The 72089-nt window shown below is 42.3% G+C and overlaps 2 protein-coding genes across 2 annotated transcripts; both read right to left on the bottom strand.

Moving 5' to 3' along the window:
• Positions 1-14135: 14135 nt before the first annotated feature.
• LOC149394935 (putative xyloglucan endotransglucosylase/hydrolase protein 23) lies at positions 14136-15294 on the bottom strand. The gene is made up of 3 exons (XM_089615816.1): positions 14983-15294; positions 14697-14890; positions 14136-14610 (listed from the first exon to the last, which is right to left on the bottom strand). Exons 1-3 carry the CDS (start codon positions 15253-15255, stop codon positions 14232-14234), a joined length of 846 nt encoding a protein of 281 aa, XP_089471942.1. The 5' UTR covers positions 15256-15294; the 3' UTR covers positions 14136-14231.
• Positions 15295-48804: 33510 nt separating this feature from the next.
• On the bottom strand, positions 48805-51741 carry LOC149394934 (putative xyloglucan endotransglucosylase/hydrolase protein 23). The gene is made up of 3 exons (XM_089615028.1): positions 51403-51741; positions 51112-51305; positions 48805-49336 (listed from the first exon to the last, which is right to left on the bottom strand). Exons 1-3 carry the CDS (start codon positions 51700-51702, stop codon positions 48946-48948), a joined length of 885 nt encoding a protein of 294 aa, XP_089471154.1. The 5' UTR covers positions 51703-51741; the 3' UTR covers positions 48805-48945.
• Positions 51742-72089: the final 20348 nt, after the last annotated feature.

Genomic DNA, 72089 nt, shown 5'->3' with positions numbered 1-72089 from the left:
GTATAGTGGAGACCAAACGTGTGTTTAAACTATTATTCGGGCTCAACCAAGACCTCGAAGAGGTCAGAGGTCGGATACTCAGTACTAAACCACTACCATCTCTCCGTGAAGCCTTCTCCACGGTCAGACACGAGGAAAGCAGGAGGAAACTCATGCTTGGAGTTAACCAATCGAGCTTAATTCCGAGCTCCTCCTCAGACTCGTCCGCCCTCACCACGCATGGAGACGAAGCACTTGCAGCTCGTGTCTCAATAGAGAGACCTCGCAAACCTCGCCCCTACAACGATCATTGCAGACGACCTGGACACCTTCGAGAAACCTGCTGAAAGCTGCATGGGAAACCACCGAGCTCGAAGTCAACCCGAGACACTAAGGATCCAAACTCAGCCGGAAACTTAGTATCCACCTCGTCCGCTGTCTCGACCTCGACCTCGAACTCCTCTCCCTTCAGCAACGACCAGCTCGCTATTCTCCAAAAGCTTATCCAACAAGTCAAACTCAGTGGAGAACGCTCGGGGATTGGTCCTCTAGGTAACTCTCCTAGAGCCCTCCATGTAAGCTTAGAGAATACCACAGCATGGATTGTCGACTCCGGTGTCTCTGATCACATGACTGGTAACCCAAGTCTATTCACAACTTACTCCGCTTGAAACAGAAGAATATCAGTCACCATCGCCAACGGAGCCAAGACTCAAGTCACTGGTATTGGCATCGTGGTCTTGACGAAGTCCATGAGGCTAGACTCGATGTTCTTTGTTCCTCAACTACAGTGCAATCTCTTATCTGTGCATAAGTTCAACCAAGACTCTAAGTGCCGAACTATTTTTGATGAAAGTGCATGTGTGTTTCAGGAACAGGTCACGGGGAGACAGATTGGTAATGCCGAGCTGAGTACCGGACTCTATGTCATCAAGCCAGATCAGCCCACCATCTGTCACCTCGCCCAACATTCACCCCAGTACAAAGAGATCATGCTCAATCATCTCAAAAGACTGTTTCCTCCTTTGTTTATCAATAAAAATATCAATTCCATTCAATGTGACATGTGTGAGTTCGCCCCACCTCGTACAAACCATCTCGTCCATTTGCCACAATTCACATTGATATATTGGGGCCCTCAAAAGTTCTCAATATCACTGGAGTTCGATGGTTCCTTCTCTTTGTTGACGACCACACTAGACTCAGTTGGATATACATGATGAAACAAAAATCTGAAACATCCAATCTATTCAAAACCTTTTACAAAATGGTCAAAATACAGTTCGACACCTCCATTCAAATTGTCCACACCGACAACGCTCGAGATTACTTTAATTCTGAGCTCGGCGATTTCTTCAAAACACATGGCATAATTCACTCCAGCTCGTGCGTTCATACCCCGCAACAAAATGGGGTAGCCGAGCGAAAAAATCGACATATTCTCGAGGTCGCCCGAGCCATCATGTTCTCCTAAAACGTTTCATCTCATTTTTGGGGATAAGCAGTCCTCACAGCCACATACCTCATAAACAGAATGCCATCTCGGGCCCTTGGTTACAAAATCCCGGCCCGAGTCCTTCTAGAGACATACCCTCATTCTCGTCTCATCTCAACTCTACCTGCTAAAGTATTCGGCTGTTCAGTCTTCACCCATTCTTATGACCAAGGTAAACTGGAACCAAAATCGCTCAAGTGCATCTTTCTTGGCTATTCAGCAACTCAGAAAGGCTACAAATGCTATGAACCCCGGTCACAAAAATTCATAGTCTCCATGGATGTATCTTTTCATGATTTCAGCCCTTACTTCGCCAATCCAGTTCGTCAGGGGGAGAATAATGAAAATGACTTCCTAAATTGGCTCATCATAAACCCAGAATTCACCTCGCCACTTAGTCCACCTAGTTCGCTCCCAAATCCGACCTCACATATCCAAAACACGATCACCTCGCCCCACAGTCCGGCCTCACCTGTTCAAGAGATTCCTAGCTCGTACAGTCCGACTCTGACTCCCAGGTCGCAAGCCTCTGAACCCTCTTCATACGAACTGAACATCACCCAGAGTCCGGTACAAGCCCGCGAACAAAATGTCTCTCCGAACCTGAACCACGACACTATTGAACAAGGTAACATCTCATCTCCAGACTTACCCATTGCATTGAGAAAACCTGCTCGGTCGTGTGGTCAATACAGGATGGAGGATTACGTGTACTATGGGAACCTATCTACGGGCTACCAAGCCTATGTGGCAAAGTTAGATGAAAGTAAAGTGCCACAATCCATCGAGGAAGCCCTTCAAAGTCCCGAGTAGCGAGATACGAGTCATGCCGAGATCTAAGCCCTCGAACAGAATGATACGTGGGATATCATCGAGCTACCACCAGGAAAGCGAACTGTTGGATGTAGATGGCTCTTTACCATCAAACACAATCCAGTTGGGACAGTGGAGAGATACAAAGCCCGCCTTATCGCGAAAGGGTACACTCGGGCATATGGCATTGACTATCAAGAGACGTTCGCTCCAGTTGCGAAGTTCAATACCATCAGAATCCTCCTTTCACTAGCAGCCAACTTAGATGGACCTCTCATTCAGCTCGATGTAAAGAATGTTTTTCTAAATGGTGAACTGGAAGATGAAGTCTACATGCAACTCCCACCAGGATTTGACAATGATCAAGGAGCCAACAAAGTCTGCAAACTCAAGAAGTCTCTATACGGTCTAAAACAGTCCCCTCGAGCATGGTTCGGAAAATTCACCAATGTGCTCAAGCGTTGCTACTACGAGCAGAGTCAAGCAGATCCAACACTCTTCGCAAAAATCTCCACACAAGGCAAGCACACCATCCTTAGTGTGTATGTGGACGACATAGTCATCACCGGAGACGACCTAGAAGAGATCAAGAGATTAAAGCAAACTTTGTCATCAGAGTTCGAAGTTAAGGACATCGGAAGCCTACGATACTTCCTTGGCATGGAGGTAGCTCGGTCTGAGAAGGGTATCTCTGTTTCATAGCGCAAGTACACTTTGGATCTCCTCAAAGAAACTGGCATGCTTGGCTACAAACCAGTAGATACTCCGATGGATACCAATGTGAAACTTCTAGCTCGCACCACCGAGGCCGCCACTGACAAAGAAAATTTTCAGCAGCTCGTGGGAAAACTCATCTACCTCACCCACACGAGACCAGATATTGGATTCGCAGTGAGTATGGTAAGTCGATTCATGAGTAACCCTTCGAAAACTCACATGGATGCAGTTATGAGGATCCTCCAATATCTCAAAGTTGCCCCAGGGACTGGCCTCTCCTTCAAGAAAAGACGAAGTCGCGGTGTCGAAGTGTTCACAGATGCGGACTGGGCCGGATATGTTCCAGACAGATGATCAACATCAGGCATGTGCACATATGTCTGGGGAAATCTTGTTACCTGGCGAAGCAAGAAGCAGTCTGTTGTCTCAAGACGTAGTGCTGAAGCCGAGCTCAGGTCTTTAGCAAGCAGAGTATGTGAAGGCATTTGGCTAAAGAAAGTTCTCGACGACCTCAAGATCATCATCGAATTTCCAATCAAGCTTTTTTGTGATAATCAAGCCGCTCTCAGCATAGCTAAAAATCCAGTCCACCATGACAGAACGAAACATATCAAGATCGCACTAGTACAAAAAATAGCAACAGGTGCGACTTTTTTCGCACCTGAAAGTCAATTTTCGCACCCAATGATACCTTTAGGTGCGACTTTTCCGCACCCGAAAGTCCGCACCTAAAAGTTTTGGGTGCGAAAATTCGCACCCAAAAGTCTAGACTTTCGGGTGCGACATTTAGGTGCGAATTTCCGCACCTAAAGTCGCACCTAAAAAAGTCACCAAAAATATAAAAAAAAATGGCGACTCGTACCGGGATGGTTCCGGCCTCCGTCGCTGCTCCTCGTCGCTCCAGACAATGAACCACACGGCCAATGAACCACACGGCCAAGTGACCAAAATCAACCAAATTCAACCAAGCCAAAACCTTAGATTTCACTCGGAAATCGAAACCCCCAAATCAAACTCTTAACCCTAACTTTCGAAATTCTTGGCTGAGAATGAAATCTCCTTACCTTGCTCGCGAAATCAACTCCCGGACGTTACTTCTCTCGCTCTCCGACGTCTCCTCGTGGGCGGCGCGCTCAGCGGCTCGCGGCGGCGCTCTCTTCTTCTCAGCCCGCGCGCGCACGCGTCCAGTGGCCCGGTCTCGGTGGCTGTCGGCCTCGTTCACTCCCTCGCTCTCTTCCTCTCTCTCGGTCTCTCTCTTTCCCTTTCTCTCTCGGACTTCCCAGCAGTGGCTCTTCTCCCCGGCCAAGACGCGCGCGCGGGCTCGGTGGTTGAGTTCCTGGCCGAGCGCAAGCGAAGAAGAAGAAGAATGGAAGAGATGGTGGTTGTGGCGGCCGAAGATGGGTTGTTGTTGTTGTTGAAATATTTTTTTCCTCTTTGTTCTTGTAGGTGAGGCGCGCGACAATGGAGAAGGAGAAGAAAAAGAGAAGGAAAAAAGAAGAGGGAATGAGGAAAAATGAAAAAAGACCGCCCAAAGGTATGGTGAACTTTTGGGTGCGACTTTGTCGCACCCAAAGGTATGTCTAGACTTTTGGGTGCGAAAAATCGCACCCAAATTTAAAAAAATCAGCGAAATTGTTTTGCGCGACTTCAGTGACTTTTGGGTGCGAAAAATCGCACCCGAAAGTAGTTTTTGGTGCGACTTTTAGGTGCGAAAAGTCGCACCCAAATTCATCCGCACCGAAAGACAGTATTTGTTATAGTGATCGACCGATACTTCATCAGTGAAAGATTGAAGAAAAAATTATCGATATGGAATACATTCCGTGAGGTCTTCAGCTCGCCGACATCCTTACTAAAGCCCTTCCGCGAACTACATTCTCCGAGCTATGTAGCAAGCTTGATCTCCTCAATATATACAGTCAAGCTTGATGGGGAGTGTTGAAATCCAGCTCGTCAGTTTGGCCTTCTCTTAACACTTCGCCACCTCGTCCAAGCTAAGCTTCACCTCGTCCTCGTCACTTCCTGACTAGTGTGCCTTTGGGAACTCACACCACTCGGCATTCATTTCACATGGGAAATTGTCGCATTTATTTCTCATGTTAATTTCTATGACTTGTTCTTTGTGTAATATTTATTATTATCTATTTATTAGGCATATTTATTACACGTCTTTATTACTTCACATGTATTTAGACTACTCTCATGTATCTACCATATGTATAAATAGGTGATACAATTTCATATCAAAATATAAGAAAATATTCAGAGTCTCGGATCACTCTCTCTCTCTCTCTCCCTCATTTTCCGATTCTCTCTTTCTTCATCTTTTCTACACTTTGTAACTTATAATGACAATCTTATCTGTCTATTTAACTCGGAAAACAAATTAAGCGACATATCCACAACAATTCAAAGTGAAAGTACTTTCCTATTAGGAAACATATTGGAATGGGTCTGTTGACAAAAGTATGACCAAGTCGAAAGATTTTCTCATTATTTATTGGTAATTTTTGTTTTCACTTCTATGATTATAATTATGATTAAACACAGCTTTTTATGATATATTGTTAACTAATTATTATCGTTTTTTTACATGATATGTATTAACATAAAAATGAAAATGCTTACCAGTAGATAAAAAATAAATAAATAAATAAATAAAATAAAAAAAACCTTTCTATTTCATCATACTTTTTCGAATAATCTCATACTAGTCATACACGAAAAAAAATAAATGCATTTTGCAATAAAATTGTCTGTGTGTAAAACAGTAATTAAAACTTAGTAAAATTCACATTTAAAAATGAGCAAGCGAGAGAAATAGTTTTTTTAAAACTTTTTGGTTATTAAAAAAAGTCAAAGTTTATAGTGTTAAATTAGGGTGAGAAAATAGCCAATTTTTATGTTTGACACTGTTAAATAGTCAACGTTTGGTAAATTTTAAGTAAATAGCCACTTTCAGACCTAAATTTTAGGTAAATAGCACTTTAATTAATTACCAAACGTTGGTTATTTACATAAGATTTACGTCTGAAAATGATTATTTACCTAAGATTTATCAAAAGATGGCTATATAACAACGCCAAACGCTTAAATTGATTATTTTCTTAATTTTCTGTTTAAATTAATAGTCAAAAGGCCCGATTAGTGAACTTAGATTGTCTAAAATACCTTTCCTCATTTCGAATTAAAAGCAAAGGAAAAAATTTTATGTTTGTTGAGTTATGCAATCCGAATATTTTGATGCATTAAAAAAATACTTAACACAAATTGATTGAGATAAAATTTGTATTAAGACCATCTCCAACCTATAATTAACACCAAATTGGTATAACTTTTACACCAACTTTGATGCAGCTACAATGTTTTCACTCCAACCCACGACACCAACCCACGACACCAAATCTCACACAAAAAAAAATATTATGTTTTTAAACTTTTCAATATTAATTCATATCAATTGCATATTAACCTCTCTATTAATTTGTTATGTCAATAATAATCTATTTAAATATTATATTATTTTGATATATCAACAATATAAAATTAATTTATATTAATAGTAAATATTATGTTAATACTACAAAATTAATATTAGAAATCATTCTAAAAAACACACATATGAAAAAACATACACGAAATAGTTTTGTTCAAGTAATTTGTGTTTTTATTTTATCATGCACGTTGATGCAATATATCACGCCAAAATAGTTACGACAAATTTGTGGTTAAAATAGGTCGATTTAGATTTATAGATGGACCTCAATTCTCCGTAACAAGACTAAATTCAATCTCTCAAAGAACTTGAAATAAAATGTGTGATTAAAGTAAAGACGAGAAACAGAATGTAAGAATAGCTCAGGGTTGTTTGTATTAAGATCGCTTTTAAGTAGTACAACAATGGGATTTCTATAATAAAGATAAGTTACGTGCTTGAAATGGGCATAATTGTCGTATATATATAGTATGAGAAGACGAGATTGTGAGCTCCGGATTGTTCGGGACACGTCTTGTTCAGTTGAAACTCACTACTGCACATCAGGACAACTTTCATGAGAGACCTATTCGTGCGAGAGGCGATTTCGGATTGATCTAACTGACAAGCTCGAAATTCGGGTCTCCATGAGACGGTTATCTCGAGCTAGACTCTAGTGGTAGAAACTTTCGTGGTTGCTCAATAGGTTTAAGAAGACTAGTGGGAGAGGCGTGCTGTGTGGGGAGATGAACGTTTTAACCTTCCAAAGGCTTCTCAACGTTCAAGCTCCATTCGAGGTTAGTACCGAGTAAAAATTAAATGTAGTTTTAAAATTTTAAATTATATGTTCATGCGATTGTCTAGGTTGTAAAAAGGTTTTACGTGTTTTAAAGAAATTTTTTATATTCCGCCGCTTGCTAGAAACGATAAATCTTCTTAACCCTAGATCTATTCCAACAATCTCCTGGCTTACAATCTTTCATGTCGAATCTGCTAAGCACTTTATCAATATAGCTCTTTTGTGATAATCCAAGAACACCTTGAGAACGATCTCTTCGTATCTTGATTCCTAATACAAAAGATGCTTCATCAAGATCTTTCATTCGAAATTCTTCGTCAAAAATTTCTTGGTCTCATGTAGCAAACCAATGTCACTACTAGCGAACAGAATGTCAATAACATATAAAACCAGGAAGATGTATTTACTCCCACTGAACTTTTGGTATACACAATCATCAACAATATTTGCCTCAAATCCGTATCAAGTAATAACCTGATGAAACTTGAGATACCATTGCAGGGATGCCTGTTTGAGTCCGTAGATGGATTTTTTTAACTTGCAAACCATAGACTTTGGATTTCCTGACACAAAGTTTTCTGGCTGAGTCATATAAATTGTCTCTTCAATGTCTCCATTGAGAAACGCAGTCTTTACATCCATCTGATGTAACTCTAAATCAAAATGAGCTACCAGTGCCATAATAGTCCTAAAAGAGTCTTTTGATGAAACCGGAGAGAAAGTCTCTTTATAGAGAAAGTCTCTTTATAGTCTATGCCTTCCTTTTGAGTGAAGCCTTTGGCGACTAGACGAGCCTTATACCTTTCAACATTACCCTTTGAATCCAACTTGGTTTTAAATATCCATTTACAACCAATTGGCTTCGTACCTGCAGGTAAGTCAATAAGATCCCAAACGTCATTGTCTTCCATTGATTTCATCTCATCTTTCATGGCATCGATCCACTGTTGAGATTTAGAAGAACGCGTGGCTTGATGGAAGTTGATTGGATCATCTTATGTCAGACCAATGCCATCCTCATGTTCTTGAAGAAAAACGATATAATCATCATAAATCGCACTTCTTCTCTCTCTAATGGATCTCCTTAATGGCACTTCTTGAAGAAGAATCTCAATGTTGTCCTGGTTAGGGACAACGTTAGTAATGTTATCTTCAACTATGTCTTGAACGGTAAGAGGTATAATATCTTGAATACCAATAGTTGAAGATACTTCTTCAAAGACAACACTCCTAGTATTTTCTTCTCTCCCAAACTTAATATCCTCAAGGAATCTGACATTTTCCGTTTCGAAAAAAGAACTGGATGTGGGATTGTAAAACTTGAAACCACGTGAACGTTCGGCATAACCAACAAAATAACAGCTAACTGTTCGTGAGTCCAACTTTGCTTCATGTTGCCTATAAGGCCTAGCTTCAGTTGGACAACCTCAAATGTGTAAATGCTTGATGCTTGGTCTTTTGTTAGTCCAAAGCTCATAAGGGGTTTTGGTAACTGCTTTACTTGGTACCCGATTCAGGACATACACCGCAATCTTCAACGCTTCTCCCCAAAGAGTCTCTGGTAAGGAAGAATGACTAATCATACTCCTTACCATATCCTTATGAGTTCGGTTTCGTCACTCGATAACACCATTCATGCTAGGTTTCCCTGGCATTGTGTATTGCGAAACAATTCCACATTCATCGAGAAAATGGGCGAAGGGTCATGGACGTTGTTCTCTAGATCCGTCATACTTGCCATAGTATTCACCACCACGATCGGATTTGACAGCCTTAATTTTCTTTCCAAGTTGAAGTTCGACTTCAGCCTTATAAGACTTGAAAACATCCAATGATTGTGACTTTTCGTGTATCAAATATAGGTAACCATATTGAGAATAATCTTCTATGAACGTAATAAAATACCATTGTCCATTCCAAGCAGGTGTAGGGAATGGACCACATATATTAGTATGTATTAGTTCAAGAACATCCGTAACTCTATTGGCACCCAATTTTCTAGAATTAGTTTGTTTCCCCCTGATGCACTCAATGCAGACTTGAAAGATTGTCAAATCTAGGGGTTCAAGAATTCCATCTGACACAAGCCTCTGAAGTCTCTGTTTACAGATATGACATAAACGCTTGTTCCATAAAGTGGCAGAATTCTCATTTAATTTTTGTTTCGTACCATGCGAGCTTGTATTTAATAATTCATTGTTAGAACTAACAATATCAAGCAAGTATAAAATATCAATTACAGAACCAGAACCTAAGAATTTGAATTTTGATGGAGACTAATTTTATTATTTCCAAATGAACAAGAGAAACCAGATTTGTCCAACATAAAAACAGAAACCAAATTCCGTCTAAAAGACGGTACAACAAAAGTCTCAAATAAATCCAAATTAAAACCAGTCTTTAAAAGCAATCTAAATGTTCCAATAGCCTCTACGAAAACTTTATTGCCATCGCCCACAAAGATGAATCTTTCATCATCACTTGGCGGTCGGCTCCACAGGCAACCCTGCATGGATACGCTTACGTGAGTAGTAGCACCAGAGTCTACACACCAAGTATCCCTAGTTATGAAAGCCTAATTAATTTCAGAACAAACTAAAGGTAGAGACTTGTGAGAATTTTCTAGATTGGCAGTGGAATTTTTGTCAATAATGGCGACATCCATATTCATGGAGTCGAGGGTGATCTTATGCTTTGTCCTACTTAGTATTTCGATGTCGTTGATTTGAGTAGCGATGTTTGTTGTGGCGATAGATGAAACTGGATCTACGAACGAAAAAGAAAATATGTTCTCACTTTAGTACATAATTAAATCAATAAACCATCTCAAGCTACCTAACACAACATTAATTCCTAGTCTTTGGACAAATAAATTACTTATAATTGGTACACTCAATACATTGATCAAATACTGATAATAAGTTCTGTTAAACTATAAAATGTCTTTGGACTTTTCATAGTTCACATGAATGACACTTTATAATTATCACGCATTTATCATTGCAAGCACGTTGTTATTTTGCCAAACTATGTCTTCCTTTGGGTTGTGCATAATTCGCATGAATAATTTCGCACAACATCTATGTGTATAATTTTAATTAAATTAATTTTCCACAATAGAGGCTACTTTGGCAACATATTGTTTGAATCAACTCAATTAAAATATACCAGAGAAACTTAAATTGATGGTTCAATTTTATTTAAAAAAAATTAATTTTATATAACTAAAGATGTATACCTTAGTATTTAGCTATATAAAATCAAACTAATTCCTCAGTTAAATAAAATAACTGCCTAGATCCGAAACATAAGTTAGGGGCGCTATATTATTTTAACTGTTAAATAAAAAAAATGCTTCCTACTAAAAGCCTAAACCCAAACTTTATCTCTTTCCAAAACCACATGAAAGAAAAAAAAAATGTTCCTTGATAGGTGCGTTAATCACGCGTAAAACTCCTATTTCCCGAACCAAAAACCGACGAATCCTCGAGTATTTCAATAGTTTTTAGTAGGTTTTTGAGTAGTTTCAGATTCAAAGGAGCAATAGAGTGTCTACAGTCAATTTATTGGAAAGATGACGAGATTTGGAGACAAAACGGTCGAAATGGAGTAAAAAAAGCGATGGGCAAGAAAATTGGCGACTACGCGCGCCGCGCGCATTCCCTCGCGCGCCGCGGAAAGACAGACTTCGAGACCGCGCACCGCGGGCTTCTTGTCGCGCGCCGCTTATATGGGGGCACAAACCGTGAAAACGCACAGAGTCTTATGCGCGGAGCGCGCGTAACCTGGAGTTTGGTCCGCGCGCCGCGCGCCTCTGGATTGTTGGAATAGGAAATTAACGTTTTCTGAAGATTTTTGAACCTTTGGATTTAATTGGAAGGCTGAGATGAATCCGAAAAAGACATACTCAGAGCTAAAAACACCTCTTGTAACCTAATTAACTCATTCTAGTTTTGGGGAGTTGTTCTTTCTACTTTTTTGTGCACTTTTTCTTTGAGATCTTTTGCTTGGGAGCGAAGTTGAGTCGAAGATCCGACGAACAAGCAACCGTGAACTCCCGTTTTTAATAGTTTTTCCTTCTTTCCCTTATTCTCTATTACTCTAATTTTTCGTTAATTGATAGTTTTATTCTTCCCGTCATGAATTTCATAGTGTTTCTCTTATTTATGGTTATGTTGATTTTTGTCTTGATCATTATGTTATTAAATATGGAATCCGTTAGAGGCTAGGCTTTTAGCGGGGTTGCGATGTAGCCGGATTGAATTAGGTTAGGGGGTTCGTTAGGGTGAAATTATGCTTTGATTTACTTAATTATTCATGCTTGTGTGAATGTGTTCTTAATGCGTTCTTTAGATTGGCCATCACTAGGATTGTTTTTAGGAGTTTTCTATCACTCGAGAGAGGGCGAAAACTCACGCTCATAATTCTTGCTTCGTTTTGTTCTTAGGTTGCTAGACGGCTTAAGCTTAATGTAATCGTTTGAATTCTCGTGGTTATTGCTCGTAATTGTTTTAATAGGATTAGAGGCCGAGAGCGAGGATGTATAATCCGTCAATTACGTAGGTTGCTAGATCACTCGAGAGAGGCTAGTAATATCATAGGGAGAATGAGATTAGCATGAGTAGAGTACGTCAAGTTGTTCGAACCCGAAACCCCCGAGTCTTAATTTTCCGGTGAAGTCGTAACCCCCATTTTCTCTTATTCACAGTTTCGTGTTACATTTCTGTTGCTGTTTTTGTTAGTTTAATTGTAGTCAATTCCTGCACCACCCACTTTAATACCGTGAAATTAATTCGCTTTAGGTTGTTTAACGTCGTTATAGTAACTAGTCTCCGTGGGATTGATATCCGTTAATTACGTAACACTATTACTTGTTCGATATGTCCGCTTGCGTGCTAGTTATAAAAATATCGCAACATTCCTAATATAACCAAACTTTTATACTCTTTGCTAATAGCCAAAGAAAAAAAAAAGGCAGAATAAAGACTGTTTATTTAGTGAGATAGCCGTAGCGCAACCAAAAGTCAAAAAAAAAAAAAAAAAAAAAATTCCTAATATATCAAGCATTTATTTTATTCCACAAATGACAAAAGCAATAAAGACAAATAAATGCTTTAAAAACGTAGCAAAGAACAAGAAGCAAGAAAAGAAACTTCTTCAGCAAAAAAAAAAACAAAAACAAAAACAAAAACAAAAACAACAGCAACAACAAGATGCAAGATATTGCTTATCAACTAGGTATATATCCTTAACAACCGTAAAAAACACAGCTTAATATGTATAAATGATGGATAAAACAAACAAATTTCCATCCTATTGTATACATATGTATAAGATTTCCTTTCAAAAGTACATGTATATATACTTATATAAACGAAAACTTCAAAAAAAAAAAAATACTGTAATTTAGACCAAAACAAAAGAGCACAATGGTTTTGTTCTGATTATACATATAGATTTTATAAAACGTAGAGGAAGCAAAAAAAAAACTCATTCTAAAGACCGATCGTTATATTCTACGAAATTAAGAATTGCAACAATAATTTCCAGAATGATGAAAAACCGTAAACAAAAGGATTTCAATAAAAGGAATTATAGCTCAGATGCAATTCTTGTTACATTACGTTAAATAAATAAATAAAAAATAATCCTAATAATCTAACAAACAATGCTTGCTCTGATACCACTTGATCGAAAACTTATATACTAATAATATTCTAAGAATCAACATGTTATTAGATTATTAAGGATTAAAAGAATACCTGGATCCATCTTGGTCGATCACCACTTGATGCGGAATAACTTCGATGATCGATGGTCGGACGAACACGAGCCGAGTGGTACATGATCTTCCTTTGCAAAATCACTTTATTCCTCCGACGAGAAAACTGAAAGTATAACTCTCTATGGGAAGAGTATAGACAATTTTTATTTGCATTGGGGACCATAACCAAGTGTGAGCCTTTATATAATTTTCTAAGGAAACCCATAACTCACTTAATTAATATTATTTAGTATCTGCTCATTTATTCCATATCAATTACATAAATTTATCAATATTCATTTCCAAATAAAACCACAAATTAATAACTATCATAATTATAGAAATATAACAGCTCATTAAAAGGAAATAATTTCCAAACACTTCATGCCAAGCTTTGTGGTTGAGAAGTCTATTCAGTGAGTTGATCGGCGACGAACCTAAGCCGATAACTCTCTATGTCGACCACAAGTCATCGATTAGGTTGATGAAGAATCCAGTGTTCCACAGACTTAGCAAACATATTGACACGGGCTTTCATTACATGTGCGAGTGCGTGGAGAGAGGAAAAATCAGTGTAGAGATTGTGTGCACTATGGAGCAAGGAGCTAATATTCTCACCAAGGCCCCGGTAAGGATTAAGTTCGAGAAGATGCGAGAACTGCTCGGTGTGAAAAATCTCGAACCAAGTCAAGATTAAGGGGGATAGTGCGATTTGTAACCTTGGTCGACGTGTGTTTTATTATTTGATTTTGTTTGTTTTATTTTATAGCAACGTGGTGCATATCGTGGTATTATGGTATTAGATCTTGCAGACAAGTACGTAGGAAGTGGAGCGATGTTTTTTGTGGATCATGGGTTAAATTTGTAGTTTAAATTTTGATTTTTACGTGCTGAAATTGTAACGTACCCCAAATGTTCGAAAAAAATACAAAACCAGAAAATTGTCCCAGTTTTGCCTCTCTTTTCTTTGCGAGAAGTACAAATACTCAGTGTGTTTGTCTTATGTTATTCTCTGTTTTGTGCAACGACCTTGATAAGAAAACCAACATATGTGTCTAAATGGGAATTCATGCACATGGGAGGGAGTTGGAAGTATAGGAATAAAAGAATAATATGATTAAAAGAATGGAAGAAACAATATACATAAGTGTGTGTAGTATACATAAACGAGAGTAATGATGGAGATTAGTTAGGCAACGGTGCACTCAAGAGGGAAGCCTTGGGGGAATCTTTTGGCATCGGTGCAGTAATTGTAAATCATGTAGTTTTTCTGAACCCGTTTGATGTTGGCGTCACCAGCTGAGTCCAACCTCTGAGAGAACCACGAATTCGCAGCGGGGCACGAAGACGCCCCCGAAGACCAAACGCAAGCATCGGCTTTGAAGTTTCTGTACGAAGCCGTGAACGGCGCTTTGCTCCAATCCGTCTTTACCAAACCGCCCCTCGTCGCCCAGTCGTCCGCGTTCCACAGGCTCGAATGTATTCTCATCGCTTGGTCTTTCGGGTACGGAACACCCTTCGACTCCAAGTTCCTGAACTTCCTTATCGGAGTCCCATCCACCGAGAAGCTGATGAAACACGCATTCATATGAGCCATTATTTATGACTTAGATTGTTCACACCTTTCATGTATATGAGAGGCAATAATACTTACACAATGTGCTGAGGGTTCCATAGGATGGAATATGTGTGGAAATCGGCTGTGGGGTCGAACCACAGGAAGAACTGTTGCTCTCTGTTGCCTTTGCCTTGGCTGAACACGTTCGTGTGAAGAACGTAAGGGTCTCCGCTCAGATTCCCCAGAAACTCGAAGTCAATCTCATCCCAGTTCGACCCTTTCGACGACAACTGAAATACAAGAGACATAGACGTAAATAAATAAAAAAAGACTAATACTGGCGAAATGAAAAAAAAGAAGAGAAGAATCAAAATAAGCTTACGTAGTAGGCAGTGACGGTGCCGGCGGAGTTGCCGGGGACGAGCTTGATTTGCATGTCAATCTGACCGAACAAATACTCGTTCTTTGACTCAAACCCAGACCCAGAAGCCTTGTCCAGAGACAGACTCAACAGCTCTCCGTTGTTCACTATCTTTGCTCTCCCATCGCCCCAAGTGACCCTCAAATCTCTGTTCATGTCGATTGCACCACAAACCACTATCCCAGCCACTAATAATGACAGTACGATGAAGCTGAATAAAGAAACAGAAGCCATTGATATGTATTGTATGTATGTATTTTTGTTTAATTTGTGTGAGTTGAAGAGTAGAGATATGAGATGGTATTTATATACATGGCCGTGAAGTAGAAGTGGAAGGTTCATTCGTGGACTCCTAAGCTAACAATACGCTGTGGCCAGCTTGTTTATGTTTTACTTCCAGTTGTTAATTGAGAAAAAGAAAAACTAAGATTGATAATTTTTTTTAATTCTACGAACTGCATGGGACGCGGTTTTGGTGACTTTACAGTCGGTTACCAAATTGTGTCGTGTCGTTTCTGGGTAGCTGATTTTGTGGGGTCCCACTCTCCTCTATAATTCGAGGAAAGGCACCGCCTTCTTTCTATATCGCAACAGTGTCACCGCCCATAAAGTCTAGTTTTGTTTTACCAACTTTATATATTACAGGAGATTAAACTGTACATCTACTTAGTTTTTAAATTATAAAATTATTTAAAAATTAGTTCAATTATAGACTTTGTAACTTATAACGACAATCTTATCTGCCTATTTAACTCGGCAAACAAATTAAGCGACACATCCACAACAATTCAAAGTAAAAGAACTTTCCTATAGGAAACATATTGGAATGGGATTGCTGATAAATAGGAATATTGTAAATTAGCTAATCTTTGGTAAATATTTTGTAAATATCCAACTTGCATACGTGGCAGCCTATTAACTGCCTATTTTTTACATGTTTGCCCTTAATAATTTCAGCCAAGATTTTAAATTAATTAGGCAGTTATTTTTTTAAAAATTTGAATCAAATATTCAAACAAATTAGGCAAGTTTTCAAACATGGAATTTGAATTTTTCAGCAGATTTTGAAAGTTCCAGCCGTATGTTTCTAGTTGATTTGGTTTCTATTTTCGGTTAATAGTATTAAATTACAATCTTTCATTATTTTCCATTTATTGAAAATCTGATATTTATTTTGGCCGCATTTTTCCTGATCCTTTTTTTTGGCCGCCAATTATACATTCAAATTGTATTCCCTTCAGCGTGTTTGATAATTCCAGATTGTTGAACGTCCAAATTTCTTTCTCACTGTTTTTCATAACCGTCTATTCACCATGGCACAAGAACATATCTGTAAATAAGCTTACATTTACAATGTATATGTTGTCGGTCGTTTTCGGAAAACCCGAGACACCGAGAAGGCACGTCGCTCAAAGGGCCAATGGTCAGGCCGGAGGTCCTGAAGAGCGGCAAATCTTCAAGCCCTCGCCCAAACTCCTGACTCCTCGAGTCGAGCTTCGCTCCTCGAGTCGAGCCTTGAATTGTTCCTCGAGTCGAGCCTTTAATTGTTCCTCGAGTCGAGCCTCGAGTCATTTTCGGGTCGAGCCTCGAGTCATTCTCGAGTCACTCCTCGAGTCAAGTCGCTAGTCGCTCTCGTCGAGCCGAGCCTTGCTCCTCGAATCGAGTCACTCTCGTCAAGTAGAAAGCTTCATATTTCACGTGAGAAGAATGACATTCGAAGGCCCGCAAGAACCCGGCCAAGACGAGCCATCCATCACGCACACAGCGCGCTACGCCGGCCGGCCGTGCAGCAGACGGCGCGCCGCGCCAGACAGGCGCGCGCCGCGCGCTCCATGCGCCGCGCGACCTGCGCCGCGCCTGGTGACCCTCGCGCCGCGCCCGGTGACACGCGCGCCGCGCCCCTTGCGCCGCGCGTTGTGCGCCGCTCTTTGTGCGCCGCGCGCGCCGTGCGCCTCCACTTGATGGCATGCGCGATCCTAGTCCCACATGGACGAGAAAGGGACCTTCTAAGGCTCCCAAACACCTATAAATACCCTCTCTTATTGAGGGGAAAGCCATCCCAAAATATCCAATAATTCTCTTCATCTCCTATTGACACGCTCGATTTCTCTGCTTCTCTGGATGCCACATTTGGCCTGAAGCAGACTCTCTTCTCCCTCCCTCGTTCTCAAAGGTTCCGAAGCACTCACGGGGACTTCCCGGACGTCGCTCCCTTTGACCGAACGTTCTCCGGTGCTCAAGCACGCCCCTGGGGTTCTCAACTAGAGCTACCCTCGCGTGTCTAAACACGCTAGACGCGTACGCGATCTCCAAAGTTCTGAGACGCTGCCGAGGACTCCTCGCGCCCCGTTTCCTTCGTCGAGCACGCCTCTCCGCCAAGGCTCCGCGTCTCATACCGCGTCCTACACGCTTGAACTACGTTCTGACCTGATCCCACGCACGGGTACGTTGGCAGCCGACAACCAAGGAACGGTCACTCCTTCTCCTCATCCCCTACCTCTCCCGAGAGGTGGGTTGATCGGAGACAACCCTAGCTCGAGACTATCGAGTTCACACCCTTGGCCCGGGTGCGATCACTTGGTCCGGCCTTGGATCGAACCGCCCGAGGTTTTAAATAGTTGTTCATTTTCGTGCGACAACATTTTGGCGCTAGAAGGAGGGGACTTCCCGACCTATTCAGCCCGAAATCCCTTCTATTCATCTTCTTCTTTTCTTCTGCGAACTCAATCTTCTCGAACTTGAGAAACGATGAGTAGCCAACCACCCGTACGTTCTGAGGGCGCGAACAACCCCGAAAACGTCGCTAAGACCAAGAAATACTTCTTGCGCTCCCGAGCGCATGGTGACGAAGAGTCGCTCCACGAAGAGAGCTCGACCCGTTCACCATCTCCATCTCCTGATAGCAGGGACAACCGCATCGTGGAGTTAGAGGAGAGTATCCGCCGACTAAAGGCGAAGAACGCAAGGTACCACAGCCGACTGGCTGCGAAGCAACCTATGCGTGACACGACGATCCCCAACGGGGATCCTGAGAACCTCAACGAGGAAAGCCGCGACCCTGATTATGAGGATACTGGTGACTCGGAGGATGTCGAGACTTCTCTCACGAAGGACGGGGGACTCCCCGCCGTGTTTGAAGCCGGTCCGTCGAATCCCTTACCCCGAACAGGCGATGCGCCGGTAGCTTCTCAAGAGGGGAATTCCCGACGTTCGGCCCTCGACCGACTAGGTCCGAGGGAGAATGTTGCGGAAAGTAAGGGTGCGCGGAGAGCGCACCGCCGCAAGCAGAGCCGGCGCCTCCGTACGGCCAGCCCTGATCTTAGGGACCACCTCACTGCTCAACGCATTGGGCGTGGCAATGATCTGAGAGAGCGACTAAGCTCTAGACCCAATATCCCGCTCCTAGCCCCAACTAACGGGAACCGCCGCGCTGGACATGGGTCTAACGAAAGGCTACAGGTGACTCCTCCCGATCAAGGGGTTACTCCAACGACCGGTCTCGATGTGGTCACTATGATCCACAACCTTCGAAATGAGGTACGAGATCTCCGAGAATACGGAATAGGTGGAAGTGCCTACGGAGTCGTTGAGGAGAACTCATCGCCTTTCACTACTCAGATATTGGCTGAGGTTTGTACGGGGAATTTCAAGCTCCCGAACCTCGCTCCCTATGATGGGAAAGCAGATCCTGCCTACCACATCCAGCACTATGAAACCTGGATGATGATGCAGGGTGTTTCTCCTGGTGCCATGTGTCAAGCTTTTAGTTTGACCCTCGCCGGACCCGGCTTTGAGTGGTTCAAAAACTTAAGACCAGGAAGCATCAACTCGTTCAAAGACCTGCATGACATGTTCCTGGCACGGTTCGCTACGTCTATGGTCCAAAAGAAGACCAAGATGTACCTGTGGTCAATCAGACAAGAGAGTGGCGAGTCTCTTAGACGATACCTCGCCCGATTCACAGAAGAGTCAAACAAGGTCGACCGCTTTGACGACAGTGACGCAATTGCCGCCATCATAGAAGGCTTGCGCACAAGTGACTTCCTCAAGTCTGTCGTCGGCCGTGTCCCTTCCACCATGGCCGAGTTAATGACTCGAGCTAAGACCTTCATGGGAGTCGAAGACTACCTCGACGGCCGCAAGAGCACTAATCAAAGCTCACGCCGTCGAGAAGAACCTATCCGCGAGCAGAACGAACCTCGTAAGAGGCGATACAAGGGGAACCAGGTTTCTAGCAACCAACCCCCGGTACCTCAGAAACCGCGACTTGCGGAAAACTTCAAAGGGTACTCGTCGTTCACGCCGCTGAACACGGCGCCGGAAAGGATCCTGGCTCTGGCACGTGACAAGTTCACGCCCCCGGCTCCGATGAAGAAGGATCCCGCAACTCGCGATCGGTCCAGGTATTGTGAGTTTCATCGGGAATATGGTCATTTGACCTCGGAATGCTACAACCTCAAAAGGCAAATCGAGGCTCTGATCCAACGGGGCGAGCTGAAGGAGTTCGTGTTGCGCATGATTGGCGCTGCGGGCCCCACCGCGAACAGACAGCAGTCTGGTCAAGGAGGAGGAGCAGCCGCTTCTGCCAACCAAACCACGGCTACTGCCAACGCCAACCCGCAACTGCACGTGGTAACCACCATACTGGGAGGTCCACAAGATGGGGATTCGGCCCGACAACGGAAGAAATTCCTTAGGGCCGCGTCTCAGGAAGACGCTGCTATGCACGTCAACTTCACATATGAAGAACCTCCGTCTGTGCCTCACGAGACGATGTATTTCACCAATGAAGAGGCCAAGCGAGTTGTGCATCCGCACAATGACGCGATCGTGCTCAAAGCCCAAGTGGCCAATAACTTGGTGAAAAGGGTTCTCATCGATAACGGCAGCGCTGCCGACATAATTTTCAAGTCCACCCTAGAGCGCATGAAGCTCAGGGGGCTGCGCCCGACTCCGACCCAAACGCCATTGTTTGGGTTCACTGGGAAAAGGTTATGACCGAGGGCATCATCGACCTGCCGGTCACCTTTGGGACCCCTGGAGGAATCGAAGCCGTTCACATGGTCCCATTCCTAGTGGTCGATCAAGAGTCGCCCTACAACTTAATCATCGGGCGACCCACGTTGAACCGGCTAAGGGCGATCACTTCCACGTATCACCTACTGGTGAAGTTCCCTACCGAAGGGGGAATTGGCATCATGGCTGGGGACCAATCCCAAGCCAGGATATGCTACGTGCAAGGAGTTGATGGCAAGTCCGCGGGAAAAGCGGTCAACACAATCTTCCAACTGGAAGACGATTACCCATGCAACCTAAGGGATGCAAGGGAGTTCGGAGAACTTGACCCCCGTGATGAAATCGAAAGACTTAAAGTGGAAACCTCCGATGATCTTGTGCCAATCGTCCTGGACGAGTCGAAGCCTGATCAAGTTGTAAAAATCGGCACCCGACTTCCACTCGCCATCAAAACTCAGCTTACCGCCTTCCTTAGAGAGTTCAAGGATGTTTTTGCATGGACTCATGCGGACATGCCCGGAATCGATCCCGAGGTAATAGTGCACCGACTGAACGACGACCCAAAGGTCGCCGAAAAAGTGCAGGCTAGACGAACGTTCAACCCGGAACGATACCTGGCCATAAATGAAGAGGTCGAGAAACTCTTCACCGCAAACTTCATTCGAGAGGCTAAGTACCCCAAGTGGGTCGCCAACGTGGTAATGGTGAAAAAGCCAAACGGGAAGTGGCGAATTTGTATAGATTACAAAGATCTTAACAAAGCCTGCCCTAAGGACTGCTTTCCACTCCCGCGCATCGAACAACTGGTGGACGCCACGGCCGGCCATGAACTTCTAAGCTTCATGGACGCCTATTCCGGCTACAACCAAATTCGAATGCACGAGCCCGATCAAATTAAGACGACCTTTGTCACCGATCGAGGTCTCTACTGTTACAAGGTCATGCCTTTCGGCCTTAAGAACGCGGGAGCAACGTACCAACGCTTGGTGAATCGGATCTTCGCCGATCAAATCGGCAAGACGATGGAAGTGTACGTGGACGACATGCTCGTTAAAAGCCTACTGGCAACCAATCACGTACGCGACCTTAGGGAGATGTTCGCAATCCTCCGCCGATATAAAATGAAGCTCAACCCCAACAAATGCGTATTCGGGGTTGAATCCGGAAAGTTCCTCGGTTATATCGTCAGCCGACGAGGCATAGAGGCGAACCCGGAAAAAATCAAGGCACTCCTTGAAATGAAGTCGCCAAGGCGAGTCAAAGAAGTGCAAAGCCTGACCGGTCGGATTGCCGCTCTGACACGCTTCGTGTCTAAAGCCACCGACAAGTGTCAACCGTTCTTCAAAGCTCTGAAGAAGACGGACGGCTTTGAGTGGACGGACGAATGCGAAAGTGCCTTCCAAGAAATGAAGGCTTACTTTGGGTCCCCACCATTCCTCTCTAAACCGAAAGAGGGCGAGACGCTGTACGTGTATCTCGCCGTCTCTGAAAGAGCTGTAAGTGCCGTCCTTGTCCGCGAAGAAAACAAGGTCCAATGGCCAATCTACTACGTAAGCAAAGCCTTACTCGACGCGGAAACGCGCTACACCGAGATTGAGAAGCTTTCTCTGGCTCTCGTAACGGCAGCCAAGAAGCTACGACCGTACTTCCAAGCTCACCCAATTGCGGTGCGGACTGAGCATCCGATCGGTAAAGCTCTTCAAAAGGGAACATCGACTCGCATGGCGATCTGGTCCCAAGAATTGAGCGAGTACGGGATTGAGTTCCACCCAAGAACGGCTATAAAGGGGCAGGCCTTAGCCGACTTCGTGGCAGAATTCTCCTACGCTCCCGATATGGGAAGAGCGGAAGCCGACCTTAGCAACGATACGCTAACTCGGAAAAGGAAGGTAGACCCAACGGGTCCCATCTGGGAATTATACGTAGACGGAGCATCTAATGCTCGGGGGGCTGGCGCCGGAATAATCCTGATTAACCCCGATGGGGAAAAGCTGCGATATGCCCTTCACTACGGCTTCCAAGCCTCCAACAATGAAGCTGAATACGAAGCGCTCATTGTAGGGATAGAGCTAGCACAGAAGCTCGGCTCCCATAACCTGCGAATACACTGCGACTCGCAGTTGATCGTAAAGCAGGTTAAAGGAGATTACATCGCCAAGGAGCCCAACATGGTCGCGTACCTGGCTAAGACGAACTCCAAACTCGATGCCTTCTCTTGGTTCGAGATTCACCAAATCCCGAGAGAACAAAATTCGGAGGCTGACGCGCTTGCTCGCCTCGGATCTGGCATCGACGAAGATGGATTGGGGACCGTACCCATTGAATCTCTCCCACGACCATCCGTCTCCCGAGACGAAGTCGGGACCATAGAGGTGGCATCTCAGCCCACTTGGATGGACTCAATTGTCGAGTTTTTGCGAAGAGGGGAACTCCCCAAAGACCGCAAGGAAGCCGATAAACTGAGGGCCTTAGCATCCAAATACACGCTCCGTGAGGGCACGCTCTATAAGCGCGGTTACTCGACACCGCTGCTCCGATGCCTCGATAGCGTTGAGTCGACCAAGGTCCTCCGCGAAATCCATGAGGGCATCTGCGGAAACCACGCCGCTGGAACTTCCCTTGCGCTCAAAGCGCTTAAGCAAGGCTATTTCTGGCCTACCATGAAGCGAGATGCTTGCGAATGGGCAAGGCGTTGCGATAAATGCCAGCGCTTCGCGGAAATTCCGCGACAGCCCCCGACCCCGTTAAGTAGCATCATTGTCCCACGTCCCTTTGCTAAGTGGGGCGTGGACATCATTGGCAAGCTCCCTAGAGCGCCAAGGCAATACGAGTACGCCATTATCGCCATCGACTACTTCACTAAGTGGGTAGAGGCCGAGCCGCTTGCCAGAATAACTGAAGCAAACACGACGAACTTCATCTGGAAGAACATCATATGCAGGCACGGTATCCCCGCCTCGATTGTGACCGACAACGGGGCACAATTTGACAACGCGCGAGTAAGAGATATCTGCGATCAACTGAAGATCAGCAAGACCTTCTCCTCGCCGCGTCATCCTCAGGCCAACGGCCAAGTCGAGGCAGTCAACAAGACTATCAAGAGCAACCTGAAAAAAAAGCTCGAAGACAAGAAAGGCGCCTGGGCCGATGAATTACCATTCGTCCTATGGGCGTATAGGACAACCGCACGAAACGCCACCGGCGAGACGCCATTCTCCCTTGCATATGGGGTCGAGGCCGTGGTTCCGATTGAAACCGAGATACCCACGTTCCGAGTCGACACGTTCGACGAATCGGACAACAACGAGGCCATGCGCCTTGAGTTGGACCTGATCGACGAAAAGAGGGCGGAAGCATTCAGACGCCTCGCCGCACAGAAGCGCAAGGTCGAAAGATACTACAACTCCAAGATCAAAAGGCGAACCTTTGCCGTCGGAAGCCTCGTCCTCAGACGAGTGTTCCAGAACACACAAGTCCAAGGCGCCGGTGTCCTAGACCCGAACTGGGAAGGCCCTTACATAGTCCGCAAAGTCATTCACGACGGGACATACTACATCGAGCACACGGACGGAACTCCGATTCGCCACCCATGGAACGCGGAGCACTTGAGGCAGTACTATCAGTAGCTAGCGTCCCCCGCTTTTTATCGCTTTTATTTCCCATTTTCAATAAGGCCTACGAGCCAATGTTTTAGGATTTAAATTTTCTCGCAAGTTTTTTCGCAAAAGTAATAAAACTCAAGTTTTCCGTTTCAAATTTTGTTTTATGCAAGTTTTCTGGTTATCGAACAATTAATTTATAACCCAAAAACTTGGGGGGGCTAGCTATGGTAAGGAAACTCTCAAAAGAACACGCTCCAACAAAAAACCTAAGACGCCTACATGGCGCACGTAAGTCGCGTAAAGGCGCAACCCATAAGACGCCTACATGGCGCAACCTAAGACGCCTACATGGCGCACGTAAGTCGCGTAAAGGCGCAGCCCGTAAGACGCCTACATGACGCAACCTAAGACGCCTACATGGCGCACGTAAGTCGCGTAAAGGCGCAGCCCGTAAGACGCCTACATGGCCCAACCTAAGACGCCTACATGGCGCGCGTAAGTCGCGTAAAGGCGCAGCCCGTAAGACGCCTACATGGCGCAACCTAAGACGCCTACATGGCGCACGTAAGTCGCGTAAAGGCGCAGCCCGTAAGACGCCTACATGGCGCAACCTAAGACGCCTACATGGCGCACGTAAGTCGCGTAAAGGCGCAGCCCGTAAGACGCCTACATGGCGCAACCTAAGACGCCTACATGGCGCGCGTAAGTCGCGTAAAGGCGCAGCCCGTAAGACGCCTACATGGCGCAACCTAAGACGCCTACATGGCGCACGTAAGTCGCGTAAAGGCGCAGCCCGTAAGACGCCTACATGGCGCAACCTAAGACGCCTACATGGCGCACGTAAGTCGCGTAAAGGCGCAGCCCGTAAGACGCCTACATGGCGCAACCTAAGACGCCTACATGGCGCACGTAAGTCGCGTAAAGGCGCAGCCCGTAAGACGCCTACATGGCGCAGCCCGTAAGACGCCTACATGGCGCACCCAAGACGCCTACATGGCGCATGTAAGACGCCTACAAGGCGCAACCCAAGATGCCTACATGGCGCGATATGAGACGTCCACGTGGCACAATCCGGCACGTGTAAGACACCCACGTAACATGGCTGACTCGCAGTTGAAGATACCTAAAAACGCAAACCATCCAAGTGACTGGTGTGTTTGAAGAAGTATCCTGCCGAGGTAAAAGGATGGACAAAATCATTGACACAAACAAGTGACCATCCATGCATGCCATAGAAGATGAATGTGCGAAAACATTCGTAAAAATAAATGAATAACTCCTCATAAAAGAAAGGGGCATCTGCCTCAAAACCGAGAAAGCATGCGCTAAGACAAGTGCGCTAAAGGGAAATATCCTAGTAAGCAAGCGCTAAGACAAGTGCGCTGAACGGAAAAACCTAAAAAGCACGCGCTAAAACATTTGCGCAGGAAAAATAAAGAAAGAAAACGGTCACTCGGCGGGATCGTCGCCCACAGGGTCGGCCCCGTCGAGTGGTGGGAAAAGCGAGTCGAAGAAGTCGAAGGTGACCCCCCCAGAAACATTCTCGGCAGCTGTGGCGTCCCGACACTCCACCGTCGCTGCGTGCCTTGCCTCCTCGACTCCGACATCAAAGTCGTCCTGAAGATCGGACGCAAGCTGCTCCGCCGCGGCTTTCTCCTCGGTGACCCGAACCACCTCCTCCGCCAAGGAGTCGCGCTTACGCTCCGCACAAACACGGGCAGCCTCACTCGATGTAAGCTGGCCCTGAAGAATGCCAACTTCTTCTGTGCGCGATTCCAACTGACGTCGAAGGTCCCGCGCTTCGCTCCGGAAGACCTCCGTCGACCGAGTCGCCACTTCAAGGGCTTGACGTTCCGTCGTTAGCTCCTCAGCCATCTTCGCCGCCGCCGCCTAAGCACGGTCGCACTTGCCGCGGGTAACTCCCAATTCCACGCGAGCCTCCTGAAGCTGCTCGCGGAGACTCGCAAACTCCGCCTTTGAGTGAGATTCTCGCTCGGCGTGGGCCAGCTGAGACTTCGCTTGAGCAAGCTCCTCCTGGGCGCGACTCATCCGCCTAATGAGGTCGTGAAGGATCTTCTCACCCCGGGTCGCTCGAGCAAGCACCTGAGAAGGCAAAAAGACAGTTCAGCAAAAGACAGATTCATCGCAAACGAGGCAAGGGAAACTCACTCTCTGTGCATCGGAAACGCCGTGACGAAAGAACTCTACGTCACTGCTGGCCACAACGCTCTTCCACATCTTCATCGAAGATTGAGCAAGGCCCAGGGAACATTCCCCCCTAACCTCCGCGGCCTCCACGTTGACCATCGAGTTCACGCGCTTAGAGTCCGAAGACGTGTCTGGCAAAGCCGAGGAGGAAGGTCGCTTCAAAGAAGCGCGAGGACCGTTCTCCGCCCGATGATCGGTATCGAGTTTCTCCCGACCATCCCGTGCAGCAATCCGACGACGAACCGCCGCCAACGACTTCGGGTCTCGGGAAGCCTTCGCTAGACGAGCCCGAGCCCTCGCCCTAGCCGAAGAGACTGCAAAGCGACAAAGTCAAAACCCTAAGCTAAAAACAAAAGCAAGAAGTACGAAACGTCAACATACCTTGAGGATCGCCGCTCGAGAGAGATGATGCGGCACTCGGGGCACCCTCGGTCCGCTGAGGAAACGGCGGGAACCACCCAGTGGAAGCCATCAGCTCCGGAGAACGAAATCGTTCGATGGCTTTCCGAGCCTCCGACATTCCCCGGATCTCCTTCACAAAGTCGAGGTCGTCGGCCCCCTCGTTAGCAGGAAACTCGGACAAGGGGCCGAACCGGAGCGGCGCGTCACCAAAAGCCTCCGTCGAGACCCACACCCATGGTCGTCGATTGTACTTCTCTGAATCAATGATCAACTTAGTATTCCGGCGATCGCGGGCCACAAAGAAACTGGGCTGCCCGGGCGCAGGGAAAACCGCGATGAGATTGCGAAAATCACTCACGGTCACCACCCGCTCAGTCTGGCAATGCCACTCCATATGGCACATCGCCACTATGCGGTAGAATGCCGGGCTCATCTGACATGCGTGCACCCCCAGACGGGCGAGAAGCTGCTGAACGATGGGTTGAAACGGCAGCCGCAACCCGCAGTTAAGACTCGCAACTGAAACTGCGGCGAAACCACGACGAGGCCGGAAAGGACGGTCGTCCTTTAAGGGACGGAGAAGCGCCACGGACGACGGAATGGCAAAAGCCTCCCGGAGACCGACGAATGTCCGGTAGGTAAGCGTGCTCGAAGCATCGACCCCCGAACAATCGAAGTCCTCGGGAGCAGCAAGGCCCTCCTCGGGATACCACTCCGTCCTAGCAAGCGACCTCGCCGATACCAACGCCTCTGCGTCGGGGGTCCCGGGCCGAGGACCCCCTGACTCCACGGAAGGGCTCCTGCCCTCCGACACGACCACGGCAGCTGCCGGCGGTACCTCGGGACGCTCCGATGCGAGGCCTTCGGCCCCCGGACATGTCTCTGACTCACCTCCGGGATCTTCAGACTCGGGACCAAAGTCGTCCACGCAGTCTATCTCGTCGAGAACCGACTCTAGCAGAGTCACCGCACCCGCATCCGTAGCATCTCCCGGCACGCCTTGAAAGTCCAAGTCGGACCGCGGCACGTCGAGGCGGACTTTTTCACGAACCCCCTCGCCAACTAAGTTGATCACGAGGCGAGGGGCAGGCTCCCCGGACGCGGGATGATCAAACTCCCCACCTGTAGCGCGCCCAGTTGGCGCGCACTCTTCGAGAGGCTGAGCAGCGGGCACGGTCGCACCCAGCTCGCCTTCCTCCAGCCATTGCTCTACTCCGCTTGGATTTTCTTCCACGTGCAGAGGAACTTCCCTTAAACCCGCGAAGAGATCATCCTCTGCGTGTTCAGAACCCTGAAACAAGAGAGAGAAATCAATCTCGGGACTCTCAGCTGAGAAAAGGGGAGGGACACCCATAATGCAAGCGTAAAAAAGAAAACAAGCGTAGAGAAAAGAGAAGAAATAAAGTGAGGAATAAAGGGAAAGGGGGGGTCTATTTATAGACTTCTAGGGGGGTAGGAGTCGAAATCCTACTCCCACAAGGGTCAAATTCGGAGTAGAAACTCCAAAAAGTCGGAGTTCTCCCGCGCGAAGCGAACCAGCCTCGCGCACGGGGCGCGCCGCGCGGGTCATGCAGCATAGACCGCGCGCCGCGCCGTCCAGGGCGCGCGCCGCGCGGCCACCCCCTAAAAAAAAAAAAAAAAAAAAGAAGAGGAAAATTTTTTTCCTCGGGGCCACAAGGCACGGGAAATATTTTCCTCAAACACCCACTAGAAGAACAAAAAGTTCATCGCTGGGACGCCTCCCGAACGACGAACTTAGGGGGCTAATGTTGTCGGTCGTTTTCGGAAAACCCGAGACACCGAGAAGGCACGTCGCTCAAAGGGCCAATGGTCAGGCCGGAGGTCCTGAAGAGCGGCAAATCTTCAAGCCCTCGCCCAAACTCCTGACTCCTCGAGTCGAGCCTTGAATTGTTCCTCGAGTCAAGCCTTTAATTGTTCCTCGAGTCAAGCCTCGAGTCATTTTCGAGTCGAGCCTCGAGTCATTCTCGAGTCACTCCTCGAGTCAAGTCGCTAGTCGCTCTCGTCGAGCCGAGCCTTGCTCCTCGAATCGAGTCACTCTCGTCAAGTAGAAAGCTTCATATTTCACGTGAGAAGAATGACATTCGAAGGCCCGCAAGAACCCGGCCAAGACGAGCCATCCATCACGCACACAGCGCGCTACGCCGGCCGGCCGTGCAGCAGACGGCGCGCCGCGCCAGACAGGCGCGCGCCGCGCGCTCCATGCGCCGCACGACCTGCGCCGCGCCTGGTGACCCTCGCGCCGCGCCCGGTGACACGCGCGCCGCGCCCCTTGCGCCGCGCGCCGCGCGCCGCGCGTTGTGCGCCGCTCTTTGTGCGCCGCGCGCGCCGTGCGCCTCCACTTGATGGCATGCACGATCCTAGTCCCACATGGACGAGAAAGGGACCTTCTAAGGCTCCCAAACACCTATAAATACCCTCTCTTATTGAGGGGAAAGCCATCCCAAAATATCCAATAATTCTCTTCATCTCCTATTGACACGCTCGATTTCTCTGCTTCTCTGGATGCCACATTTGGCCTGAAGCAGACTCTCTTCTCCCTCCCTCGTTCGCAAAGGTTCCGAAGCACTCACGGGGACTTCCCGGACGTCGCTCCCTTTGACCGAACGTTCTCCGGTGCTCAAGCACGCCCCTGGGGTTCTCAACTAGAGCTACCCTCGCGCGTCTAAACACGCTAGACGCGTACGCGATCTCCGAAGTTCTGAGACGCTGCCGAGGACTCCTCGCGCCCCGTTTCCTTCGTCGAGCACGCCTCTCCGCCAAGGCTCCGCGTCTCATACCGCGTCCTACACGCTTGAACTACGTTCTGACCTGATCCCACGCACGGGTACGTAGGCAGCCGACAACCAAGGCACGGTCACTCCTCCTCCTCATCCCCTACCTCTCCCGAGAGGCGGGTTGATCGGAGACAACCCTAGCTCGAGACTATCGAGTTCACACCCTTGGCCCGGGTGCGATCACTTGGTCCGGCCTTGGATCGAACCGCCCGAGGTTTTAAATAGTTGTTCATTTTCGTGCGACAACAGTATATACATTTACTTCATCTCCTTCTCTTTTCTGATTTCGGTGTTGACCTTCTTCTTTGCGAGAGGCTTTTTGGCCATTTCATCTTATTTGTGTAAATAATCTCGGTCTGGAAAACCAAAACAATCACGCATGCAAAATAAATCAAAACTTGAAAAACAACAAAGGATAAGAAAAAATTTCAAACACACTTACACTCATAAACACTCGGCATAGAGAGGTTTTTTTTGGGTTTTTTTCTAGGTCGCGTGAAGATTATGGTTGCATGTGATGTTTGATTTTCGGTGTTAATGATGTTCCCTCGATTTGCGCGAGTAGTTATGGCCGAATATTTGTTTTCCATTTAAATTAATGGGCTGAGAATAACGGGCGAAAATTTGGCTGGGTTAAATAAGTCTTTTACTAATCTGTTAATAAGTCCACTTGACTATTTACAAGAAATTAACCAAAAATGTGTTATATCACAATTCACTATAGCCGTATGGCTATATAACATAATAACCATTAAAACTTAGTAAAATTCACATTTAAAAATGGGCAAGTGAGAGAAATTGTTTTTTTTTTTTTTTTTTTTTTTTACTTTTTGGCTATTAAGAAAAGTCAAATTTTATAGAGTTTTAAATTAGTAGTCAATAGGCCACTTAGTGAACTTATATTGTCTAAAATACCCTTCCTCATTTCGAATTAAAAGCAAAGGAAAAAAAATTAAGTTGGTTGAGTAATGCAATCCGAATATTTTGATGCATAAAAATATTTAATACAAATTGATTGAGATAAATTTTGTATTAAGACCATCTCTAACATATAATACCAAATTGATGTAACTTATACATCAACTTTGATGCAACTATAGTGTTTTCATTCCAACTCACGACACCAAATCCCTCACAAAAAAAAAATTATGTTTTTAAACTTTTCAATATTACTTCATATCAATTGCATATTAACCACTCTATTGATTTGTTATGTCAATAATAATGTATTTAAATATTATATTATTTTCCTGTATTAACAATATCAGATTAATTTATATTAATACTATTATGTTAATACTACAAAATTAATATTAAAAATCATTCTAAAAAACACACATATGAAAAAACTGACACAAAATGGTTTTGTTCAAGTAATTTGTGTTTTTTATTTTATTATGCATGCTTTTGTATTTTTTTTCTATTGTGTCGTGTTGTAAGTTTAATTTTTATTGATATTGTATTTATATTATTACTATTAGTATAATTGGTGTGTATTTTATTTGGTGTGTATTGTGCTTAATTAATGTCATATATTTTATTATTGTTATTTTAGTTACTCTCTATTAATTGATGATATGTATTTTTATATAAATTATTTAAATTAGGGTCAAAATAATAAATTAATTATTTTAGGAGGTAAATTTGCAATTAAAAATTGTATTACACCAAATTTTTTGTAGATGAATAATATTTAGTGTGGATTAGAGTAAATCCATACCAAATATGTCTCATCTCACATCAAATTTAGTCGTGAGTCAGAATTGCTCTAAATATAACTTATTGTTGACCAATCAAAGAGCGAGAAGTATTTGTTGAAGTTTAGAGAGAGAAGATAAAGAAAGAGAGAATCGGAGAAGAGAGAGAGTGTTCCGAGACTTTGAATATTTCTTATATTTAATATTAATTTGTATCACATATTTATACATATGGTGGGTACGAGAGAGAGTGTAATAAATACATCTAGGAAAAAGAGAATAATAAATATACACAGAGAGCAAGACATCGGAAATAACATGAGAAATAAATGCGACAATTTCCCATGAGGAATGAGTTCCAAGGAGAGGACTTCCGAGGCAAGCTCGACGCTCGATTTCAACACTCCCCCTCAAGCTTGGCTGTATATGTTGAGGAGGTCAAGCTTGCTACATAGCTCGGAAAAGGTTGCTCGCGGAAGGGCTTTGGTGAGAATGTCGGCGAGCTGATGACCTGACGGAATGTATTCCATATCGATTATTTTTCCTTCAATCTTTTCACAGATGAAGTATCGGTCGATCTCGATATGTTTTGTTCTGTCATGATGGACTGGATTTTTGGCTATGCTGAGAGCAGCTTGATTATCGCAAAAGAGCTTGATTCACTACTACAAATGTTGGATTACACAACGGAAATTTCACAACGGAACACAGTACCGTTGTGGAATCTATATGCTTCCACAACGGTACAGTTGTACCGTTGTGGAATCCAGGACATTCCACATCGGTATGGTGACCCGTTGTTGGATCTCGCCGCGGCCAAGGCAAGAACTCGCCGCGGCCAAAATCTTCCACAACGGTACGCTGTACCGTTGTGGGAGGGGTATAAAGTCAGAAATCTCGCCGCGGCGAGTTGATTCCACAACGGGACAATAACTACCCGTTGTTGAAATTTTTTACGCCATTTCGCCGCGGCCAAGGCTTAAACTCGCCGCGGCGAATTGTCGTAAAAAAATTTAGGGCTTCACTATAAAAGCCTCATTTCGATTTCTTTTTTCATTTTTTACACTTTCACTCGCCTCAGACCTTCATTTCGGCCGATTCTGTGCAATTTCTCCTCCAAAACCCACCTTGAAACTTCGCCGCCATTTCGCCGCCGCCAAATCTCGCCGCCCTCCTCGCCGAAGCAAAATCTCGCCGTGTCTCTTCTTTCTTTCTCTCGGTGTCGCCTCCCTTGCTCTCTCTCCCACCGAACTCTTTTATCAAGGTATGTTTTTATCTCAATTTCATAACAAAATCTTAATTTTCATGAATATTTTGTGTGATTTATAATCTAATTTATGATTTTGGTTGATTTTGGTTGTAATTTATGATATTGGGGGTGTAGATTTGGCTGAAATTAGGGTTTTTTATTTTGGGTTTTTTGTTCTAATTTATGATTTTGGGTATAATGTTATTTTAGATTGAAAATGAGTTGTATTTTGATATTGTAGTTAAATTGAGTTCGGATTTGAGTTTGAATTTGTGTTTGTGATGAGTTTTATGTTTTATTTATTTGAATATAATGTGTTTTTATATGTATTTAGTGTTGAATTGAGTTTAATTTTGTGTTGAAGATGATTTATTGTTTGAAAATGTTGTTGAATTTCAGTTTGAAATGATTTGTTCAATTAGATGAAAATGGACCGTTCAAAGACCCCCGCCGGTCACAAAGAAGCCGCCCCGGGCTCTTCTAGGCCCCCCACAAAAAAAAATAAGAGGTCTCGTCAAGCCGAACCCGAACCCGTAGTGGATTATAATAGTCGGGTATTCACTAGCAAGGCCGCAGAAGATCGCTACGACATCCTCGTTCAACGAACTCCGATCTTTGAAAGAGGGTTGAAGGTGAGCTCAAGCACAACTATAGGGGCTCAAATCAACAACACCATCGAAGGTTTCTCTTGGAGAAAATTTTGTGCCACACCCGAGCACAAAGCAAACGTCACTCTCATGTACGAATTCTACGCAAACTTACCAGATCACGAGGATGATGTGGTGACGGTTCGTGGTGTAGACGTCGATTGTAGTGTCGGAGCCATCAACGCATTGCTAGGAACCCCAGACATCGAATTCGAGAATGAGGGTTACCGACAATGGTTGAGAAATCCTAATCTCGATGAAATGTTGAGTTTGTTGACTACTCCGGGAGAGAATTGAGTCATGGACAAAGGAGTTAGAAAGCTTTTCCGTAAATCATTGACGAGGTTAGACTTTTCTTCTTTTTTGTGTGTATTATTTTATCTATTGTATGTTTTAAATAGAACGGTGTTTATTTTTTTCTATTAATTGCATGTTTTAAATATAACGGTGTTTAATTTACAGGCTCGCAAAAACGTGGATTTATTTCATTTGCTCCCGTCTCTTTCCGATAAAGCACTTCACCCGTCTCGACGAGGAACATGTCCATCTTTTGTTTTGTATCATTCTTGGTAACACCATCAACGTCGGTCGATTCATCTACAATTGGATGAAGAGAATCGACTACAAGAATATCAAAAATGGGTTGCCGTATCCGTCAATCATCTACGGCCTGTGTCTGAATGCCGGTGTTGGAGGCGCAAAACACGACACAACCAAGAAGTGTGGGCCGCCTATTAATGACAAGACGATCGAGAGATACATTGTCAAAGAGCCGGAAGAGGAGGAAGAGGATGAAGAAGAGCAGGATGAACCGTCACTCAACGAGCCACTGTTGTGTTTACAACCACCTCCGGGGTATGATCCCGCCACCCAAGAGTACATTGCTCGGTGTAACCACTATCTCGTTGGTGGGTATCAACACACCCAAGATTACATGTACCAACAAGGACAATATGGCGCCGCGGCTTTCGAAGGATTGAACGAGCTGATAGGTCGATGGGACATTAATCAGGAGAATCAATACCGGTTTCCTCCATATCCTCAATACACATACTATCAGGCGCAAGCACCGCAATGGCCACCGCATATGGCACCTCCTCAGTACCCGGGGCCACCACCACCACCACCACAACCACCTAGGAATGACAACGACGACAACGAATAAACTTTTTTTTTATGTGTTTTTTGAAACCTTCTAAGTTTAATTATTGTTTTCAACTTTTTTTTATGTGTGTGAGACTTAAATATTTATGTCTTTATGTGTGTTTGATACTTGTTTCAGTTTTTAATTTGTGTTTGAGACTCGTTATGGTATTGTATGAATTTCTGTTTGAGACTTGTTATGGTATTGTTATGGTATTGAATGGATGATTTGAGTATTTAAAATTTATGTATTGATTGTGTTTGATATTACTTTAGATTAATAAGTAATAACTAGATTCTCCCCGACGAAGAAGTAATTCGCCGCGGCCACGTATCCTCTTGGCTGCGGCGAGATATCATAGCCGCGGCGTGTTGTATACATGGCCGCGGCGAAATGGGTTCCTTAAAAAACATAGAATCTGGAACTTATTTCGCCGCGGCCAGGTGTTCTATTGGCTGCGGCGAGACATGATGGCCGCGGCGTGTAATATACATGGCCGCGGCGAAATAAGTTCCTTAAAAAACATAGGATCTGGAACATATTTCGCCGCGGCCAGGTGTTCTGTTGGCCGCGGCGGGACATGATGGCCGCGGCGTGTATTATACATGGCCGCGGCGAAATAAGTTCCTTAAAAAACATAGAATCTGGAACTTATTTCGCCGCGGCCAGGTGTTCTGTTGGCCGCGACGAGACATGATGGCCGCGGCGTGTAGTATACATGGCCGCGGCTAAATAAGTTCCTTAAAAAAAATAGAATGTGGAACTTATTTCGCCGCGGCCACGTGTTCTATTGGCCGCGGCGAGACATGATGGCCGCGGCGTGTATTATACATGGCCGCGGCAAAATAAGTTCCTTAAAAAACATAGACTCTGGAACTTATTTCGCCGCGGCCAGGTGTTCTGTTGGCCGCGGCGAGACATGATGGCCGCGGCGTGTAGTATACATGGCCGCGGCTAAATAAGTTCCTTAAAAAAACATAGAATCTGGAACTTATTTCGCCGCGGCCACGTGTTATATTGGCCGCGGCGAGACATGATGGCCGCGGCGTGTATTATACATGGCCGCGGCGGATAATTAAGCCTTGACGTTTTCTAGTCTTGGCAGCGGCCATATTAGTATTTATCAACGACATATTAACAATAATATTATAAAGTATATATCATAAAATAAACTACATGATCATTCATCTAAAACTTAAAATACATAATTTTTTTGTTTCACACTAAAATATGATTGATATCCGAACGATGTAAATGAGAAACATCATCATCATCAAAATCTTCGATCTCTTCATCAACAAGTGGCAAGCCGGATGTGAATAGGGGGATACTAGACATGTTGTCGTCTTCATCTTCTTCAATATTTCTCGCTTTCATGTGAACCACTAATGACAAATCCGGATTGACGGGTTCTGGTACGTAAAACACTTGAGTTGCTTGTGAGGCCAAAATAAATGAATCATTCTCGTAACTTGTACGTCGAAAGTCGACAATCGTAACTCCGTCTTTATCAACTTTAACATGATTGTTGTCTGCCCATTTGCACTAAAACAAAGCGATTCGTAGCCCACAATAATCAAGTTCCCAAATGTCTTCAATGTACCCATAATAGTTCATGAAAGCTTTTTTTGGATTTTTATCCTTTGCCGAAGAAACGTGTAATGCTTCAGCAAGTAATGTAACACCACTATTTTGAACGGGATGCTTGTTGTCTCTTTCTTTGGTGTAAAAAGTAAAACCATTAACAGACCAAGCAGTGTCCCTTGTAACCATTGACGAAGGACCGCCAGATATTTTGCTCAACGTTTCTGAATGTCCTGATTCTTGAAATAATCGTTTTCCAAGCCACTTCTGAAACAAACGATTGTGCTCTTCTTGTAACCATTTTTTATTTTTAGCTCTTTTTGGATCATTTGCCCTCAATTCTTTCAAATGAATATCCACAAACGGCGTGACCTCGGAAACGTTATGCAAGACATGGAGACTGGCTTGCTCCCACTCTTTCCGGTTGACGATAGAATAAGTACCTGTACATAACCACTCATATAAGTAGTGGTCCTCTCATGAATAAGTTAAATACACAAAAGAAAGTGTCACAAAACATACCTATAGATAAAGCTTTTGATTCATGACTTGTGTTCTTTGGCAACCCAATCGCGTCTGCATTAGTTAAATACTCCGAACAAAATTCAACGGCCTCCTCAGCTATATAGTTTTCTACTATGCTCCCTTCCGGCATATTGTAGTTCTTCACATAACTCTTCAACACTTTCATGTAACGTTCGATTGGATACATCCAACGTAAAAATACGGGCCCACATAATTTCACTTCACGTACCAAGTGAACAGTTAAGTGAATCATGATGTCAAAAAACGAAGGTGGGAAAAACTTCTCTAGCATGCATAGAGTTTTTACCAACTCCGATTGCATGGAATCCAACCAAGTGGGATCAATAAGCTTCGAGCAAATCGAGTTGAAGAATACACATATCTTGGATATTGCAAATCTCACATCGGGTGACAAAATTCCACGCAAGGCGAGAGGTAACATTTGTTGTAGAAGCACATGACAATCGTGAGTCTTCATTCCAATAAGTCTCAAATCTTTCATAGATACAAATCTCGTATAGTTTGAAGAATGACCATCGGGAACTTTGATAGACGCAAACCATTTACACAACTTCTTCTTCTCCTTCCGATCTAGAGTATACTTAGCCGCTGGTAATTTTGTTTTTTGTCCGACCTCCTCCTCGGCATGCAAAATACTTCTTATATTCAGCTCCTTGAGATCCCTTCTAGATTTTATTCCGTCTTTCGATTTATGTGGATCATCAAGAAGAGTACCGATAACGGATTCGCAAACATTTTTCTCGATATGCATAACATCCAGACAATTTCGAACGTAGTGCGTCTTCCAATACGGAAGGTCATAAAATATCGATTTCTTCTTCCAAGGATTCTCTTGAAACGACTCTTTAGTACTAGCACGACGCTTTCTTTTTCCAAGGACTTCATTGACGTTTTTTACCATCTCGTAGACATCTTCACCAGACAAAATTCGAGGAGGGAGCCGTTCTTCTGTGTTGCCATCAAATGCTTGTTTTAACCTTCTAAATGGGTGGTCTCTTGGTAAAAATCTTCTATGCCCGAGAAAAACAGTCTTCTTACCATGCTTCAACCGGATGGAAGATGTGTCTTTCATACAAATAGGACAACCAATCGAGCATTTCACAGAATATCCTGACAAATTTCCATAGGCCGGAAAGTCGTTAATAGTCCACAATAACATTGCCCGTAAGTTGAAAGAATCTCCACGATAAGCGTCTTTAACCTCATAGCCCTTATCCCATAACATCTTCAAATCATCAACAAGCGGTGCCAAATAAACATCGATATCATTACCTGGTTGACTCGGTCCTGATATCAGAAGCGTTAACATCAAGAACTTTCTCTTCATACAGAGTTTTGGAGGGAGATTGTAGTTCACCAATATAACCGGCCAAACACTGTATTTACTGCTCATCATGCTAAACGGGTTCATACCATCAGTTGCTAAACCAAGATGAAGATTTTGGGGATCAGCACTGAAATCCTTATACTCAAAATCAAAGGATTTCCATTGGGCAGCATTGGCAGAATGTCTGAGAACACCATCATTGACACTTTTTCGGAGTGCCAAACCATGTTCTTCGCGTGTTTGGCACTATTAAACATTCGTCGGAAGCGTGGCATTGGAGGAATGTACCATAACGACTGTAATCATAAAAAAACAATAAGAAGCATACCATTATAGGCTATACATGTATTTGATAATCGAGTAGTGAATACATACCTTAACTGGAACTCCTTTGACTCTGTCACGTGGCATTTTACCCTTCTTCCACCTCGACTCTTTGCAGATCGGACATTCATCTAGATTTTCATGCTCGTGTCTGTATAAAATACAATCATTCGGGCACGCATGGAACTTCTCGTACTTCATACCTAATGTGCCCAAAGTCTTCTTCGCCTCATACATACATAAAGGAACTTTATTGTCTTTCGGAAAGGCTTCTTTAAGTGTTTCCAACAATTTTGTAAAGCTAGTGTTTGTCCAACCACCCGACGCCTTCAAATGAAACAACGTAACTAAAAACGACAACTTCAAAAAGCTTGTACACCCTTCGTATAATGGTGTCTCCGCATCAATCATCATCGACTCAAACAACTCCGGCCGGTCAACAAAATCGTCCTCCAAATCATTCATCATTCCGGGCATATCATCAACATCATCTTCAATATCATCAACGCTATTGTTTATCGTCGAACGAAAAACCTCACCATGATAGTACCATCTTTGATAGGAGGTCATTATTCCATACGCAAACAAATGGGTTCGAACAACATCAAGCGAAAAATGCCTATGATTTCCACATCGAACACAAGGGCAACGAATAGATTTCACGTCGTCCATATTATCTCTAGCGAATTTACAAAACTCATCTACACCTTCTTGATATATCTCAGTTAATCTACTCTCCCACATCCATTTTTTCATCTTCAATGATAGAAAATCCTAGATTTTACAACAAATACCCATTCTAATTACCAAGTTATAAAAAACAAGCATATTCAAAGCAAGTAGGATAATAACTTACAAGATTTGGACGTATAGTTGAGAGTGATAACCAAGAATGGCGCAGAACATGTCGGAATTAGGTTTGGAGTGGGTTTCCGAATGAGGTTTTGCGATTAGAAAGTGAAAATGACGAGAAATTTTAAGTTATAGATTCAGTGCGCGATGTTTCGCCGCGGCGAAAGATATACATAGCCGCGGCGAATAGATTCCACAACGGGACAGTCGTCCCGTTGTAGAATTTTCGCCGCGGCGAAACTAGTTCCAGTAAATCTGAAAACTGTTTCGCCGCGGCTATACTATAATTTGGCTGCGGCCAGGTCCGTCACGCCGCGGCGAAAGTCATACGTGGCCGCGGCGAAAAGAGTTCCAGGGGCTATGTAAATCTGAGAACTATTTCGCCGCGGCTATACTATAATTTGGCTGCGGCCAGGTCGGTCACGCCACGGCGAAATAGGTACATGGCCGCGGTGAAAAGAGTTCCAGGGGCTATGTAAATCTGTGAACTATTTCGCCGCGGCCACGTATGAAGTTAGCCGCGGCCAGAATGTTTCGCCACGGCCAATTAGATACGTGGCCGCGGCAAAATATTCCACAACGGGACGATCATACCGTTGTGGAATAGACTCGCCGCGGCGACGTTGGACCTTGGCTGCGGCGAAATATCGCGGTCTGAACTTAAAACAGTTTTCCCACTCGATTTTTTTCAAAATTTTCAGAAATTTCATTTTTCTTCTTCTTCTCTCTTTCTCTCTGACCCACACCCACTGCGTCGCCGCCCCCCACACCCACTCCGTCGCCGCCCATCTCTTCTTCCTCTGCCGCCGTCCCTCTCTCTCCTCTCTTCTTCCTCTGCCGCCGTCCCTCTCTCTCCTCTCTTCTTCCTCCGCCCTTCATCTCCTTCCGACCCATATTCCGCCGTGGTCATGCTTCTTCTTCTTCTTCTTCACAAACCCCTCTCCACAAACTCACCAAACCCACTCTCCACAAATTTCTAAGTCCACAAAACCTTGCCTCCGACCACAACCCTCCGACCACAAGTCCCGACAACGTCATTGACGTTTTATCTCTCCACCACGCCTCCGTGCTCGTCGTCTTCACTCCGAGTAAGTGTTTATTTTATGTAATTTTTATTTTTATGTTGAAATTAGTCTATGGGTAAGTGTTTTTTTTATGTAATTTGTATTTTTATGTTGAAATTAGGTTAGAATTGTGTATTTGTGTTTAAGTTATATAGAAATTGAATATGGAATTTGATATTTATGTAGAAAATTAGTGTGGAATCGAATTTCGATTTGAGTTTATATTGAAATTGGTTTGAATTGAAATTGAATTTAAGTTTGAGTTTGTGTTGGAATTGGTTTGAATTGAGATTATGTTGAATTTTGTTTTTTCATAGATTATGTCTAATACTTCCACTAGTACCGTTAGCGGTAAACGGAGATCCACCAATATCGATGGTCCCGGGAAAAGAAGAAATACTCTTATGCCCAAGATTAATAAGGTTAAAACTCTTGGTAAAAAGATAAACGTCAAATTTAATGATAGAGATGAACCATTGGATAAGGAGGGTGATGAGTTATCGAGTTATTTTGGCGTGTTAGCTAGAGAACACGTTCCAATTTCGATGATCGATTGGAGACTAAAAGAGCATAAACACTAAAAGAAAGGATTTGGAACGAAATATGTGAAGCATTTATGGTCCCTATCGAACTTAAGAATAATTGTCTTATGAGAGTTGGAGAAGCGGCGAGGTTATTCCGTCATGAGCTATACAACGATCTAGTCAAAGACAACCTCAATGATCCAAGCGTCTTGAAGAGGCCGGAATACGTTTTAAAACGCTATGGAAATATCACCGAAGAAGATTGGATAAAATTTGTTGAGTATAGACGTTCCGATGTGTTCAAAAAATCATCGGACAATTGGAAAGCAATAGCGAGGAAGAACGTGTACAAATCTAGAACCGGCCGCAATGGATATCGAAAACTTGATCAACAAAAGGTTAGATTTACATGTTTTATTTTGTATTCCATGTTTCATAATATTTATTAATTAATTTGTGGTATTGCTTGATAATAGTACGAGGAGACGGGTGAATGGCCTACAAAAGAGGTATTATGGGTTGAGTCGAGAATGAAGGGAAAATCATCTCAAGAAGTTACGGATGAGTCTATGGAAAGTGTCTTGCAATCTAAGGAACATCCCGGTCGTGTTCGTGGGCAATCTAAATACTCGTCAAGTTGCAATTCCGTATCTCGTCGGTCAAACTCGAGTGACGAGGTAACTAAGTTACGTCGAGAAATGTGTGAGTTAAAATCTTTCATTATGAAAGCCTTAACTCAAAATGGTTTGAGTCTCAAAGATGCTAATGACGACTTGCCTAGTGTCCTACGTCCCACAAATGAAGAGGAAAATATTGGTGTTGATGAAGAGATGCCTAAGGGTGATGATGAAGAGATGGCTAAGGGCGGTGATGAAGACATGGCTAAAGATGGTGATGAAGACAAGGCTAATGAAGTGATGTCTTTAGGTAATTTTTAATTTTTTAATACAAGTAAAAAAGTCAAATATTTTTATATATATTTTTTAATAACATTAGTGAATTTATTAGATAAACAATCTCAACATGAAGTTGCCGACAAACCCGATAGTGTTCGAGCAAGTTGCTCAATGAATCCAACCACGCCGGTGACACCGTGTTCGGATGAAAGCATGGAATGCATTCTCCTCCTTGATGATTTCATGAATGGAGGCACGATTCATGTAGCAAACGGGCGAGCGTACATGAAAGCCGAACACGTTCATTTTTCATCTTTGGAGGATGTAAACGTACGAGTGAGCATTGCGACGGCTTTGATTAAGAAAGCTTTTTTGCCGATTCCCATCGATGAAGCCAAGACTATTGAAGAAGCCGTAGGGGGCTTCGTTAAGTGGCCAAAGAGATTAGTAGAAACTGAAATTGAAAAAGAGAGTCGCGGCCCGGTGGTCACACAAGTGTTGAAGGTCAGTGGTGGTAGTGAACCTAGCGCCGATGACGATAAGAAGATTTCATATAAGTTGATTAATCCAAAGTTTCGATTGCTCGCCCAACATGCCAACCGAGTAATGTTACCGAAAGGGGATGCAATCAATGTCAAAGTTTGTGCAAGTATCGCCGTAGAGCGTATTCCGGTGATGTTTGACGATGTTAAAGAATTCCTTACATACGAGGAAATAGGCGCGTCATGCATAACGGTTTACATGGGGTAAATATTTCTTTTTTATTCTTTTTCTTATATCAATATACAATATTTCATTTTATTAACTAATCCAATAATTGTTTTTCGTAGTTATCTACAATCCATATTAGACAAAAATAAGCGGAGTGAAGTAATGTGTTTTGTTGAAGCGGGTTTGAGTTGCTACCTCCAAACCAACAACGATGAGGCCCATTTATCCGAACGCGTCAAGAAAATCGGGAAAATACTACGAAATTGCAAACCAAAACAACTAGTTTTGATGCCGTACAATTTAAATGAACATTGGATGCTTGTTGTCTTCGATCTTTGGAAAGATCAAGCGATGTTCTTCGATCCGTTGAAAAATAAAATCCCATTGGATTTAAGGATGTTGATAAAAAGGTAAATTAATTACATGTTATTTGAAATATTTCATTTACACTAATGCTTCTTTTCTAATTTTTTTTTTTGGCGTATAAGGATTTTTTCGGATTTCAAGCTTCACAATCAAGAAGCCCGAAGTAACGGTCAATCAACCTTAATCACAAGTGCCTCGGCTCCTAGACAAATCGGAAACACGGAATGCGGGTATTATGTTTTAAGTTATATGCGTGATATTGTTGGAGTTGGTATAGATAAATTACAAATGAAGAAGTCATATACACCGGATAACTTAGAGAAAGTTCGAGAAGAGTGGGTGTTATACGTACAAACTTTTATAGAATGTGAATATTAGTTTGATTTTGGATATAGATATTTATTTTTGGATTTTTTGGATGTATATTTGGTTTTGGATGTTATGGATATATTTTGGATGTTATGGATGTATTTGATTTTGAATATATAATTTAATTTTCAGGTTTTTAATTGGAAAACAAAAAAAATAGCTCTCAGGTACAATTTGGCCGCGGTGTGTAATAATTACGCCGCGGCAAAGTTTCCTGGGAATTCATCTCGCCGCAGCCAAAGGTATACCTTGCAGCGGTGAGAATTTTTAAAAAACACAATACATATTCGCCGCGGCCACGTATTGATTTCGCCGCGGCGAACACTTCCACAACGGTACAGCCGTACCGTTGTGGAAGATGTCGCCGCGGCGAGTACGTAACGTTGCCGCGGCGAGAAACGGAAAACAACATAATTCTTGTCCGCCGCGGCCACGTATGTCATTGGCCGCGGCGAACTATTCCACAACGGTATGGCTGTACCGTTGTGGAAGTGTTAGCCGCGGCGAAATCAATACGTGGCCGCGGCGAGTTTTTAAAAAAATTGATCCCTTTTTCACAACGGGACTGTCCCGTTGTGGAAAATGGATGTTTCCACAACGGTACTGTACCGTTGTGGAATCCCTAATATTCCACAACGGTACTGTACCGTTGTAGAATCCCTAAGATTCCACAACGGTACGAGTACCGTTGTGGAATCATTACACAGTGGATCATTCCACAGCGGTACTGTACCGTTGTGGAATCCACTGTATGTAGTAGTGATTGGACCTTCGATAATGATCTTGAGGTCGTCGAGAACTCTCTTCAGCCAGATGCCTTCACATACTCCACTTGCTAAGGACCTGAGCTTGGCTTCAGCACTACTTCTTGAGACAACGGACTGCTTCTTGCTTCTCCAGGTAACAAGATTTCCCCAGACGTATGTGCACATGCCTGATGTTGATCGTCTGTCTGGAACATGTCCGGCCCAGTCTGCATCTGTGAATACTTCGACACCTCGACTTCGTCTTTTCTTGAAGGAGAGACCAGTCCCTGGGGAAGATTTGAGGTATTGGAGAATCCTCTTGACTGCGTGCATGTGAGTTTCTGAGGGATTACTCATGAATCGACTTACCATACTCACTGCGAATCCAATATCGGGTCTCGTGTGAGTTAGGTAGATGAGTTTTCCTACAAGCTACTGAAATCTTTCTTTGTCGGTGGCGGCCTCGTTGGTGCGAGCTAGAAGTTTCACATTGGCATCCATCGGAGTGTCAACTGGTTTGCAGCCAAGCATGCCAGTTTCTTTGAGGAGATCCAACGTGTACTTGCGCTGGGAAACAGAGATGCCCTTTTCTGATCGAGCTACCTCCATGCCGAGGAAGTATCGTAGGCTGCCGAGGTCCTTGACTTCGAACTCAGATGACAAAGTTTGCTTCTGCCTCCTGATCTCTTCCAGGTCGTCTCCGGTGATGACTATATCGTCCACATACACACTAAGAATGGTGTGCTTGCCTTGTGTGGAGATTTTTTAGAAGAGTGTTGGATCTGCTTGACTCTGCTCGTAGTCACAACGTTTGAGCACGTTGGTGAATTTCCCGAACCATGCTCGAGGGGACTGTTTTAGTCCATATAGTGACTTTTTGAGTTTGCAAACTTTATTGGCTCCTTGATCTTTATCAAATCCTGGTGGGAGTTGCATGTAGACTTCCTCTTCCAGTTCGCCGTTTAGAAAAGCATTCTTTACATCGAGCTGGATGAGAGGCCAATCTAAGTTGGCTACTAGTGAAAGGAGGATTCTGATGGTATTGAACTTTGCAACTAGAGCGAATGTTTCTTGATAGTCAATGCCATACGCCTGCGTGTACCCTTTTGCGACAAGTCGGGCTTTGTATCTCTCCACTGTCCCATCTGGATTGTGTTTGATGGTGAAGAGCCATCTACATCCAACAGTTTGCTTGCTTGGTGGTAGCTCGACGATATCCCACATATCATTCTTTTCGAGGGCTTGGATCTCAGCATGACTTGCGTCTCGCCACTCGGAACTTTGAAGGGCTTCCTCGATGGAGTTCGGCACTTTTCCTTCATCTAACTTCGCCACATAGGCTTGGTAGCTCGTAGATAAATTCCCATAGTACACGTAATCTGCCATCCTGTATTGAGCACACGACCGAGGAGGTTTTCTCAATGCAATGGGTAAGTCTGGAGATTCGATGTTACCTTGTTCAATAGTGTCGTGGTTCAAGTTCGGAGAGACATCTTGGTCGCGAGCTTGTACCGGACTCTGGGTGATATTCAGTTCGCATGGAGAGGGTTCAGAGGCTTGCGAGCTGGGAATTTCTTGAACAGGTGAGGTCGGCGAGCTAGGAATTTCTGGATCATGTGAGATCGGATTTTGAGGCGAGCTGGGCGAGCTGGGAATTTCTGGAACAGGTGAGGTCGGATTTTTAGGCGAGCTGAATTCTGGGTTTATGATGAGCCAATTTGGGAAGTCATTTTCGTCATTCTCCCCCTGACGAGCTTAATTGGCGAAGTAAGGACTGAACTCATGAAAAGATACATCCATTGAGACTATGAATTTTTGTGATCGGGGTTCATAGCATTTGTAGCCTTTCTGGGTTGCTGAATAGCCAAGGAAGATGCATTTGAGCGATTTTGGTTCAAGTTTACCTTGGCCATAAGAATGGGTGAAGACTGAACAGCCGAACACTTTCGCAGGTAGGGTTGAGATGAGTCGACAGTGGGGGTATGTCTCTAGAAGGACTTGAGATGGGATTTTATAGCCAAAGACACGAGATGGCATTCTGTTTATGAGGTAGGTGGCTGTGAGGACAGGTATCCCCAAAAATGAGATGGGACGCTTGAGGAGAACATGATGGCTCGGGCGACCTCGAGAATGTGTCGATTTTTCCGCTCGGCTACCCCATTTTGTTGCGGGGTATGAACGAACGAGCTGGAGTGAATTATGCCATGTGTTTTGAAGAAATCGCCGAGCTCAGAATTAAAGTAGTCTCGAGCGTTGTCAGTGTGGACAATTTGAATGGATGTGTCGAACTGTGTTTGGATCATTTTGTGAAAGGTTTTGAATAGATTGGATGTTTCAGATTTTTGTTTCATCATGTATATCCAACTGAGTCTAGTGTGGTCGTCAACAAAGAGAAGGAACCATCGAACTCCAGTGATATTGGGTACTTTTGAGGGCCCCCATATATCACTGTGAATTGTGGCAAAAGGACGAGATGGTTTGTACGAGGTGGGGTGATACGAGCTTCGAGAATGTTTGGCGAACTCACACATGTCACACTGAATGGAATTGATATTTTTATTGATAAACGAAGAAGGAAACATTCTTTTGAGATACATGAAATTTGGATGCCCTAGTCTAAGGTGATTGAGCATGATCTCTTTGTACTGGGGTGAATGTTGGGCGAGCTGACACATGGCGGGCTGATCTGGCTTGATGACATAGAGTCCGGTACTCAGCTCGGCATTACCAATCTGTCTCCCCGTGACCTGTTCCTGAAACACACATGAACTTCCATCAAAAATAGTTCGGCACTTAGAGTCTTGGTTGATCTTATGCACAGATAAGAGATTGCATTGTAGTTGAGGCACAAAGAACACCGAGTCTAGCCTCATGGACTTCGTCAAGACAATTGTGTCAATACCAGTGACTTGAGTTTTGGCTCCATTGGCGATGGTGACTGATATGCTTTTATTGCAAGCGGAGTAAGTTGTGAATAGATTTCGATTACCAGTCATGTGATCAGTGGCACCGGAGTCGACAATCCATGCTGTGGGATTCTCTGAGCTTACATTGAGGGCTCTAGGAGAGTTACCTAGAGGGCCAATGCCCGAGTGTTCTCCACTGAGTTGGACTTGTTGAAGAAGCTTCTGGAGAATAGCGAACTGGTCGTTGCTGAAGGGAGAGGAGTCTGAGGTTGAGGTCGAGGCAGCGGACGAGGTGGATACTAAGTTTCCGACTGAGTTAGGATCCTTAGTATCTTAGGTAGACTTCGAGCTCGGTGGTTTCCCATGCAGCTTCCAGCAGGTTTCTCGAAGGTGTCCAGGTCGTCTGCAATGATCGTTGTAGGGGCGAGGTTTGCGAGGTCTCTCTATTGAGACACGAGCTGCAAGTGCTTCGTCTCCATGCGTGGTGAGGGCGGACGAGTCTGAGGAGGAGCTCGGAATTGAGCTCGATTGGTTAACTCCAAGCATGAGTTTCCTCCTGCTTTCCTCGTGTCTGACCGTGGAGAAGGCTTCACGGAGATATGGTAGTGGTTTAGTACTGAGTATCCGACCTCTGACCTCTTCGAGGTCTTGGTTGAGCCCGGATAATAGTTTAAACACACGTTTGGTCTCCACTATCCTGCGGTAGAGTTTTGAGTCTTCGGAGAAGGTCCACTGGTGATGTTCGTAGAGAGGTCGATCTTCTGCCATAGATGCATGAACGAGCTGAAGAACTGAGTAACAGACATCTCTCCTTGACGTCGGTCGTGGAGAGTGTTCTCAGCTTCAAACAGCTCGGACATATCTTCTGAGTTGGAGAAGATTTCTCTAGCTGCTTGCCAGATTTCTGCTGCCGTTCGGTAAAGGAGGAAGGTTTCTCCGATTTCGGGGAGCATAGAGTTTATGAGCCAGGACATCACCATGCTGTTTTCGGCCTTCCAACTCTTGAACGTCGGATCTTCGATCACAGGAGATGTGGCCACGCCTGTGAGGTAGTCATCTTTACCTCGTCCCGATATGAACATGAGCACAGATTGGGACCACTGTAGGAAGTTGTGGCCATTGAGTTTGTGGCTCGTGATATGTTGGGAGAAGGATTCAGATTGCGACTGAGTGGGCGTGGTCTGAGTGGTGTTCATGATGGTTGATTTTCCTTGCTCTGATACCATGTTGAAGTTTAGAGAGAGAAGATAAAGAAAGAGAGAATCGGAGAAGAGAGAGAGTGTTCCGAGACTTTGAATATTTCTTATATTTAATATTAATTTGTATCACGTATTTATACATATGGTGGGTACAAGAGAGAGTGTAATAAATACATCTAGGAAAAAGAGAATAATAAATATACACAGAGAGCAAGACATCGGAAATAACATGAGAAATAAATGCGACAATTTCCCATGAGGAATGAGTTCCAAGGAGAGGACTTCCGAGGCAAGCTCGACGCGGAAGGGCGAGCTGACGAGCTCGACGCGGAAGGGCGAGCTGACGAGCTCGACGCGGAAGGGCGATCTGACGAGCTCGACGCGGAAGGGCGAGCTGACGAGCTCGACGCGGAAGGGCGATCTGACGAGCTCGATTTCAACAGTATCAACACTATAAAAGAAAGATTTCTCTATCTTTCTCTATATGTCAGACTTTTTTATTTTTTTAAAAAAATTCATAAGTATACATAAAGTTTTCACAAATGCTGGCTTTGAATAAAAACACATCTCGAAATCCCTTTCTCTTTTTTGCTCATTTTTCCCCATGTTCTACGTTTTGTTTTCTTTCTTAATTTCAAAATAAAAATGAAATTCAAAAATACTTTTAATAAGATCAACTAAGTTCATTTTGTAGTTTTTTTATGGAAAAAATAAAAATTATGTATAGATAAAATTAAGCTTTTAAAAAACGAACACTTGTGTTTGTATTCAAACAAATTACTAATTCTACTCTTTGATTTCGTCTTTAAAAGAAAAGTAAATTTATTTGTATACAAAAAAAAAAATTAATATTGCTCAAAGATCACTATTTCTAAGACAAACAAATCAATAAACAAATATTTTCGATTAAAAAACACTTGTGCTTATTTTTATTCTTGTTTTTTTAATAAACAAAACTTTAAAACTAAATTTTTAAATAACATATGGAAATTTTATTTCGATTAATTTTTTTTCAGAATTTCTTAAGAATCAAATTTTTCAGAGAAAAACTTAATAAATTCAGTGTTTGGTAAAAAAAAGATTATATTAACTCCTCCATAGCACATAAGTACATATCAGGATGCTGTACGATGTCGTACGATGAGATTCAAGGTGAAACCCTCAAAATCGAAACTGAACACATACCCAAATTCCTAAAAAAAAAAGAAATCCCACAAGCTCAACGGTGAGCTCGACCACCGAAAATTCTAATCCTAGCGCAACCAATTCGAAGACCGAAAAGAATTGTGATGAAAATCATTTGAATATGAGAGAAAAATATGGGTTTTTTGAATCAGGGATGTTTTTGTCCGATTTTTTGCCAAAAGTCCATATTCAGATATTTTTAAACATTAGGGTCTAATCTTGATATTTAATGGCTTATTAAGCCCAATTAATGAAATTTCTCTAAGTAAAACCTACATGCCTTATATATAAGGACTAAAAAGTCAATTGACATGAATACTTTCACATATGCGCGACGAGCTTCAAAAAGACAAAATAAAAAATAAAAAATAAAAAAACTGCCAGGTGAAGACTAAATAAAATCTTTCACATTAATATTAATGGACAAAACAGTAAAATTAACAAACAAAACATGCCTAATACATTGATAATGGCTATTGATTTAAAAACATTGAAATCATGATTATTTCTTAAGTTTCATAGGATTTGGTGGCTTAGTTTGTGCAATTTATCTTTTAAAAATCTACTAGGTGACGTCACACTCATGAGGTAGTCCATCAGGGAATCTCTCTGCGTCGCTGCAATAGCTATAGAACATGTAGTTGTCTTGGACCCACCTCACTCTCTCCTTCGTGGCCGTGTCGAGCTCCTCCGACAGCCACGCCGGCGATTCAGACCCATCACCACCGCACGATGACTTTGTGGCATTGTTAGTTTCCGAGAAAGTCAAACGGCAAGACTCGGCAGCGTTGAAGTTTTTGAAGGTGGCCACGAACGGGGCTTCGCTCCAGTCCGTCTCATTGTCGAAGCCGTAGATGCTACAGTAGAGCTTCATTGATTGTGTGTACGGGTACATAACATCTTCGGGGGAGTCCAACTTCTTGAAGAGTCTTATTGGACTACCATCCACTGCAAAGCTGAAATTGAGTAAAGAATAGAGGGTGTTTTAGCCGTTCAACAAAGACAATTTTAGTATATTTTCATGAATCGTTCAGTACTAAAAAAAAGTTAGTGGGTTCTCAAATTTTAGCATGTTTCCGTGTCATGGTTATAAAAACTCGTACGAATATATCAGTAGCCGCGCCTATTTTAAGTTATTAAATACTACAAAATCATACGAATTAAGCACATGAAACGTAGTCAAAATTTCAAAATTTTTGTTTTAATAGCAAATTTCGGCATATGTGTATTTATTTTCGGTTAATATTGATAAATTTGTGTTAATTTCTACATTTTTGTGTTCATAAAAACACAGACTTCGAGCTGATAAAAATATGAGAGAGAGAGAGAGAGAGTCAAGTTTTATTATGAAATCTACTTTTATCAATTTAACTCGAACTGATTTTTAGACTGTTCTAAAACGATCTAGTGGTTTTAAGAATCAAAACTTTTTAATAAGCTATTTCTTTTCATTTGCATTTATTCATACTTCTTTTAATACTAGTAGTTTGGGTTGAGTAAATGTCAATTAATAGAAATGTTTTAATATTAAAATCTTTGTTCTAGCTACTCTTTTATTAAATTTGTTAAAAAAAAATTGATAACATATGTTCAAACTGGTTGTGTAGTTTGGTTTATTTTCTTAAACGATCTGATCAGATCTGGTCTATATTATTTCAAAACCGTTTAAAAGCCTTTGGTCCATTTTAGAGATGAAATTTAGATCAGACTAGACCATTGACATCCCTAATTTCTTACTCTCTATTTGAACTCTACTAGTCTACTCTTGAGGTTCTCGGCTTTTAATTAGGAGTGCGCGCGATCTGGTCCGATTTAAAATCGGCCTACAAACCGTACCGAGCCGTCTAATGGGTTTGAAATTTTTTAGACCCGACCGAACCGTTTAAGAAAATAAATTAGACTAGACCAAACCGCTTTAAGTATATTTTTCATTTTTGTACGAATTTAATTATAAAATAGCAAAAAAAAAATAATATCAAAATAAACACATATTCATTAAAATGTCCAAACTCAAATTAATCCTTTCAAATGTTATAGAATTTTGTTAAAAAAAAAAAAAAAAAATCAAACCGGACCGGATTAGACCAAAATCATTTTAAACCGGACCGACGGTTTTAAAACCCAATGGTCCAGTTCGATTTATGATTTTTCAATTTTTTTGCACACCCTTTCTAATAGGGCCCAACTCTTTAGTAGGCACCGACAGGAAACAAGTTTGAGGAGTTTAGTTTGGGACTAATTTGAAGCAGAAAAAATCTTATGGAGGATTGCTACTGTGACTTCCTTTTTTCTTTTCTTTTTTATAGTGAAGGTTGATGTTGTCAAATATCTTTTTTTGAACGAGTATGTAACTATAGATGTTTTAAAAATAAATAAATAAATTCTTCTTTGTTGGCTTTGATAAATAAGAGAATTTATGACGTTTTGCACTCGTACATTCTATAAAATTACATGCGTTTACTTTAAAGCCGGTGTGCCAGCCTATAGTCTATTTATATCGAAACGCTGTCTTTTAGTTACACACTTGATTTTCTGTTACGTTTAAAAAAAAACTTGTTATTAAACGTGACCAAAAACAAGAAAAAATGACCTGCTTGTTAATTATTTATCGCTTGCATATATGATCGCCCATAACTATACATCACGACGAGACATTGATGCGTATTATATCTCTGTATGTTTCTAAAACTGAGCAATAATATAGTACAATTAATCTGACTAGTAAACTTACATAACACGATTCGGATTCCAAAGGATAGAGTAGGTGTGAAATTCAGTAGTTGGGTTGAACCACAAATAGAACTGTTGCTCTCTATTCCCTGAGCCTCGAGTGACCACATTTGTGTAAAGAACATAAGACTCGTCGCTCAGGTTCCCAAAAAACCCAAAGTCTATCTCATCCCATTTTGACCCATTAGAACTAAGCTGCAAAAAATATGCAAGAATAAACACCACATCATTTAATCAGAAGAAATAAAAAAAAAAATTGTGTAACATTATAATGAAAAGTTACTATACTTACGTAATAAGTTGTGGCTGTTCCGGTAGAGTTTCCCGAGACTAATTTCAATTGCATGTGGAAATTGCCAAAGAGATACTCATTCTTGGACTCGAATCCGGAACCGGACTCTTTGTCCAGCGATAGAGCAACGATCTCGCCATCGTTGAGGATCTTGGCTCGGCCATTCCCATCCCGATTGACGTCAAAATCTTCGGTGAAATTTCCTGCGGAAACTAAGACGATGATAATTGTTTTGATATTGATCAGAAGTTGAAGTGCGATGAAAATACTGATGATTGAAATTGGAGGTATAGAAGCCATGAGAGGTTTTTGGCTCAGTATTGTGAGAGAGTCATGATAGGCTTTTACAGTGATCTGAATGTTAATGGGTTCGGTTGGCAAATTTAGTTTAGGAATTGATGTAACTGAAATATGGGGCCTATTATTAATCACAAAATTTTACTGAACAATAATGGCGTTTGGTTTGAGCCTTGGAGCCTTTTGGAGGGAAAGAAATAAATGTCTTAGAGTCGCTTCGCAATAATACCCTCGAGAAACCATGCTAAATCAGAAAATGTACAAATTAATTCAGGGATTCTAAGAAGTAAGTAGTCGTCAAAATCTAGGATCGAAATACCGTTACCGTTACCGTTCCGAGCTTTCAAATTTACTGGTAACCCCCGGTACCGTAAAGGAATCCGGGGAAAGCAGGAAAAAAAAAGAAACCGGTACTGTTTAACTTACCGTTACCGTAGATGAATACCGTCAAATACCGTATTTACCGAGGGGAATTCATAAAAGTTATATACAAAAAAACATACAAAGTACGTAGGATAAAATTCATAAAGTTAAAAATAGTGTAGAATGTTACAACACAATATAAAATTACAAACACAACAAAAAGTAAGTTCAATAGTACAAACCAAAATGATAAAGTTCAACGCAATCCATCAAATACTATAGTTCAACAAATTCAACATAAAAATGATATAAATGAAATGACTACTCATAGAGACCATATGCAACGGTCATACAGTAATCATATCAAGTCATATAATGAGCACATGAACGAAAGTACATATCCAAGTGATAGTCGTACAGCGGCCATATGTGTAGCCACTCGAAATTTTAAGCTTAATGTTGTAAATTAAGTACGTTAAAAGGACGAGAAAATTATGTAAATTAATTTTCTAAGAATTATTTTCATCATTTTGGGTTTGGAATAATGAGTTTATCGAATTAATTTGAAATATATTAAGGTAAGGAGAAATCTCGGAATAAAAAGGAAGGATTTATCGAGTTCGTCTCCAATAAGAAATTATTTTCCGATGAGATATTCCGGAATTTAATTTGAGAAAATAAATTCTCAATGACGAGAATGAATTCCGAGAAACCTTAAATAAATTTGAATCAATCGAGAACGAATGAGAAAAATTCTCGGTTCAAATCATTTAATTAAAAGTTCGATTGGTTACGGTTTTAGTCACAAAATTTTGTGACAAGGACGTGTTTGTAATGTTTTTCTGGGCTCAGTTGAAATTAAATGTGGAGCTCGGGGTCAGTTTACAAGCGGTGGAGAATTGAAGATTTTCATGAGCAAATATGGAATTCTCTTTTCTTCTTCTTCTTTCTTTTTCCTTCTTCTCGGTTCTTCTCCTCCCTCACGCGCGAGACCTGCATCAAAGAAGAAAAAAAAAAAAAAAAAAAAAAATTAAACAACAACAACAACTCCACATCACCGGCCGACCATCATCAACCTCACCTCCTTCACTCTTCCTTTTTCCTCACCCGTGCTCGGCCAACAGCTCTAGCACCGCGCGCCTTGGCCGAGAGACCGGCGGGATCTGGGCAGAAATGGTCTTCGTTGCGTCGGGAACTAGGCGGGTCGGCGGGATCCGGTCGGGAAGTGGGAAGTTTTGGTGTGGGTCGCGACGGTTTTTGGGCGAGCTCAATCCGTTCCTCACCAGTCGGGACCCGGTTTTTTTTTCTTTTTTTTAATTGAACCGGACCGGGAAGTGAGAACCAGGTTCCTTCCCGGATCCCGGTCCGGTTCCCCCGGAATCCCCGGAAACTTCCGGTTTTGGTGATTCCGATGCCGGAGACTTGAAAAAAGGGGGAACCGGACCGGTTCCCGTCCGGTTCCCGTCCGGTTCCCCCGGAATTTAAAACCTCGATAAAAAATAATATATGCAAATCATCTCGAATATATGAACAATGCGATGAAATGACCGTTTATGGATTTGATAGGACCGCTTTTAAACTACGTGAAGATAACAAAATGAATACATATATATTCTTAAAATGTCTCATACATCTACTAAATAAATGGTATACAATTACTTTTTTAAAAAAATAAACGCATATATACAATAAAATATTTATATAAAATATTCAGTAACATTATGTCCTTTGAAAATGCCATCTTTTTTTTTTTTTGTGCGTAAAAAAAAACGCAATTTACGCCAACATTTTTTTCTTTTTTTTGCCACAATCTTTCTCCAGTAATATTCATATGATACTGCAGTGTTTTTTTTTTTTAACCATAAGACTAAACCTGGCCTAGCGGGAGTCCCGCGTCTCCCGCTACCGCCATCCGTCCCACTCCCGTTAATTGGCCAAACGGGAGTCCCGTCCCGTTATGTTGTGGGACGGGAGCGGGATTCGGCTTAACGGGAATTCGGGACCCCGTTAGGCATAAAAATAATAAAAAAAAATAAAAAAAAAAAATAACTTTTTAAAAGAATTTAAATAATTAAATAGAAGGATGTAATTGTAAGGAATTTAAATTAAGTGGGTAGAAATGAAGATTTAAATGAAGTTAAATAATTATATACAATGACTTAATTGAAAAGATTGTGAAGTAAATGGGTAGAAAAATTAATAAAAAAAATGTGAAATTATAAATGGGCCTCCTAAAAAACCTCACCGACCCCTAAAAATGTGCGACGGCGAGGAAAAAGAGCACCCCTTTCCTCGTTAATTATTTGAAAATTTATCCCGGACAAGGGCCGGGATATCCCTTTGTTATACACGATACTTTAACCATTTATGTTTACGTTTGCAAAATCAACTTCAAAATCGTCTAGAATATCGAAGCACATGAATGTTTCTTGTGCTCGATTTCGATGTTGAATCCAATCTTTTCCGCACGTCAATGCTTCGACCATCTCCGGTTTCAGGCTGCATCTTCTATCGTCAATGATCCGGCCCGCGCTGCTAAAAGCCGCCTCAGAGGACACAGTTGAAATTGGGATGGTGAGGATGTCTTGTGCCATAGATGACAAGATCGGAAACCTCCTCGCATTCTGCCTCCACCAAACCAAGAGGTCGATGGCTTCGTCGTCCGACCTGACCCAATCGTTCCTATCGTACTCTTGGATCTCCGGATGGGACCGTGCGTCGGTTGCGCTTGACCTCGTCTGACTTGTCCCAGCTTCTTGTTGTTGAGGAGACGGGCTGTACGCGGGCGCGTTGACGAAGACATTCGTGTATTGGTGTCTTCTCGGATATTGCGTCTGTGATTGAGAAGATTGCGCTCGGTATTGCGGTAGAAGTTTCGCCTCGTAAACCTTGAAAAGATCAAAAAAAGCTTGCACGATCCTCGGAAGATCAAGTGCAACGTAATCTTGGTCCACAAAATGGTTTCTTATGTATTTCAAAAAAAAATTTAAACCTCCAATTTTACATCGTACGTCTAGAATGGCTCCAAAACCGTATAGTAATGGAACCTTTCCAGCCCCCCAATATTTTAAAAACTTTGCTGTCATTGCTTGAATAGAATCTTGAAAAATAGTTTCGTTTTTATTTTTATCAAGAGCACAGCTATTGCGGTCATAGTATGAAGACCGAGAAAAGAAGTGGGAGTGTAAACAGCAGAAAGATAACAAGTTTCTTTATAAAAAATGTCGAGAAAAGAAACAAATGATTCAGCCATCCTAATATCCAAATCAGATATAGCGTTTTCGCCATGTACGCTGTTAATGTAAGAAACAATAACATCGACGTAACGCTCGGATAAGAAGTTGGTCAGCATAAGAAAGGTTGAATTCCACCTAATTTTGTTATCTAGGTGAAAGGTGCGTTCTTGAAGGCCGTTTAGTCTAAGCCGTCTCTTAAGCTCATCTACTCTAGAGGTTGAACTATTTATCCAACTTATGTAATTCCTAATCTTGTTTATCGAAGGGTCGTAACTAGCGGCTCCGGCTTGAACTATGAGGTTGATGATGTGGGTAGCACAACGTTGATGTATAAGGGTTTCGTCTGCGTTAAGTTTTTGGGTCAACTCCCTAATCATGGCGTTGTTGCTAGTGGCATTATCTAAGGTCACAGATATAACCCTATTGTTCAAACCCCACTCAGCTAAAACACTAACTATGATATCTAAGATGTTCTCACCAGTGTGAGAACCTTCTATCCTCCTAAACGCTATGATACGTTTGTTCAGGTTCCAATCGTCGTCTATGTTATGGACTACAACGCTCATAAAGTCCATCTTAGATTGACCGGTCCATATATCCGATGTTAAGGCTACGCTATATCTACCAGAGGATATTGAGTCTTTCATTTGTTCCTTTTCTCCTAAAAACCATTTTAGGATATCGGATCTCAAGGCTTTCCTAGACATTATTTGTACGTTTGGAATAAGAGAACTAATGAATCTAACAAAGCCTTGAGATTCGATATGACTAAAAGATTGATCGGTTGATACAAAATATTCAACTAAATCACGTCTAAATGTTAAAGGATCGATGTTACTTACTTGGGTTGTAGAGGCTCCAGATTGTGTCCCCCCCTGGCAGTGTCTGTGATGACTCCACAATAGCGACGTCCCAACTCTAGTGTTATGAGCGCTAAAGATTTTGCCACAAACGTGACATTTTTCGGCTTTTTCACCGTTGGCAATCACCTCTTCAAAGAACGTCCAGACAACAGACCTCGCTCGACGTCGTGGTGCTTGTGATTGTTGAGGTGCTTGTTGTTGTTGTTGTTGTTGCGGTGGTTGTTGTTGTTGTTGTTCTTGTCGGGCACGTCGTTGTCGTCTTTCTCGGGTATCCTCTTGTTGCTCACGTTGTCGAGGTCGTGGAACATGAGTTCGAGGCTGAGGTGGTGGTGGTGGGACGTCTTCTTCTTCATCTTCCTCCTCCTCGTCATCATGTTGTTCATTTGGATCTTGGGTTTCGTCGTCGTCTTCTTCTTCATTTGGATTTTGGGATTCACGATAATGTTGCTCGAACACTTGAAACTCTTGAAAAGCGACTTCGGATGGCGGTATTTGTGCTTGATATGCTTGCTCGGGATCCATTTGAGGATAATATGGCATTTGTGTGTTTGGAATTTCGGTGAAATCCGAGTGGTGGAAAGTAGGAGCAACGTAATTTGGATCGAAGGAGTATTGGGTGTTTGGGTCGGGGGCGTTTTGAGATAAGTGCAACCAATTTTCTTCAAAACGGTGCATTTGTTGACCTTGGGAAGCTCTTCCCCTTCGACCCCCTCGGTTGTGGGATGAAGATGCCATGATAAAATATAAGCGTATGAGACTAAAAACGAGAGAAATTGAGAGAATTCGAGATTGAAATTGAGAGAGAGTTGAGAGAAATTGAGAGAATTGAGAGAGTTTGAGAGAAAGTGAATGAAAGGTGTGAAGAAAATGAATGAATTGGGGGGGGGGGGGGGGGGGGGGGGGTATTTATAGATTTTAGAAATAAGTGGGTTAAAAAAAAATTAAAAATTCGGCCGAAATGAAGCAACGGCTCTTTTTTAAACGGTAAAAAAAAACGGCTCTTTTTTTTGGGCCGTTGGATCAAAGATCCAACGGCCGAGATTAAAAAAAAAATAGCGGGACTAACGGGATCACCGGATCCCGTTAGCCAAAGTAACGGGACGGGAGTCCCGTCCGTCCGCCTTAACGGGATGTCCCGTCCCGTTACTGTTCATACCGGTAGCGGGGATTCCGTCCCGTCCCGCTACCGGTAAGCCAGGTTTACATAAGACACAAAAATGAGCACTGAAATTTCAACTCTTGAATAGCAAACCGTCCAGTCCACATGCACACTCTCCTCGTCAAAGTATTAGCTAAGCCCACCTGTGACCTGCCCAAGTGCGTTCTTATCCTCAGGCCCATGGCAGGATCGAGTTCCTCTACATCATGTCTCAAAACCATGGATTCAAGCCCATTTGTAATCTTTAATGATCTCGTCAGGTCTAAGGGAAATGGCCACAACTAGTAGTGATTTGGAAAGTTTGGACCAAAATGTTGTGGTACATGTTTTTGGACAATTATACTACCAATCTGAGGAGAGATAAATCTTTGTTACCCTCTTTGCCCTTTAATTTTTAATTTTGTTCATTTTAATCCAAAACTTGCTCATAAAGCCAAAAAAGCTCTCACCTCTCACAGCTCTCTCTCTCTCTCTCTCTCCTCTGTTTTTCTCTCTCGTTCATTTTGACATACAAAAAAAGCTTACCTTTTTATGTTGGTCGTCCTCGCTCACCACCGACGAGCTCGAGCGCGTGAGCACATGAGGATGAACCTAGTTGAGATTCAGCACATGGCTTTGTTTCTAAATCACGACGCTGTTCATGGCGGCGATCCGGCGGTGATCCGGCGATCTGGCGGTGATCCGGCGATCCGGCGGTGATCCGGCGACCGATCTCGAACCAAGAGCTTCAGCTATTTCAACCAATCGGAGAATCCTTCTCGAGTCTGTGTCGTTCTGGGTTTGTTGGTTCCATTACCCGCCGTCTCTGTGTTGTTTGTTGCTGGGTTTGTTTGTGTGTTGTTCTTCATGTTTTTGGACATTTGAGTTTTTTTTCGCGTTCTAGAATTGTAGATATACATGTCTACAATCTCTGAAATTGTAGACTGTCCCCGTCATACGTCGTTATTGTAATTGTAGATATACATGTCTACAATTCTTGTAATTGTAGACATATAGGTCTACACCTTCAGTTGTTGTAGACTTATTAGTCTACAACTGTTGAAAGTGTAGACCTATATGTCTACAATTACAAGAATTGTAGACATGTATATCTACAATTGGTGTAATTGTAGATATACATATATACAAATAGTCTCATTGTAGATATTATAAGTCTACAGTTACTACAACTCTAGACGTCGATATCTACAATTGTTGTTAACTGTAGACTTATAAGTCTACAATTTATGACAGTTTTTATTACAATTATACATATCAATCTAAAGTTATTCTGATTTTTTAATTTTCTTATTCAGGTATGAGAATGAACATATTTTTTGTATAAATGAGAGACAAGCCTTCGACATACAGATCACGTGTCGTCGGTAGACCGAAGAAGAGACGGATACATTCTCAAGGGGAAGAGCCTATTCTTAGGAAGTGTTCGCGATGTGGAGAAGTTGGTCACAATCGGACTACATGCAACAGTCCAGTTCATTTGTCCGAGAGGAATGGATGAATTATTATAGTTGTATGTGTTTTTGGAACTAATTTCAGTTATTATAGTTTAATGACTAATTATATGTCTTTTTGAAACTTGGAGTGTATTTCAATAATGGATGAATGACTAATTATATGTTACAATTTCAGTAATTTATGTCTTTTTTACGTCTTTAATTCCTAAACATAAATGACAATAGTTGAAATCTCATACGTCCCATACAAAAATATAACTAACAGAAACCCGAGCCCGAACGAGATATCAAATCTCGATTAAAATATCAACTCCCAAATCCATTTTCCAAATCAATCATCAAACCAAACTGAGCGATTCATCAACTAAAACACAAAGAACTCCCGAGGCTCAGATTTTCTATCACAAGACACTAAACAACAACACATTTCAGAATTCCCAGCCAAAAGAACCACACGGCCAAAACGTAAAACACGGCCAAAAACAAGCAAACCAAGCTCACGGCCAACCTTAGCTCACGGCCAAAAACACACAAGCAAACCAAGCTCACGGCCAAGACCCAATCCAAAACAACACTCGCCCAAAACCAAGAACAAACCCATAACCGTCCAAAAGAATCATCACCGAAAGCAATTCAAATCTTCAACTAAAATCATCAAAACACGTTTACAACCAAAACCCCCAAATCAAAACCTAACCCTAATCAACATGGATTCCAATCTGAAGAAATCTCATCACCTCTCTATGTTCCTGAAATCCGGCCTCCTCCACAAGCTCTCTCTCCCTCCCGGCGTTTCTCCTAGCTCGCGGCGGCGCACACTTCACGGCGGTCGAGCGCTCGAGGAGACTCGGTGGTCGCGCGCCTGGGCTCGTTCCTTGGCAGCGATCCACGCGAGAGAGCTAAGCAAGGAGAAAATGATCGGAGTGGTCGAGGTGCGCGTCCAAGCTGGGCCTCGGCGGCAGCGGCGTTCTCCCTTCTCTCGGCCGGCACGCGCGCGGTGGAGGATCGGTGGCTGTGAGTCGCGCGGTGGAGGATCGGTGGCTGTGAGTCGCGCGGTGGAGGATCGGTGGCTGTGAGTCGCGCGATGGAGGAGACTCGGTGGTGGCGCGCGGGAATAGGAAAGGAAGAAGGAAGGCGAGGAAAGGTGGTGGTGATGATTTTGGGTGGCCGGCTGGGAAGAGAGCTTGGATGATGTGGTCTGGAATTTTTTTTTCCTTGCTCTGTTTGCTCTCCAATGTCGCGCGGGTGAGGAGAGAAGAAGAAGAAGATAACGTGAAGAATGAAGAAGAAGGGCAAATATGTATTTGCTCACTTAAGCAACTACTAAAAGTGTCCAAAACAAGAAACTCAATATTTTGGTCCAAATCATCATTGAATTTAGTAGTAGATCCGACCATTTCCCCAGGTCTAATCACTAATTGTTTTAGCTGATTTAGATTAATAATATTTTCATTTTCTAGTGCCGTATATTCTAAAATACCTTTAAAACCCTCGTACTAAATTCGATATCCCACTTAACCATACGGATTATATTCATCCTCAAAACTAATTCTTTGAAGAATCTAAATCAAATGGGAAAATATCACGTCTCGGATGAGTTTAATCAAAATTCAGTGTATATTCCCTTAATTTTTAGAAATCCTAAATCACTATTGATATCAACTTTGTCCCTAACTTACCTTTAACTATCAAAATCCACCCTTAATCCCTGAAAGTTGTTTACTTTTTTTGTAATTAAAAGTTAAAGTCCTCAAGGCCTTAATTCTCCATGGTTAACTACCCCCAAAATCCATATTCAAACAATTCAGACCCAAATTACTTCATAGGTCACCGGTTGAATTAAACAGATTACTTCATGGGTCACCGGTTGAATTAAACCTAAATCCCAAATCCCATATTTGAAATAAATAAAAACTAGAAAACTAAAATGATAATTTTTCAATTTTCATCTAGTTAATGATATTCGTCAAGAGTAAAACCTAAAAGATATTCAATGAAATCAATGTATTAATATGTAGTAGTGCATAAACTAGAAACTAGAACATATAAATAGAAAGACTCCGTACCAATGAAAGATTTATTCTCATACGTGAAAGATAGCCCAAAAAGATGAGGGAACACTTGCATAATTGCTTATATATATCCTTCGTGGTTGAGAGCACACATAAAAATGACATTGCCAGATATTTAATGTCAATTTTTTAGCGAGGTCAATTGACATTAAGAATGAATATTGGAAATAAGAATGAAGTTTTTAGTCCAATTATTCAAGTTTACGCTTTGTTCAAATGAGTCCATGATGCCTTTCCATCTAGCCTAGAGTAGGGTATGTTAAATGAGTTAAAATGGAATAAGTTCAAATGTTGAACTAAGTTAACTTTGTGAAATTGGACTTAAAGCCCACTTACTGCAAAAATTAGTTTTTTCACTGAAAATATCAAAACAGATTTTGAGGTTTATCATATGGTTGATAAGTGTTAGGATTTAGGGAGTGTTTGGATCAAGAAGAGAAGAAGAAGAACTCATTCATTGATACAGCTCAGATTTGAAAAGTACAGAGCATTTATACAGCTAGCTAAACTGTAAACGACACAAACAAAAGGCTATTAAAAAAGGACTAGTCGTACACCTAAGGTACTCTAACAGCCCCCCGCAAGCTAAGGGTTGAAAGAGATTCAACACGAAGCTTGGAGCGTAAGATAGGGAACTGATGACTAGAGATGGGTTTGGTGAGCACATCTGCGGTTTGATCACTAGCTGGAACATGACGAACATCCACAAGCCGATGCAGTACCTTTTCACGCACGAAATACAAGTCGATTTCAATGTATTAATATGTAGTAGTGCATAAACTAGAAACTAGAACATATAAATAGAAAGACTCCGTACCAATGAAAGATTTATTCTCATACGTGAAAGATAGCCCAAAAAGATGAGGGAACACTTGCATAATTGCTTATATATATCCTTCGTGGTTGAGAGCACACATAAAAATGACATTGCCAGATATTTAATGTCAATTTTTTAGCGAGGTCAATTGACATTAAGAATGAATATTGGAAATAAGAATGAAGTTTTTAGTCCAATTATTCAAGTTTACGCTTTGTTCAAATGAGTCCATGATGCCTTTCCATCTAGCCTAGAGTAGGGTATGTTAAATGAGTTAAAATGGAATAAGTTCAAATGTTGAACTAAGTTAACTTTGTGAAATTGGACTTAAAGCCCACTTACTGCAAAAATTAGTTTTTTCACTGAAAATATCAAAACAGATTTTGAGGTTTATCATATGGTTGATAAGTGTTAGGATTTAGGGAGTGTTTGGATCAAGAAGAGAAGAAGAAGAACTCATTCATTGATACAGCTCAGATTTGAAAAGTACAGAGCATTTATACAGCTAGCTAAACTGTAAACGACACAAACAAAAGGCTATTAAAAAAGGACTAGTCGTACACCTAAGGTACTCTAACAGCCCCCCGCAAGCTAAGGGTTGAAAGAGATTCAACACGAAGCTTGGAGCGTAAGATAGGGAACTGATGACTAGAGATGGGTTTGGTGAGCACATCTGCGGTTTGATCACTAGCTGGAACATGACGAACATCCACAAGCCGATGCAGTACCTTTTCACGCACGAAATACAAGTCGATTTCAATGTATTAATATGTAGTAGTGCATAAACTAGAAACTAGAACATATAAATAGAAAGACTCCGTACCAATGAAAGATTTATTCTCATACGTGAAAGATAGCCCAAAAAGATGAGGGAACACTTGCATAATTGCTTATATATATCCTTCGTGGTTGAGAGCACACATAAAAATGACATTGCCAGATATTTAATGTCAATTTTTTAGCGAGGTCAATTGACATTAAGAATGAATATTGGAAATAAGAATGAAGTTTTTAGTCCAATTATTCAAGTTTACGCTTTGTTCAAATGAGTCCATGATGCCTTTCCATCTAGCCTAGAGTAGGGTATGTTAAATGAGTTAAAATGGAATAAGTTCAAATGTTGAACTAAGTTAACTTTGTGAAATTGGACTTAAAGCCCACTTACTGCAAAAATTAGTTTTTTCACTGAAAATATCAAAACAGATTTTGAGGTTTATCATATGGTTGATAAGTGTTAGGATTTAGGGAGTGTTTGGATCAAGAAGAGAAGAAGAAGAACTCATTCATTGATACAGCTCAGATTTGAAAAGTACAGAGCATTTATACAGCTAGCTAAACTGTAAACGACACAAACAAAAGGCTATTAAAAAAGGACTAGTCGTACACCTAAGGTACTCTAACAGCCCCCCGCAAGCTAAGGGTTGAAAGAGATTCAACACGAAGCTTGGAGCGTAAGATAGGGAACTGATGACTAGAGATGGGTTTGGTGAGCACATCTGCGGTTTGATCACTAGCTGGAACATGACGAACATCCACAAGCCGATGCAGTACCTTTTCACGCACGAAATACAAGTCGATTTCAATGTATTAATATGTAGTAGTGCATAAACTAGAAACTATAACATATAAATAGAAAGACTCCGTACCAATGAAAGATTTATTCTCATACGTGAAAGATAGCCCAAAAAGATGAGGGAACACTTGCATAATTGCTTATATATATCCTTCGTGGTTGAGAGCACACATAAAAATGACATTGCCAGATATTTAATGTCAATTTTTTAGCGAGGTCAATTGACATTAAGAATGAATATTGGAAATAAGAATGAAGTTTTTAGTCCAATTATTCAAGTTTACGCTTTGTTCAAATGAGTCCATGATGCCTTTCCATCTAGCCTAGAGTAGGGTATGTTAAATGAGTTAAAATGGAATAAGTTCAAATGTTGAACTAAGTTAACTTTGTGAAATTGGACTTAAAGCCCACTTACTGCAAAAATTAGTTTTTTCACTGAAAATATCAAAACAGATTTTGAGGTTTATCATATGGTTGATAAGTGTTAGGATTTAGGGAGTGTTTGGATCAAGAAGAGAAGAAGAAGAACTCATTCATTGATACAGCTCAGATTTGAAAAGTACAGAGCATTTATACAGCTAGCTAAACTGTAAACGACACAAACAAAAGGCTATTAAAAAAGGACTAGTCGTACACCTAAGGTACTCTAACAGCCCCCCGCAAGCTAAGGGTTGAAAGAGATTCAACACGAAGCTTGGAGCGTAAGATAGGGAACTGATGACTAGAGATGGGTTTGGTGAGCACATCTGCGGTTTGATCACTAGCTGGAACATGACGAACATCCACAAGCCGATGCAGTACCTTTTCACGCACGAAATACAAGTCGATTTCAATGTATTAATATGTAGTAGTGCATAAACTAGAAACTAGAACATATAAATAGAAAGACTCCGTACCAATGAAAGATTTATTCTCATACGTGAAAGATAGCCCAAAAAGATGAGGGAACACTTGCATAATTGCTTATATATATCCTTCGTGGTTGAGAGCACACATAAAAATGACATTGCCAGATATTTAATGTCAATTTTTTAGCGAGGTCAATTGACATTAAGAATGAATATTGGAAATAAGAATGAAGTTTTTAGTCCAATTATTCAAGTTTACGCTTTGTTCAAATGAGTCCATGATGCCTTTCCATCTAGCCTAGAGTAGGGTATGTTAAATGAGTTAAAATGGAATAAGTTCAAATGTTGAACTAAGTTAACTTTGTGAAATTGGACTTAAAGCCCACTTACTGCAAAAATTAGTTTTTTCACTGAAAATATCAAAACAGATTTTGAGGTTTATCATATGGTTGATAAGTGTTAGGATTTAGGGAGTGTTTGGATCAAGAAGAGAAGAAGAAGAACTCATTCATTGATACAGCTCAGATTTGAAAAGTACAGAGCATTTATACAGCTAGCTAAACTGTAAACGACACAAACAAAAGGCTATTAAAAAAGGACTAGTCGTACACCTAAGGTACTCTAACAGCCCCCCGCAAGCTAAGGGTTGAAAGAGATTCAACACGAAGCTTGGAGCGTAAGATAGGGAACTGATGACTAGAGATGGGTTTGGTGAGCACATCTGCGGTTTGATCACTAGCTGGAACATGACGAACATCCACAAGCCGATGCAGTACCTTTTCACGCACGAAATACAAGTCGATTTCAATGTATTAATATGTAGTAGTGCATAAACTAGAAACTAGAACATATAAATAGAAAGACTCCGTACCAATGAAAGATTTATTCTCATACGTGAAAGATAGCCCAAAAAGATGAGGGAACACTTGCATAATTGCTTATATATATCCTTCGTGGTTGAGAGCACACATAAAAATGACATTGCCAGATATTTAATGTCAATTTTTTAGCGAGGTCAATTGACATTAAGAATGAATATTGGAAATAAGAATGAAGTTTTTAGTCCAATTATTCAAGTTTACGCTTTGTTCAAATGAGTCCATGATGCCTTTCCATCTAGCCTAGAGTAGGGTATGTTAAATGAGTTAAAATGGAATAAGTTCAAATGTTGAACTAAGTTAACTTTGTGAAATTGGACTTAAAGCCCACTTACTGCAAAAATTAGTTTTTTCACTGAAAATATCAAAACAGATTTTGAGGTTTATCATATGGTTGATAAGTGTTAGGATTTAGGGAGTGTTTGGATCAAGAAGAGAAGAAGAAGAACTCATTCATTGATACAGCTCAGATTTGAAAAGTACAGAGCATTTATACAGCTAGCTAAACTGTAAACGACACAAACAAAAGGCTATTAAAAAAGGACTAGTCGTACACCTAAGGTACTCTAACAGCCCCCCGCAAGCTAAGGGTTGAAAGAGATTCAACACGAAGCTTGGAGCGTAAGATAGGGAACTGATGACTAGAGATGGGTTTGGTGAGCACATCTGCGGTTTGATCACTAGCTGGAACATGACGAACATCCACAAGCCGATGCAGTACCTTTTCACGCACGAAATACAAGTCGATTTCAATGTATTAATATGTAGTAGTGCATAAACTAGAAACTAGAACATATAAATAGAAAGACTCCGTACCAATGAAAGATTTATTCTCATACGTGAAAGATAGCCCAAAAAGATGAGGGAACACTTGCATAATTGCTTATATATATCCTTCGTGGTTGAGAGCACACATAAAAATGACATTGCCAGATATTTAATGTCAATTTTTTAGCGAGGTCAATTGACATTAAGAATGAATATTGGAAATAAGAATGAAGTTTTTAGTCCAATTATTCAAGTTTACGCTTTGTTCAAATGAGTCCATGATGCCTTTCCATCTAGCCTAGAGTAGGGTATGTTAAATGAGTTAAAATGGAATAAGTTCAAATGTTGAACTAAGTTAACTTTGTGAAATTGGACTTAAAGCCCACTTACTGCAAAAATTAGTTTTTTCACTGAAAATATCAAAACAGATTTTGAGGTTTATCATATGGTTGATAAGTGTTAGGATTTAGGGAGTGTTTGGATCAAGAAGAGAAGAAGAAGAACTCATTCATTGATACAGCTCAGATTTGAAAAGTACAGAGCATTTATACAGCTAGCTAAACTGTAAACGACACAAACAAAAGGCTATTAAAAAAGGACTAGTCGTACACCTAAGGTACTCTAACAGCCCCCCGCAAGCTAAGGGTTGAAAGAGATTCAACACGAAGCTTGGAGCGTAAGATAGGGAACTGATGACTAGAGATGGGTTTGGTGAGCACATCTGCGGTTTGATCACTAGCTGGAACATGACGAACATCCACAAGCCGATGCAGTACCTTTTCACGCACGAAATACAAGTCGATTTCAATGTATTAATATGTAGTAGTGCATAAACTAGAAACTAGAACATATAAATAGAAAGACTCCGTACCAATGAAAGATTTATTCTCATACGTGAAAGATAGCCCAAAAAGATGAGGGAACACTTGCATAATTGCTTATATATATCCTTCGTGGTTGAGAGCACACATAAAAATGACATTGCCAGATATTTAATGTCAATTTTTTAGCGAGGTCAATTGACATTAAGAATGAATATTGGAAATAAGAATGAAGTTTTTAGTCCAATTATTCAAGTTTACGCTTTGTTCAAATGAGTCCATGATGCCTTTCCATCTAGCCTAGAGTAGGGTATGTTAAATGAGTTAAAATGGAATAAGTTCAAATGTTGAACTAAGTTAACTTTGTGAAATTGGACTTAAAGCCCACTTACTGCAAAAATTAGTTTTTTCACTGAAAATATCAAAACAGATTTTGAGGTTTATCATATGGTTGATAAGTGTTAGGATTTAGGGAGTGTTTGGATCAAGAAGAGAAGAAGAAGAACTCATTCATTGATACAGCTCAGATTTGAAAAGTACAGAGCATTTATACAGCTAGCTAAACTGTAAACGACACAAACAAAAGGCTATTAAAAAAGGACTAGTCGTACACCTAAGGTACTCTAACAGCCCCCCGCAAGCTAAGGGTTGAAAGAGATTCAACACGAAGCTTGGAGCGTAAGATAGGGAACTGATGACTAGAGATGGGTTTGGTGAGCACATCTGCGGTTTGATCACTAGCTGGAACATGACGAACATCCACAAGCCGATGCAGTACCTTTTCACGCACGAAATACAAGTCGATTTCAATGTATTAATATGTAGTAGTGCATAAACTAGAAACTAGAACATATAAATAGAAAGACTCCGTACCAATGAAAGATTTATTCTCATACGTGAAAGATAGCCCAAAAAGATGAGGGAACACTTGCATAATTGCTTATATATATCCTTCGTGGTTGAGAGCACACATAAAAATGACATTGCCAGATATTTAATGTCAATTTTTTAGCGAGGTCAATTGACATTAAGAATGAATATTGGAAATAAGAATGAAGTTTTTAGTCCAATTATTCAAGTTTACGCTTTGTTCAAATGAGTCCATGATGCCTTTCCATCTAGCCTAGAGTAGGGTATGTTAAATGAGTTAAAATGGAATAAGTTCAAATGTTGAACTAAGTTAACTTTGTGAAATTGGACTTAAAGCCCACTTACTGCAAAAATTAGTTTTTTCACTGAAAATATCAAAACAGATTTTGAGGTTTATCATATGGTTGATAAGTGTTAGGATTTAGGGAGTGTTTGGATCAAGAAGAGAAGAAGAAGAACTCATTCATTGATACAGCTCAGATTTGAAAAGTACAGAGCATTTATACAGCTAGCTAAACTGTAAACGACACAAACAAAAGGCTATTAAAAAAGGACTAGTCGTACACCTAAGGTACTCTAACAGCCCCCCGCAAGCTAAGGGTTGAAAGAGATTCAACACGAAGCTTGGAGCGTAAGATAGGGAACTGATGACTAGAGATGGGTTTGGTGAGCACATCTGCGGTTTGATCACTAGCTGGAACATGACGAACATCCACAAGCCGATGCAGTACCTTTTCACGCACGAAATACAAGTCGATTTCAATGTATTAATATGTAGTAGTGCATAAACTAGAAACTAGAACATATAAATAGAAAGACTCCGTACCAATGAAAGATTTATTCTCATACGTGAAAGATAGCCCAAAAAGATGAGGGAACACTTGCATAATTGCTTATATATATCCTTCGTGGTTGAGAGCACACATAAAAATGACATTGCCAGATATTTAATGTCAATTTTTTAGCGAGGTCAATTGACATTAAGAATGAATATTGGAAATAAGAATGAAGTTTTTAGTCCAATTATTCAAGTTTACGCTTTGTTCAAATGAGTCCATGATGCCTTTCCATCTAGCCTAGAGTAGGGTATGTTAAATGAGTTAAAATGGAATAAGTTCAAATGTTGAACTAAGTTAACTTTGTGAAATTGGACTTAAAGCCCACTTACTGCAAAAATTAGTTTTTTCACTGAAAATATCAAAACAGATTTTGAGGTTTATCATATGGTTGATAAGTGTTAGGATTTAGGGAGTGTTTGGATCAAGAAGAGAAGAAGAAGAACTCATTCATTGATACAGCTCAGATTTGAAAAGTACAGAGCATTTATACAGCTAGCTAAACTGTAAACGACACAAACAAAAGGCTATTAAAAAAGGACTAGTCGTACACCTAAGGTACTCTAACAGCCCCCCGCAAGCTAAGGGTTGAAAGAGATTCAACACGAAGCTTGGAGCGTAAGATAGGGAACTGATGACTAGAGATGGGTTTGGTGAGCACATCTGCGGTTTGATCACTAGCTGGAACATGACGAACATCCACAAGCCGATGCAGTACCTTTTCACGCACGAAATACAAGTCGATTTCAATGTGCTTTGTCCTGGCATGAAGCACAGGGTTGGCAGCGATAAGCACAGTGCTTAGGTTGTCGCACCACAGGACGGGTCGATTTGGAGGAGCATGGTTGAGTTCGCGAAGGAGGGAGTCGATCCATGTGACTTCAGAGACAAGACTGGCCAGGCTTCGAAACTCGGCTTCAGCAGAGGAGCGAGAGATGGTGTGTTGCTTGCGTGACGACCAAGCAATCAAGTTTGTGCCCAGAAAGACACACACACCTGACGTAGACTTCCGATCATCTCCATCTGAGGCCCAATCGGCGTCACTGAACCCGACCAGGGACAAATCAGCAGTAGGCTGACGACGGATATGAAAACCAAAATCCAAAGTTCCAGCAACGTAACGCAGAATACGTTTCACGGCTTTCCAGTGTTCAGCAAGAGGCCTCTGCATGAATTGGCAGACCTTATTGACAGCAAAGCTCAGCTCCGGGCGAGTAATGGTCAGGTACTGCAAAGCACCAACCACACTGCGATACAACTGTGGACTTTCAACCTCAGGACTGCCATAAGCAGACAGCTGGGTTGAAGAGGCCATGGGAGAAGCAATGTTTTTTGCAGTGTGCATATTAACTCGAGTCAGCAGGTCAACCGCATATTTCTTTTGGGAAAGCAGAAAGCCAGTGTCAACATGATGAACTTGTATCCCCAGAAAATAGTCAAGGCTGCCGAGATCTTTCAGTTTGAATTGAGAGTCCAAGTGACGAACCAGCACTTCCAGTGACACATGGCAACTACTGATCACCAGAATATCATCTACATAGACCAAGACAAACTGAGTGAGAGAAGCAATGACCTTGGTGAAGAGTGACTGATCAGATTTGGCAGATTGAAACCCGGCAATTAGCAGAACATGGTGTAGCTTTTCAAACCAGGCCCGCGGTGCCTGTTTGAGTCCATACAACGATTTGTGGAGCTTGCAAATAAGATTTGGAGATGACGTGTCAGTGAAACCCTCAGGTTGACGAAGGTACACTGCCTCTTTCAAGTCGCCATTGAGGAATGCGTGATTGACATCTAGTTGACGGATAGACCATCCATGGGCCAGTGCAAGGGTCAGGACAACTCGAATTGTGGTTTGCTTCACCACTGGGCTGGGGCAGCTGGGGCAGGGTTTGGTGCAGGGGCAGGGGCAGGGATTTGTGCAGGGGCAGGGACAGGGGTTTGTGCAGGGACAGGGACAGGGATTTGTGCAGGGGCAGCTGGGGCAGGAGCAGGGGCAGGGGTAGCTTGGGCAGGGATAGGTGCAGGGTCAGTTGGGACAGGTATGAGAGGCTGATGATTAATTGTGTTGGCTGGGTAAATTGGTGATGGGAGAGGAGAAGGTATTGGAGAGGGACTGGGGGGTTCAATGGGAAACAGGTTTGGGTAAGGAAAAACACCCTCATTAAAAATCACATCCCTAGAAATGAATATTCTCCCTGATTTGGCCAAACATTTATACCCTTTGTGGTTAATGCTATACCCCAAAAAGACACAAGGCTGAGATCTAAAATCAAGTTTATGGGAATTGAATGGCCTAGTATTGGGAAAACACTCACAGCCAAATACCTTGAGTTGAGAGTATGTGGGCTTGACCTGGTATAGGATTTCAAGTGGGGTGGAGAGAGAGAGAGTGTAGGGGTGGGTAGTCGGTTTATAATGAACACGGCTGTCCTGAACGCTTCATCCCAGAGCTTTAGTGGCATCGAGGCCTGAGCTAGCAGGGTGAGACCGGTCTCTACTATGTGCTGATGTTTCCTCTCAGCTAACCCATTCTGATGATGGCTATGAGGACATGAGACTCTGTGCACGATGCCTTGAGAGGTGTGTAATGTTGATAACGCCCTATACTCTCCTCCCCAATCTGACTGTACTGCCAAAATTTTATGTCCAAGTTGCAGCTCAACATGCTTTTGGAAAAGTTTGAAGGTGTTAAGCGCCTCAGATTTCTGCCTCAACAGATAGATCCATGTAAATCGGGAGAATGCATCGATAAAATGGATATAATATCGATAGCCACTGGCTGACGGATGTGGTGACGGGCCCCACAAATCTGTGTGTACTAATTGTAGAGGTTTGGTGTATGTTGTTATAGACGAAGGAAAAGGATTTTTATGGATTTTCCCTAAACAACAAGCTTTGTACACAGAAAAAGAGTTTTTATTGACATTCGACAAATTGCAATGATGTAAGACTGTTTTTACAATTTTCTCAGAAGGATGGGCTAAGCGATTATGCCATAGTTCAAAAACATTGTTACTGTTTGGTTTTACACTAGAGATATGAGCTGTAATGGTAGACCTGGGAACATTGACATAAGACTGTGCAGGGAATAAGGTTGGAGGACACGCCTGAAGAGGTAGCTGACTTTTATCAAACACATAGAGGCCATTAAGAAGATGTCCTTGGAGTAGAATTTGCTTAGAGACCTGATCCTTCACAAGACACAAGGTAGGGTGAAATTCAAAAAAGACTCGATTATCAGTGGCAAACTTAGACACACTTAGAAGATTTTTTGTGATATTAGGAACATGTAAGAGTTTATCTAGGATCAATGTTTTGTGGTTATTAGGTGAGGAAAAAGAAGATGTTCCTATGTGTGAGATTTTGAGGCCCATACCATTTCCGATGAGAACTCTCTCATTGCCAGTGAATTCTTGCTTCTGCATAAGGTTGTCTTCGTTGGAAGTGACATGATTCGTTGCTCCTGAATCTGGATACCAGTTGACATCGCTGACAGTTGAGGGAGTGGCGATCATAGCTGACGGCGAGAAATCAGGCTGATATGAGTCGTAGTACATGTCTGAGCCCATGTTGTACTATACTTCAGAGAGTTCCTCTTCACCAAGCTCAGCGAAATGGCCTTGAGCATCTTGACCATCGTGTAGTTGAGCAGGTCCAGAGAAGGATTGATCAAATCTGTAGAAGCACTGAGTGACCAAATGTCCTGTTTTACCACAAAGTTGGCACTGAACTCGACCACGACCATACGCAGCACGTCCTCGTGGAACTGGAGGTTTGTTGAAGCCACGACCAGTGGTATAGTTGCCATTGTTGCTGAATGATCCACGAT

Source organism: Urtica dioica, chromosome 5 (genome assembly GCF_054948205.1).
Source record: "Urtica dioica subsp. dioica isolate 48M chromosome 5, U.dioica_male_clone48M_v1_H2, whole genome shotgun sequence".
Classification (NCBI taxonomy): domain Eukaryota; kingdom Viridiplantae; phylum Streptophyta; class Magnoliopsida; order Rosales; family Urticaceae; genus Urtica; species Urtica dioica.
This window is presented reverse-complemented; position numbering and strand designations above follow the sequence as displayed.

What these genes read in the sequence shown, in the direction of transcription:
- LOC149394935 (XM_089615816.1), bottom strand. Translation starts at nt 15,255, where the DNA reads ATGGCTTCTGTTTCTTTATTCAGCTTCATCGTACTGTCATTATTAGTG. An exon ending in GCACCGTCACTGCCTACTAC is followed by an intron (nt 14,891 to 14,982) that starts GTAAGCTTATTT and finishes CTTGTATTTCAG; the next exon opens with TTGTCGTCGAAAGGGTCGAA. An exon ending in TGGAACCCTCAGCACATTGT is followed by an intron (nt 14,611 to 14,696) that starts GTAAGTATTATT and finishes GTGTTTCATCAG; the next exon opens with CTTCTCGGTGGATGGGACTC.
- LOC149394934 (XM_089615028.1), bottom strand. Translation starts at nt 51,702, where the DNA reads ATGGCTTCTATACCTCCAATTTCAATCATCAGTATTTTCATCGCACTT. An exon ending in GAACAGCCACAACTTATTAC is followed by an intron (nt 51,306 to 51,402) that starts GTAAGTATAGTA and finishes TATTTTTTGCAG; the next exon opens with CTTAGTTCTAATGGGTCAAA. An exon ending in TGGAATCCGAATCGTGTTAT is followed by an intron (nt 49,337 to 51,111) that starts GTAAGTTTACTA and finishes ACTCAATTTCAG; the next exon opens with CTTTGCAGTGGATGGTAGTC.